Source organism: Camellia sinensis, chromosome 11 (assembly GCF_055761805.1).
Source record: "Camellia sinensis isolate YWXY chromosome 11, ASM5576180v1, whole genome shotgun sequence".
NCBI lineage: Eukaryota > Viridiplantae > Streptophyta > Magnoliopsida > Ericales > Theaceae > Camellia > Camellia sinensis.
The window spans coordinates 156107050-156179138 of record NC_138971.1 but is presented as its reverse complement, the minus strand read 5'-3'; the positions used below and the strand labels follow the sequence as shown (position 1 = coordinate 156179138).

The 72089-nt window shown below is 35.8% G+C and overlaps 1 protein-coding gene and 1 long non-coding RNA gene across 3 annotated transcripts; one reads left to right on the top strand and one right to left on the bottom strand.

Annotated features, from left to right (window-relative positions):
* Positions 1-42703: 42703 nt before the first annotated feature.
* Positions 42704-45485, top strand: LOC114294608 (uncharacterized). Its single transcript, XR_014344838.1, has 3 exons — positions 42704-43161; positions 43921-44047; positions 45369-45485. It is a non-coding gene; the product is annotated as an uncharacterized LOC114294608 (long non-coding RNA).
* A 17734-nt stretch (positions 45486-63219) lies between these two features.
* On the bottom strand, positions 63220-66198 carry LOC145803312 (protein FAR1-RELATED SEQUENCE 6-like). 2 transcript variants are annotated; one of them, XM_082896589.1, is made up of 3 exons: positions 63901-66198; positions 63693-63809; positions 63220-63610 (listed from the first exon to the last, which is right to left on the bottom strand). In XM_082896589.1, the coding sequence occupies exons 1-3, from the start codon at positions 66061-66063 to the stop codon at positions 63341-63343; spliced, it is 2550 nt and encodes an 849-aa protein (XP_082752715.1). In that variant the 5' UTR covers positions 66064-66198; the 3' UTR covers positions 63220-63340. The 2 variants fall into 2 exon arrangements, with proteins under 2 accessions (XP_082752715.1, XP_082752716.1); XM_082896590.1 differs by having other exon boundaries at positions 63693-63800.
* Positions 66199-72089: the final 5891 nt, after the last annotated feature.

Genomic DNA, 72089 nt, shown 5'->3' with positions numbered 1-72089 from the left:
TTGGAAAGAACGTTAGTCAAAATGTGACAAAATTACAATAATTAACTCAAAAGTTTTTTATATACATTTTTCTATTTTTTATTTTTCAATTAAGAGCACACCAGGGAAGAAATATGGTTATGTGGGGAAAATTTTCAGTTTTAATATTCCATGGATGCATGCTGCATTTTTTATTTTGCAAAAGTTTAAGTTAGGCAGAAAGTAAGCGAAATTCTATTCAAATGTTTGAAAAGTGCTGGGGGAGGGAGATCAGAATGAAGAGTATACATGTGTTTTCTATCTCGCTAATATTTACTTTACTTTTTTTTTGGTCGCAAATAAATTAATCAAAGCTTAATAAAATCATGTTATAAGAGGGATAAAGGGTAGTTCAAACCATGGTTGGGAGAATTAGATGAGAATTGTCAAAAAGTTTAGCCTAAACCCCAACTTAATTTAACAGAAAGCAAAGCATGTTAGTTTGAAATTTTAGACTTTGTGGCTGCTCTTATTCACTAACTCACCATCAACAAATTCACAAATTTAGGACAATTTTGAACACTGGGCCATCTAATTTTGATGATATATTTTTTTAAAGTCATGATATGTTTGTTACGATGAAAAATTAAATTTACATTTTGGTCCAACATAAACCAAAATTGAACGAAAATTTATTTAGACAAAAAGATATTTATAAAACATTAGTGAAAATTATTTTTCTAGTTAAAATCTTATCAATGTTACTTAATAACTACTGTTATACCACCACTACCACCACCACTACCATCTCCAACCCACCACCATGTCCCCCATTACCAACCCCCTCAACCACTACCACCATCCCACCGCCACATCCACCACTACCTCTCCTACAATGCTAGTTTTATAATTATAACTAAACATAAGAAAACATTTGATATTTTATATAAAAATTAGAGTGAATTACACTAGCATTCCCTATAGTTTGGGACTTGTGTCACTTTGATCATTAATTTTTCAATTATAACACATTTGACTCTGAATTTTAAACCTTATTCCAAATAAGGACAATTGAAGATACTATTGCTCAATTTCAAGGGTAAAGTCGTTAATTTGATAAAATATAAACTAATTTGATAAAAATAAATGTCAAAAAATATTTTTAAATTTTTCAAAATTATTTCTACCCATCAAAGATAAAATTATGTAAAATGATAAATCTTTTACACATTTATTTATTTTTTTACTAAATTAATTTTTGTTATGTGTTTGAATGATAATCATGTAATGGGTAGTTATTAAGCTTTTAATGTGTAATCAATATATTTAATATATGAAATGTTTTTAGTTTTTGATTTAATATATTGATTTAATAATGATATCAAACTTGTCGCCATATTTGACTTTTAGAAAAACAAAAACTAATTTAATAAAAATAAAAACAATCACATATTATATGATCATCATCAAAACACATAATAAAAATTAATTTGATAAAAAAATAAATAAATGTGTAAAATATTAATCAATTTTACATAATTTTATCTTTGGTGGGTAGAAATAATTTTTGGAAAATAAAAAATATATTTTTTGACATTTATTTTTATCAAATTAGTTTATATTTTATCAAATTGATGACTTTGCCCTTGAGATTGAGCAATGATATATTCAATTGTCCTTATTTAGAACAAGAGTCAAAATTCAAGGCCAAATATGTCACAATTAAAAAGTTATGCACCAAAATGACACAAAATCTAAACTATAGGATCTTTAATATAATTCGTCCTAAATATTATTTTCATCACTACAACAAATGGCTAGCTCTACGTATTGTAGAGTTTTTTTTGTTGAGTCGGCTGTTGCATTTTGTTATTTTAATTATTCTTTCCTTGATATATGTATACACTTCATATTTATAAATAATTTTCTACTCATTGAAATTAAAAAAAAAAAAAAAAACCACAGTTGCATCGGATAAATCAAAACTTATATGTTTGGTTTGTGTTTGAGAGATGTGTTTTAGAGATAAAAAGTACGAAAACATGTTTGGTTTGGTTTTTTTTAAAAGATGTTTTGGAAAATTATTTTGAGATAGAGTTTTGGAAAAAGTGATTGATTTGATATGTGTGAGAGAGAGATTTGTTTGGAAAACTTGTTTGGTTTACAAGTTTTGAGAAATTTTTTTGAGAAAATTTGTTTGGTTTGATTATTTTTGAAAACTTATTTGTAGAGAAAATTTCCCAAAATTTTTTCAGAAAATCAAACCAAACGAGCCCTTAAATTTTTTTATTGAAGTTGTGGAATGTAATTTTTTAACCCAAGAAAACAATTTGTCATTTTTTTTTTGGCAAACGTCAATAGGACTTTAGCAATTCTACAATCTTAAAAAAAATTTAAAAAATATATTCAATGATTGGAATTAATTTCATATATAAATTCTATTTTATAAAATTAAATTTCAATCATACATTACTTTCCTTATTAAATTCTTATGAGTCCGTACACTTTTTTTTCCAAATTTATATATTTCATTGATTCCAAGATTCCCTGTAATTTCTCAGGGCTTGTTTGGTTTGATTTTGGGAAAAAATTTTGGAAAAAATTCTCTACAAATAAATTTTCAAAAATAATCAAATCAAACAAATTTTTTTAAAAAAAAATCTGAAAATTTTGTTTGGTTTACTTCTTTCCAAAATCACTCTCTCTCATACACATCAAATCAATCACTTTTTTTTTTAAAACTCTCTCCAAAATAATTTTTCAAAACCATTTCTAAAAAAAGACAAACCAAACAAGTTTTCGTACTTTTTATCTCAAAAACTATTCTCCCAAAATCAAACCAAAGATACCCTCAAAATCCCACTCATCACTCTGTGCTATGTGAACTATAAAATTCAACCATCTAAAGGCCTTCGTAAAAATGGTTAGATCTTTTTTGGACTCCATTGTAAGCTCCAACCGAAGTAACTTGATCCTTGATTGGAGGACTTCTGTCAATATAGGATTGTTTGGGGTGTCTTAAATAAATATATTTTTTGTCTTTTTAGACTAAAAAATTAAGAAAAAAAATATGGATCTTTGGGTTAATTTTTTAATTTTTTATAGAAAAATGTGTATTAAAAAATTGTAAAAATTAATTTATAAAAAAAAATTAAGATTGAAAATTGTACCGTCGTAATTGTTGACTTTTAATAAATAGTGTCAACTTTTTAACTTTTTTAATAATTTTTTAACTTTTTAACTTTTTCTTATTTTTTTTAAACTTGGCCTCATTGTCATGTGAAACATTCTTCTTTGCTCTTTACCCTTTTATGACATTGAGATGTGATAACCCATAAGAAGACAATGCTATTTAGTGGAAGTAATGACTATAGATAAGAATAGTGCATGTTATTAAAGTGAAGGGCATATTGGGAGAAAAAAAAAGAAAAATTTTCCGCGCCTAACCCTTTTTGACATGGCATTGAGATGTGATGACCCATAAGAAGACAATGCCATTTAGTGGAAGTAATGGCTATGGATAAGAATAGTACAGGTTATTAAAGGGGAGGGTATATTGGGAGAAAAAACGGAATAAATATTTTCCGTGCTAATTACATTTATGAGATTTTTATTGATAAATCTCATTTAAAAGTATTTTAATTTAAAAAGTTTATAAAAAAATTTATTAATCCATTTAGTCTTATGTATGTATAATTTTATTTCATAAAGTCCTTTTTCTTGATTTACACTCTTTTATTAGACTCTTATGCCTTTACATTTAATTTTGATACCCTTACAAATATTTTTTGAATGATTAGCAATTTTATGATGTAAATATTCATATTTTAACATTCACATTGGTAAGAATATAAAATTGCCCCATGACCCGTGCGCGGTCCGAAGATCGCCCCCGGGTTAGGACGGGCCCCATCCGTTAACAATGTGAATATTCACATTGACATGTTAACATTCACATGGATAGAAGTGTAAAATTGGTCCGTGGCCCGTGGGTGGCTCGAAACCCGCTCGTGGCCCGTGGGCCGCTCGTGGCGGGCTCGGGCCCGGCCCCACCCGTTGACAATGTGAATATTCACATTAACATATTAACATTCACGTTGATAGGAGTGTAAAATTGACCCACAGCCCGTAGGTGGCCCGAAACCCGCGCCGCGGGACCGGTCCGGCCCGGCCCGGCCTGTTTACAATATGAATATTCACATTGACATGTTAACATTCACATTAATAGGAATGTAAAATTGGCCTGCGGCCTGTGGGCGACCCGAAGCCTGCCTGTTCCCGGGGCAAGGCGGGCTGTAAATATTCATAATTTAACATTCACATTGGTAAGAATGTAAAATTGGCCCGTGGCCTGTGGGCAGTCCGAAGCTCGCCCCCGAGCCGGGGCGGGCCCGGTCCGTTGACAATGTGAATATTCACATTGACATGTTAACATTCACATTGATAGAAGTGTAAAATTGGCCCGCGGCCCGTGAGCGGCCCGAAACCCGCTCTTGGCTCGTGGGCTGCTCGGGGCGGGCCCGGCCCAGGCCGTTGACAATGTGAATATTCACATAAACATATTAACATTCACGTTGATAGGAGTGTAAAATTGACCTGCAGCCCGTAGGCGGCCCGAAACCCGCCCGCGGGCCCGGCCCGACACTTTTACAATGTGAATATTTACATTGACATGTTAACATTCACATTGATAAGAGTGTAAAATTGGCCCGCGGCCCGTGGGCGGCCCGAAACCCACCTGCGGGGCCGGCCCGTTTATAATGTGAATATTTACATTGACATGTTAATATCCACATTGATAGGAGTGTAAAATTGGCCCGCGGCCCATGGGCGGCCCGAAGCCCGCCCGTTGCCAGGGGCGGGGCGGGTTGTAAATATTCATATTTTAACATTCACATTGGTAAGAATGTAAAATTGGCCCGTGGCCCGTAGGCGGTCCGAAGCTCCCCCCTCGGCCGGGGCAGGTCCGGTCCGTTGACAATGTGAATATTCACATTGACATGTTAGCATTCATATTGATAGAAGTGTAAAATTGGCCTGTGGCCTGAAACCCGCCCGCGGCCCGTGGGCTGCCCGGGGCAGGCCCGGCCCGGCCCGTTGATAATGTGAATATTCACATTAACATTCACGTTGATAGGAGTGTAAAATTGACCCGCGGCCCGTAGGCGGCCCGAAACCCTCCCGCGGGCCCGGCCCGTTTACAATGTAAATATTCACATTGACATGTTAACATTAACATTGATAGAAGTGTAAAATTGGCCCGCGGCCCGGAGCGGGTTCGACCTGTTGACAATGTGAATATTCACATTGACATGTTAATATTCACATAGATAGGAGTATAAAATTGACCCGCGGCCCGTGGGCCACCCGAAACCCTCCCGCTGCCCGGGGCAAGCTCATTTGGGCCCGGGCCCGAGCCCAGCCTAAGAACTTGGGCTAGGACCTAGGCCATCACTTTGAAGCTCGGCCTGCATAAGGCCCATTTATGGCCCGGCCCGCTAGAGGCCTGGTGTCTTTTTTGTGGAAAATAATAAAATTTTGAGAGAAAAAATTAAAAAGAATTAAAAAAATGGCGAGGCTCACCCAAGCCCGATCCAAGCCCAAGTTTAGGCCCAAGCCCCTTGGCTCGACCCACCAGAGAACCCAAAGTCTGAATACCTTTGTGCCTGGGCTAGGGCCTAGGCCTAATTTTTTAGCTCGTGAGCCGGTCCGGCCCGGTCCGAATTTTGGCAAGCACCCACGAGGCTTTACATGGGTTGGCCCCGGTCCGGGCTGGGCTGAGCCCCTACACATTGACGGTGTGAACATTCACATTGACAGTGTGAACATTCACATTGACGATGTGAACATTCACATTAGGAGTATTTTGGTAATTATGTCACCCATAGGATGTGAACATTCACATTAGGGGTATTTTGGTAATTATGTCACTCATAGGACTTATTGAAACATAAGAAACATTTACATTAACAGTGTGAACATTCACATTGACGATGTGAACATTCACATTAGGGGTATTTTAGTAATTATGTCACCCATAAGACGTGAACATTCACATTAGAGGTATTTTGGTAATTATGTCGCCCATAGGACTTATTGAAACATAAGAAAATAATGTGGACTAAATGGAACATAAGTAGATGAAAAGGGTATTTTGGTCTTCTTACCTCAAATAGGAACATTCACATTGACGGTGTGAAAATTCACATTTGGGATATTTTGGTAATTATGTCACCCATAGGACTTATTAAAACATAAGAAAATAATGTGGACTAAATGGAATATAAGTAGATGAAAAGGGTATTTTGGTCTTCTTACCTCAAATAGGACCTAATGAAATAGTTAAAAAGAATATGGGTTGGATAGAATAAAACTCTTAGAAAAAGGATTTATCAAAAAAGCTCCCTATATTTATTTCAACTTAATTTTAATAGTTTAAATTTGAAAGAGTATTGATGTATAATTTAAGAAGTTACATTTTTTTATTTGTTAATTTTAAAATTTTAAATTTAATTGAGATGTACATAATTTAGCCCGAACATCTTGTTATCAAATAAATAAGTCAAAACTACTAGTATTAAGGTCAAATATATAAAACTATATCACTAAAGTAGTAGAATTTAAAATCAACAAATTCGTGTGTAACTCAAAAAAATCCAACTCGTTACCACTCCCTAAAAAGATAATTGAAGGAGGTGAAATGCGTGTGGTATGCAGAATTTTATGTTCTAAAAAAAAAATTAATTAATTAGGTGAGAATCACAAGAAATTTTCAAAATATAATTAAATAATTGTGAATTGATTATGATAGAGAGATATAGAGAGAGAAAAAAATTAGATTGGAAGATTCTCAAGTGGTGGGGTGCTGACACTAGAATGAAATTTGTGGAATAAGATTTAGGCCTCGTTTGGCAAGAGGTTATTTTAATTAAAAAGTCAAAAATTTATTAAAAATGTCAAAAAGCCAACAACACATACCAAAAAGTCAAAGATTCATTTTTCTCTCTACTTTTTGCACATCTTTTTGTAAAAAGTCAAAAAGTCATCCCAAATATACTAATTTTTTTTACATTACATTTTAACTAAATAGCCAAAAAATTACTAAATTAACCTATTCCCAAACGAGTCCTTAAGGTGGTAATAACCACGCTCGGTTGCGATAATGGGCGTGGAATATAAGTTATTGGATGTTTATTGTGTTGATGTGGTGATTGAGAATATATGTGGATTAAGAAAAGTTGAGATTCACACAAATGGGTGTATAAATATCATCAAAAGGACTACATACTTGAGAAAAATATTAAGAAAGTATATTTATATTTCATAGATCACAAAATTAAACTTGTTGGGTGAATTTTGAGACAAAAAAATCATATTAAATAGTATTTCGGATAGATCGTGATGATGGGATGTAATATGGAGAGTCAATTTAGAAATTCAAAAAAATTAATTAGATATTTGCCTGGAATGTATAAGTATGGTGGAGATTGAATAAATGTATTGTAAAATTTATGTGTAAAATGAATTTAGAGCACAAATTAAACATTCTAAATAAATTCTCAATATAATTTTTGAGTTTGTAGCATCACTACTAGGGGTGTTAATGGTTTGGTTCGGTCTGTGTTGAGTGCATATTTAGTACGAAACTGATCATTTCGATTTTTATGGTTGAGAAACTAATGCAAACCATATGCTATGGTTCAATTTGTTGTAGAAAAGAAATTTATATGAGGTTTTAAAAAAGGTTTTATAAAAGATTAAAGAATTTTATACATTGAAAATAAATAAATAAAAAGGTGTGAACATTACTCTATAAATGTTTATCTTTCTAATTTTTATCATAGAATTGTATTGTATTTGTTACTTATCATATAATTTTCAAGAAATTATAATATAAAAGTATTTAAATATGATATTCTGTCGGTTCAGTTTGTATTGATATAAAAATTTTGAAAATCGAAATAGACTACATGCTATAGAAAACAGACAAAAAAATGAAATTTTGATCAATTTCAATCGAACGGCCCGATTCCATCAACTTGTTTGACATCCCTAATCACTGCTATAATATGGAAAAAGAAAATGTTTGGTAGCTCAAATTTTTGTGGCTCAAATGGCTCAAATCTGTCAAAACGACGTCGTTTTGACAGATTTTGAGTGTAAAACGACGTCATTTTGACAGATTTGAGCCATTTGAGCCACAAAAATTTGAGCTACCTAGCATTGTCGTATGGAAAACAAAGGCTCCGTTTGGTTTAATTTTTGAAAAGAGTTATTGAGTTATGAAAATAATTTTGGGATGATTTATATATATATATATATATATATATATTATAGTTGAATAGATAAGTGTTAGAGAAAATTTAGGCCTGGTTTGGGAACTTTAAAAAAAATCAAAAAGTTATCAAAAAAGTTAAAAAGTTATCACTATTCACCAAAAAAATATAAAAAAAATTAATATATAAATATTAAAATATAAATTTACTTCACGCCACTGTAGGTACTGACATCAAAGTGAAGGCAGTGAAAGGAAAAATAAAATAAAATTACATGTGTATATTCACTAAGTTGGATGGTAAAGTTGGACCCGTGGGGGCTCACCATAGGTCCCGTTTTGACAATTCGAACCGTCAATATGTAGAACTCGTCTAGTATTATATGACAGTAAAACATCACGTCTATTGGATATCGCTAACTATATGATCAAATCAGTTTTGTATAAAAAAAAGGATGGTGTTATAGTTAACAGTTGACAAAAAAAGCTAGCACGATCAGATAGCTATCAATATCCAATCAATGTGATTTTTCACAAGCATATAGTACTCGACGAGTTCTACATATTGAACGGTTCCGATTAGAAAAACGGGACCCGTGGTGGGCCTCCACAGGCCGAACAACATTGTCTAATCAAAACCCAAAAGGGAGGCAATCTTTTTCCATCTCCTACCTCGACTGCACTGCCCAACTCGTACTGCATACTTCACTATTTTCTCCTACACACTTATTTATATATTTTTTAATACACATTTTTCATAAAAATTTAAAAAGTTAACCCAAACATCCATATTTTTTTCCTCAACTTTTTATTCTAAAAAAACAGAAAGTGCCCTTATTTAGGGCACCCCAAACAACTTCTTAATTGATTAATGTGTAGATGTGAAAGAATGAGAGAGGAGAAAGAAAAAAGTGATTGATTTATTTATTTAAGAGAGAGAGAGAGAGAGAGAAAAAAAACAATTTTTTACAAAAATTAATAAATCAAACATATTTCTTAATTTTTTTAATCCAAATATTAATTTAAAAATTAAACCATCACACTCTCATCACAAAATTGACTTAACACCAGTTTGAAAAGTTGGGTTGGAGTTGGTTGGGACTAAAATAGATATAAAAAGATAAAATAGACTTTTTAACTGTAGGTTAAAAAATATCGCATCCAAAATATAATCATTTCATTTTTTTATCTTACAAAAGTCAAAAAAATCAAAAAACTTATCCTAAATAAGACTTTTTAGCCCTAACTTATAATAACTAAAAAATTAAAAAGTCAATCCACATTCCAAACGAAACCTTAATTGATTTCGGCTTTCAAGTTGACTTTTTAGGACTTTTTTATTCAAAATTTTAATTAAATTATTTTTTAAAAAAAAATTAGGGGGTTTAGACAAAAAAAAAAAAAAAAATTGTGAAAAGTGAAAAGCATTGAAAATCAAAGAAAGACCCAAAAAAAGTCCATCAAGCTAGTACAATATATATATATATTTTAGAAATAGGTTAAAAGTCATTTTTTTTTTTAAATTTTTGCTCGCAAATAAATTAATCAAAACTTAATAAAATCATATTGTAAGAGGGATAAAGGCTAGTTTTCTATCTTGGTAATATTTACTTTACTTTTTTATTTTTTGGTCGCAAATGAATTAATCAAAGCTTATAAAATCATGTTATAAGAGGGATAAAGGCTAGTTCAAACCATGGTTGAGAGAATTAGATGAGAATTGTCAAAAAGTTTAGCCTAAACCCCAACTTAAATTAACAGAAAGCAAAGCATGTTACTTTGACATTTTAGACTTTGTGGCTGCTCTTATTCACTAACTCACCATCAACAAATTCACAAATTTAGAACAATTTTGAACATTGGGCCATCTAATTTTGATGATATATTTTTTCAAAGTCATGATATGTTTGTTACAATTGAAAAGTAAATTTACATTTTGGTCCAACATAAACCAAAATTGAACGAAAATTTATTTAGACAAAAAGATATTTATAAAACATCAGTAAAAATTATTTTTCTAGTTAAAATCTTATCAATGTTACTTAATAACTACTGCTATCATCACCTGCATCCCTACCGCTACTACCACCACCGCCAACCCACCACCATGTCCACCATTACCAACCCCCTCAACCACTGCCACCACCCCACCACCACTACCTCTCCTACTATGTTAGTTTCATAATTGTGGGGATATATTTTATGAATACCAACATATGGTCAAGGTGACGCCGATGTGTCAGTCGAGGTGCCACATATCCTGGTCATGACGCCGAGGTAATCTCGACTAGGTCGAGGTTATCTCCAAAGATATCAGGATCTGGGATAAGCGGATAAGAGACAAGAATCGTAGAATGAAGAAGGAACTCAACTTGAATAAGGATAAAGCACTTAGGGAGTTTATCTTTATCCATTGGAGAGTCCAAGATGAGCATTGAGCTAAAGTCCATTGAAGCTAGGCTTCTATTGGGGCTAGAATTGTGTAAACTATAAAAAGAAAGACACCCCCATAGGTCTAAGGAACACAATTTATACTTAGAACAGTGAGTTGAGCACTATTGATTATCTTTGAGATATTTGATTACTGTCTTAATCATCGAAGTGCCCCCTAGTGGACGAACTACCGCCGAATCTCTTCTTTCTGTTACAGGTCATTCAGGCGCCATCTATTCCGCCAGTGCTCTCCAGTTGAATACTGAGTTGGCAGTGTGGTCCGAAAATTACTCACACAATTTGGCGCCGTCTGCGGGAAAAAAAGGAGGATAGATGGCCAGCGGCGGACAGAAGGAAATGGTTGGGGACAAAATCCCTGCGGGGAACGGTATATACGTTGACCTTAACATGGAGGAAGATGGTTGCAACGAAGAGACTCAGGGTCAGAATCATGGCAAGAAAGACGTCGGCCAGGAGGGCGACGTACCAAAGAAATTGGATTGAAGCGGGTATTACAATGAGGACCACCTCCAAGTATGGAAGGATAGATGTCTATGGAGGGATGAAGAGGTGAAAGTGATGACGAACAAATTGGCCGACCTGCAATCGGTCGTCAATTTCATGATGCAAAACAACGTTATGCAGCCATCATTCCCACTGCAGGAAACGCCGATTCCAGCGTCCAATGCCCAGAAGGAAGGGCAGAAAACAATTCCTATAGCCCCCCAGCTCACCAGGAGCGAAAAACACTCTCACCGGCCTTCAAGGGAGGTCGGGCGAGAAGAGTCGAGAAAGGAAGAATCTCGAAGGACACATCGCACCAAGGAAGCAGACCCCAGAGAACATCGCCATGTTCAAAGGCAGGAGCTGTTCTTCGACATAACTCATGGAGAAAGGTCGAAAAGGGCTCACAACGAAGCTGAGAGCAGTGCGCCGAAAAGACTGAAGTCAGGAGATAGCCGAGCTCTTGGCCCGACCAAAGAGGACTTGAGAGATTACCTCAAGAGGAAGCAAGAGCATGTCGAGGTAACTTTCCCTGTTAAACCAAGAACACCATTCTCAGTAGAGTTAGACAAAGTTGAGGCCCCGAAGAGATTCAGTATGCTAAGGTTCCTGATATACGATGGGAAGTCGGATCCCAACTTTCACGTCGGATTATACCTGAACTCGATGACATTGTACACTGGAAACGAGCCGTTGCTCTACAAAGTGTTCCCCTCATTATTCGGGGAGATTGCATCGGATTGGTTTCACAAATTGCCGAAAGAAAGTGTGAAAACCTAGGAAGGCCTGGCCGAGATGTTTGTGGCCAGGTTCGTGACAAACAAACTACAGCCCTTGAGGGCCTACGCCCTAATGGCTCTGAAGATTGGCGAGGACGAAAGCCTGAGGGCCTACGCCAAGAGGTATTACAAGGTGTTCAACCGAATACTAGAATGCAACCAAGAAGTGGCTATCGTGTCATTTAAAAACGGCCTGAAAGATAGCTGCCTACTCCTAAAATCACTGGCAAAGACATTACCAAAAAGCATGGAGGAGCTCATGGCCAGAATCGAGAAATATGCCAGAGCTGAGGAGGACACGCCAGGAACCACTATGATAAAGCAAGAAAAAGGAAACGGCTCGCCGAAGCGAGGCCGAGGTAACAACGGATCCAACAAGAAGGAGATAGGACTAAGGGCTACACAAGCAGTCACAACTGTGTTCCGAATTCCCATTCACAAAGTCCTGGATAAAATCCAAACCCAACCCTATTTCAGAGCACCAGCAAGGGTACCAGGAGAGTTTATGGGACGAAACCTTGGTAAGCATTGTGCTTACCATAACGAAGATGGGCATATGACCCAGGGTTGTAGAGCCCTGAAGGCGCACCTGGAAGACTTGGTAAGGCAAGGCCATTTGAGGGACCTTGTAGATGAGGCCAGAACAAGGGAAGAGCAGGCAAGACTACCTCAGGCACCGGCAGCTCCACCTCCCTCAGCACAGCAGCCGCGGGCAGGCGGACCTCGGGTAATCAATGTAATTCACTCGAAGGTCAACAAAAACGAAATACGGGGAGAGACCCAGAAGGTGAGGCATTTGCAGCATGTGTACCAAGTAAGGGAGAAAAGACCTCGGGCCGAGGAGTACCAGGGACAAATGGTGTCTTTTACTGAAGCCGACCTGGAGATGGTCCAACATCCGCATAACGATGCCTTGGTAGTATCCCTTCAGGTTGGGGAGTGCCAAGTGAAGCGCATCCTCATTGACCAAGGCAGCTCTTGTGACATCATGTATGTTAGATGTTACAAGGAGCTTGGCCTTCACCCAGACGATATGGAACAATCTAATGGCCCAATGGTCGGGTTCAATGGAACGCCGACATGGCCACTAGGAGCTGTATGCTTAGATGTGCAGGCTGGCACGAAAAAAGGTAAAGACAGAGTTCACCGTAATCGACACACCCTCCCCTTACAATATTATCTTGGGAAGGCCATGGTTGTATGCAGTGGGGGCTGTTCCCTCAACATTGCATCAACTATTGCGGTTCTCAACAGAGCATGGGATAGAAGAGATCAGTTGCAGGCAAAGAACTGCTCCATGGAAGCAATGAAATCTACCTGCAACATACGAGAACCAGAGAAGGCAGAGATCGAAGACGAGGACGTGGAAGTCCTAGAGGATGTCAGCAAAGAGCTAGCCGAGAAGAGTGAAGAGACACTGAAGAAAATCCTCGTCCAGGAGGGGGATGAAGAACGCTTCTTTCTTCTCGGCTCAGGCTTAGCCAAAGAAGAGGAAAAAGAGTTAGAAGCTTTATTGAGAGCAAATATTGAGGTGTTTGCTTGGACGCCTTACGAAATGCCTGGCATTGACCCCGAGGTCACTTGCCATAAACTGAACGTTGATAGGTCGGCCAAACCTGTAATCCAACGAGCAAGAAGACCAACGTTGATGCACGTCGAAGCAGTGGAAGAGGAAGTAGACAGACTTCTGGAGGCCAGGGCCATTCGAGAGGTAAATTACCCAACATGGCTATCAAATACAGTGGTGGTGAAGAAAAAGAATAGTAAATGGAGGGTCTGCATGGACTTTACAAGCCTGAACAAGGCCTGTCCCAAAGACAGTTTTCCTCTACCCAAGATTGACCAACTGGTAGACGCCACTTCAGGGCATGGAATGATGATGTAACAACCCTCATACTGTTTACTGATTAAGGACTGATTGATTACCGATAATCACCGATTACTGTTAAACGAAACGGATAATGACTGATAACTGACTGATAATTGAACTGATTAAAAGTACTGAACTGACTGACCGAAACTGGAAACCGAATTGATTGAGTATATGTTAGTTAAATTGCATTATATCTGTTTGATTGTCTGATTATCTGTTCATGTTTATATGTTTAAACTGCTAATTGAAGGCCTTATCGGCGGCCGAATTAGAAACCGATTGATGTTCCGTGACCCTCATAATTAATGTGATTTTATGGTATATTTATCTGAAAACTGATTAGGTATGATTAAATTAGATTAAAATAAGCCAATTAAAGAGTTTACCATATTTACCATTTTGCCACTATCTCATATACACACACTTGAGCCTTATACTTGAATCAAAACACATTTGCTCAGCCATTTTCTTGTGCTTAACCGACCAAGAGAGGGAGAGGGAGAGAAATTGAGTTCTACCTTGTGAATTGCTTGGAAATTGAAGGAATTGGAACATAGGTTGCAAATTTAACTTCCACACCTTGTAACTAAAGCTCTAGGTAAGGAATTCAACCCCTCTTTGTAATGTGTTTGAGCTCATTCATGTTAGATTCTTGAGCCTCTAGTGATTCAAGTCTAGAATTGGTTCATTGTGTTGATTTGGAACTCATTTCTTGCATGCATGTTTGTAATGTAGATATTTGAGTTGTTTTCATGGCAAAAGGTTACATGCATGTCCATCTTTTGGTCATACCCCATGAATTCATCATGTTCTTGAAGAAATGAGTCCATTTGAACAAGCTTTGAAGATTTAATTTGGTTTGAAACTCATGCATGACATGTTTGAATGTTGTTCTTGAAAATGGGTTTGAATGTGGTTTTAATTGACTCACCTTTGGGGCTTGAATTCATAAATTGAGCTTTGAAACTTGTTATACATTGAATTTAATGATGTTTTCCAGAATTTGGGCCCAAGAGGTCGAGTTTGGAGTGGTTGAATGCTTGGTTTGAGCTTGGGAGGCAGATCTGGAAATTCCAGATTTGGCTTCCTCGCTCGAGCGAAGGATTCCCCGCTCGAGCGAGCACCTTTGTCCAGGGCTCCGCTCGAGCGACCATCGAGCGACGATCGCGCGTAAAATTTCAGCATCCAGTACTTTTACTGTTTTGCAGACCGCTCGAGCGAAGGATTCCTCGCTCGAGCGAAGCCTTTGATTTTGGACTTACGCTCGAGCGTAGAAAGTCTCGCTCGAGCGAGGCTCCTATTTTCAGCAAACTTTGCGAAATATTTTCTAAGTGTATTTTTGCATCCTCATCCCATCCTAGGCATTCTTAGGCCTAGTTTAAGACATTTAGATGAGGATATCGTTGTAGAACACACCAAGGAAAATTAGGGATTAAGTTATGAGATTTCCCAACTGTGTAGCTTAGTGTGTGTTCAACCTGTGAACTGTGTAGGGTTGGCAACTGGGGAGACACGCTCTAGCATACTGTAGCCCAGAACTCTGTGAGTAACAATTGTGTAAAGATATGTTCAACTGATTATCTTTTGAATACTGAACTGAACTGTTTACTGAACTGGTATTATTTACTGAATGAATGTATGTCCTTTATTTCTGAACTGTACTGTGGCATCCTTAGTGCCTACGGTTTACTGTTACTGTTACTATTACAGAGATCTCTGTCGGTTCCCTCGTGGAACCACTACTGTTTACTGACTGATGGCCATCATTACTGTTCGGTCTTTTAAGACCTACTGTTACTGTTGTGCTAATGGATGTACCACATATGACTGTTTACTGTACTGAACAACTGAATGACTGATTGAAATGAACTGTTTTCATACTGTAAGGACATTCATTCTTAACCTCTTTACATATTGTGTTATTCACTGGGCTTTAGCTCACTGCTCATATATATATGTAGGTGTACAGGCACCAGATCGGAGCTAGGAGCGTCAGGGTTACTCCAGTTTTGTCAAGCCAGCCTTTGCGCCTCACTGCGAGGTTCCGAGTTGCCATGCTATGGCTTGGGGGTGTTTTGGTTGTTTCCCCCACCTGTCTTCTGTACTGTCTAACTGTTCTGTATAGACTGACTGTTTATTGTACTGTTATACAGGGATTAGGTCCCTGTACTGTGTGACTGTAAATTTTGTATAGACCGTACTGTTTTGTACAGACGGAATGTTTTCTGTACTGTTATGTAGGGTTGAGTCCCTAGTTTGAATGGATGTGAATATTGTTCATACTGTTCTGTACCATTTATGTATGAATGCATGGAAAATCTTTTGCATACAGACTGTCACAGCTCATTGGACATTGTTTAATTACTGTATTGGCTTCCGCCAGGCCCTGTACTCTGTTTTACTGTATTTCTGTTAAGCAGGCCTTCGGTAATCTCGGATTACTGGCCGGTTACGGTGCTAAACCCATAGGGCCGGGTTTGGGTCGTGACAGATGAGCTTCCTAGATGCCTACAGGGGGTACCATCAGATAGCCATGTACCCCCCAGATGAGGAGAAGACTGCGTTTATCACCCCAAAAGGGCTGTATTGCTATAGAGTGACGCCTTTTGGGTTGAAAAACACAAGAGCAACTTACCAAAGGTTGGTAACCAAGATGTTCAAACACCTGATTGGCGAAACGGTAGAAGTTTACATCGATGACATGGTCATGAAGACCAAGGAACCTGAAGGCCATTTGGCCGACCTGAAAGCAGTCTTTAACATCCTTAAAACATATCGGCTCCGACTCAATGCATCAAAGTGTGCATTTGGAGTTGGATCTGGTAAGTTCTTGGGATACCTGGTGACCATAAGGGGCATTAAGGCCAACCCAAATCAGATTAAGGCCATCCTAGAGTTGAAGAGCCCGACGTCGGCAAAACAGGTGCAAATGCTGACTGGAAAGGCTGCAGCCCTGAACAGGTTCATAAGCAGAAGCTCTGACAAATGCAAACCCTTCTTCAGCTTAGTGAAGAAGGCCACAGACTTCTTATGGACAGAAGGGTGAGAAGTCGCCCTGACTAACTTAAAGAAGTATTTGACCACGACTCCGGTTCTCTCAAATCCACAATCTGGAGAGGAGTTGTTTTTGTACTTAGCAGTTTCAGCGAACGCAGTAAGCGCAGTGGTAATCCAAGAAGAAAAAGGGGAGCAAATAGTTGTTTACTATGTAAGCAAAACCTTGGCTGATGCAGAAACCAGGTATCTACCCCTAGAGAAAATGACGCTGGCTTTAGTAGTGGCTTCAAAGAAGCTGAACCATTACTTTCAAGCCCACAAAATTGTGGTGCTAACAGAACACCCTTTGAAGTCCCTGTTGCAGCAAGGAAATCTGACAGGAAGAATAGCCAGATGGGCAGTGGCCTTGGGGCAGTATGACCTGGAATACAGACCCAGAACAACGATCAAAGGCCAAGTCTTGGCCGACTTCGTGGTCTAGTTCACTCTAGGAGCCATTGCACATTGGGCTCCGTTGAGCCCAGGTGAACGGTGTCCAAGCGAGCAAGGAGGAGCCTAGCCGAGGGCAACGGAACAAAAAAAGGAAGAAAAACTCAGACCCTGCAGCATTTACATCGGCGACTCCTTTCGACTGTTTGTTGATGGGAGTTCAAACCGATAAGGAGCGGGGGCAGGAGTAGTACTGGTATCTCCAGATGGGCAGATACTAGAACAATCGATTCGTTTGGGGTTCAAGGCCTCAAACAATGAAGCAGAGTATGAAGCACTCATTGCAGGACTGAAACTGGCAGCAGCAATAGAAGCAGATGAGGTAATAGTCTTTTGTGACTCCCAGCTTATAGTCAGCCAAACAACGGGCGAGTTTGCAGCTCGAGATGAAAGGATGTCGGCCTACGCAAAGGAGGTTAACAGGTTGGTGGCCTTGTTTCAGAACTGCCGACTACATCAGGTTAGCCGAGATGATAACAGTCACGCTGATGCATTGGCCAACCTGGCTAGTGCAATACAACCTGGAAAAGCAAGGACGATAAAAGTTGACTACTTGTCGGGCCCGAGTTTCGAACCACTGACCGCAGAGTGTGAAGCAATGTGTGTGGACATGGGACCAAGCTGGATGGACGCAATAGTAGTATTCTTGAAAGAAGAAAAACTGCCAGATGATCACAAAGAGGCACACAAGATCAGATTGAAGTCGGCAAGATTCAGTCTGACAACAGAGGGACATCTCTACAGAAGATCCTTCACTGGACCCCTTTTGAGGTGTGTCCATCCTTCACAAATTGAAGATTTTTTATACGAAATACATGAAGGAATATGTGGAAGCCACGCTGGGGGCAGATCACTTGCCCATAGGTCCATTACCCAGGGATATTGGTGGCCCTACATGCAGAAAGATGTAGAAGCCTATGTGAAGAAGTGTGAAAAGTGCCAAAGGTTTGCACTTTTGATACACTAACCAGCAGCAAACCTGAACCCAGTATCCAGTCCTTGGCTGTTTGCCCAATGGGGCATGGATCTTGTTGAACAACTCCCCCAAACAACTGGACAAAGGAAGTACCTGATGGTGGCAACAGACTACCTTACCAAGTGGATAGAAGTTGAACCCCATACTAAGATTCGAGATGTGGATGTGAAGAGCTTCATATGGAAGAACATCATCACCCGGTTTGGGATACCAAGAGCAATAGTTGCAGACAATGGAACACAATTTGACAGTAAGCTAATCAAGAACTTCTGTGCAAAGTTCAAAATCAAGAATTACTTTTCAACCCCAAGCTTTCCCCAAAGCAATAGACAAGCAGAAGCATCCAACAAAGTTATCTTAGATGGGATAAAGAAGAGGCTGCAGGCAGTAAAAAGAAAGTGGGTGGATGAGTTGCCCAGTGTACTCTGGGCATATCAAACTACACCGAGAAGATCAACAGGGGAATCCCCATTTGCCATGGCTTATGGCACAAAAGCTGTCATTCCGCTGGAGGTCGGCATCCCAAGGATCAAAACCTAGGGAGTAGAGAACGGGACAAATGATGTACTCTTAGCCCGAGATCTGGATCTTTTAGAAGAAAGAAGAGAGAAAGCTACAATTCAGCTTGCAGCATACCAGCAGCAGCTTGCCAGAGCTTATAATAAAAAGGTTAACCCAAGGGAGTTTCAAATCGGTGACCTCGTCTTGAGAAAAGTCATCGGCAACAAGAAGGATCCCAGAAAGGGCAAGCTTGGCCCAAATTGGGAAGGACCCTACAGAATCGTCTCGGTACTGGGAAATGGGACATATCGACTTGAAGATAATGAGGGCAAAGAGTTGCCAAGGCCCTGGAATACTTGCAATCTTAAGTTTTTTTATCATTAAATTTTCTTGTTCTTTGTTATTAGCCGAAGTAATAAATAAAGCTTGATTTTTTTTTTACCAATATGATAGTTAATGACGTTTCCAGAATACATGTATAATGAGAACCCAAGTGGAACTTAAGTTCACATTAGGGGGCAGAGAGTTGGAAAATAGTTTTAACAATTGTTGAAATTTGTGAAAAATTTACAAGTTGAAGTTAAACCGAGATCATGTTTAACCCTTGTTGAAATTTGTGAAAAATTTACAAGTAGAAGTTAAACCGAGATCATATTTAACGCTTGTTGAAATTTATGAAAAAATTACGATTTGAAGTTAAACCAAGATCATGTTTAACACTTGTTGAAATTTGTAAAAAATTTACAAGTTGAAGTTAAATTGAGATCGTGTTTAACGCTTGTTGAAATTTGTGAAAAATTTACAAGTTGAAGTTAAATCGAGATCACGTTTAACCCTTGCTGAAATTTGTGAAAAATTTATAAGTTGAAGTTAAAACCGAGATCATGTTTAACACTTGTTGAAAATTTGTGAGAAATTTACAAGTTGAAGTTAAACCGAGATTATGTTTAATACTTGTTGAAACTTAAGTTTACAAGATGAAGTTAAACTAAGTGTAGACGTCCCCGAATGCCCTGGGAGGACGAGTCTCGTTCTGTTCGTTTTGGGTTCACTACAGTTCAGGACTCTCAAATTGTCATGGTTCTTAATCTGAACCAAAGAGTCCAAATCCGGCAAATCGTTTTGAGAAAAACAGATTTTTAGAAAAGAAGTGCCAAACATGGACTGCTTTGCCAAATATAGAGTCGCCACCTAAATATTTTATTTTGGGAAATTTAGGAAATCCTGACTCGGTGCCAAAGGCCACGTGTCCGTCATCACCAAAGTTACCTCGGCTCGGGAACTTGGGTACGATTGAAGAAGGTCAGCTGTGAGCACCCCCTCTCGCCCGATCAAAGATCGGCCTCTACTAACCGTGATATCTTGTTTTGAAAGCATTACGAGTTCCTATTCCAATTATTAGCTTAGAATTACTATGTTATGCGCACAGTAAACAAGTATAGACCAAATCGCCTAAATTGGAACAAAACATTGCATGTTTGTTTCAAAAATGGTTTGCTACTCGCAAGTAGGCTAAAATGCAAGTTTTGCCACCCTTAAGTGGGCTTTAGAAAAGATGGTTTTGCCACTATCTAGTGGGCTTAAAACTCACAGTTTTAATACATTATTCTAATTTAGGTAATTCAACCTCCACCCACAGGCATTCAAGCAGTTATATCACATAAACAAGTAGCCTCATGGTAAGCATACTGTCATGGCAACACTCACACACATGCAAGGATGCTAAAACATAAATGCTCACCAAGTACTCCAAGCCAAAACAGAAGCTAGTTAGTAATCATATGCATGATCCTAGTTCATGTTAAGATGGCTAATGCAACACATGCAAGATGCAGCTACAATAGGCTCGGCTAATCTATGGATGACATATGACGATGCTACAACTAACACGTATTCAACTTGGAATTGAAACACAATGCAGTTAGTATGATGCGCCGAACCCGGTGCATGCAAGAGAAATGTATAGATGCACACATGCATAGCATAAGGTATGCTAAATCAAATATGACCTAATACTAACCATCAAAAGCAGATAAGTAAAAGGGAGAAAGAAATGGGGGTTGGAAGACATGCACACACGCACCCATACTTATTACAAGTTAGCCCTCACTTGGAGGGACTGAAAGAATAATACAATTTAACTAACTAACGAGCTAATTAAATGTTACAGACCACCTAATTAATTAAGAAAATTAATTAATCTAATTTAAGATATAAACAGCCTCGGGAAGAGGGTCCAATGCGATGTGTGCTCGATTCTGCTCGTATGTCACTGCCATGCACAAGCTGCCTCTGCTTTGACTGTTCTGCTTCTCTGAAGACTGCACAAGTCCCAAGGTTGCTTCTCTGAGTGCTGTGGAGCACCACCGGCCGTGAGGAATAGTCACCGACCATGGGGAATGGTCATCGGCCATAAATTAATCCATCGGCCACTTATGCATGGCCGGTCGGCACTGCAGATGGCCGGTCGGCCAAATCTTCCTGCAGAATCTATTTTTGATAGCAACAGAGGGCAAAACATAACATGGCAATGCATTTCAAGCAAATGTGTACACGGCCACTCTCCCAATCATGTTATGGACTCAAGGGAGCGTGGTCCTAGACCCTCGGGCCATCAATTATGCATGATGGCCTAATAAGCCATGTTTGCAACTTAATGTAAAAATGCATGTAACAAAGAGGAGATGAATGCCAACACACTATCATGTTGGGGTCAAGGGGCATGGCGACCGAGGGTTGAGACGTGTTTCATCACTTTGAGTATGAACACTCCTCAACTCTCATGCTTGGTTTGACACCCCAAACCAAGCGAAATGCTATGCATGTATGCAATGTACCTCATGTATGCAACATGGGTCAAATATGCAATCATGAAACTAAGTAAGCAAGGCAGGCCAAATGCAATGCAAACTAAACATGCCAATGTGCAACGTACTAAAGTATGCAACATGAAATGTAGCAAACATGGACAAATATGCAATGAGACTAGCACGTGACAACACGAAATGAGTCAAATATGCAATAAACGTGTGACAAGCATGTAATGGTGGATTTAAACCATAAAGGACGGACCTCAGCCTAGCCATAGACAGTGGCCAAATCATACTAAGGAATGGATGCAAAACAAAGGTGAATTCAAGACCAACAAGAGGGCATTGTACCACAACCACCTCAACCACTCATGGCATGGGCTACACAACTAAAAACAGAGTTTACATGCATCAAAATATGCCCCAAAACCCACTGATATGGCAGCCCAAATGGCTTAATCACAAGGCATGCATTATGACCTTTTCCAAGGCACAAAAGAACAACCTTTCAAGGCAAGAAAGCGATGATGAATGTAAGCATACAAGCATGGATTAGGGACTGAAATGGCATGTGAAATGACTCCAAATCATTGAAACAACCCAACTAAAGCATGCTAGTGACTCACACACTCAAGGCTCACAAGCCAAAATACAAAGGGGCTATACCAAACATAGCAAATATGATCAAAACAGCACCCAACAGACCTTAAGCATGGTAAGACATGGCTAAGAACTTCACAAAGTTAGGCCAAAACATAAGAGCATGGTAGGCTAAATGCATGATGCACTTCTAGACAAAATGGGGGAATACAAAGCAAGTATATTATGCATGCAAGGGACCTTTAATCCGACCAAAAACAGAGGTAAGATATGCCCAAATAACACCCAAAAACCTCTGAAATGGAGCTAAGAACAACTGATCATGCATGCTATCCTTATGAGCCAAAGATGCAAACAAAAGAGAGACCAAGGGAGAGGGGTGTCCCTCCCCTATGCAAGACCTTAAAGGCCCTTCTTCACCACTGAAAATCCACTGGATTTCAGTGGTGAGAAGTCCAATACACAAGAGGTTCCAAAGCTTAACAAAGAGAGTACAAAAAGGGCCAAACAAGGCCTAAGAGGGGGAGATCGGCCCCAAACAACCAAATGACCTTAATGAAAGATCTCAAGCATGAAAATACAAGACTTTTTTTAGTTATACACAAAGTCTAAAACAGAAAGCAAGGTAGGCAAAAATCTAGTGCAAGATTGGGGAATCTAAAGTAAGAATGTTACCCTTGAAGAACCCTTGAGGAATAGCAAGATCAGCCACCTTCCTATGATCAAAACCAGTCCAAAAACTCAAGAACAAACCCTCTAAGCCTCTCAAGGTCAAAGTGTGGTGTAATGGTGTGTGTCTTAGTGCAAAACTAAGGTCAAAACACACTTTTAGGCCACAAAACACACACAAAAGAGAAGAGAGAGGGAAATATATATATAGAGAAAGAGTGATGTATATCAGAATATATGTATAAGCTCTGGTTTTTTTCGTTCAACCCCCAACAATGGAGGAGGGGGGCTCTATATATAAACAAAACAAAGGTTTGAAGCTTCTCAAAGCTAAACAAAAAAGGGATCAAAGAGGGCAAAGGGGGCAAGGCTTCCTGAGGAAGCTAGGACAGCTGGCAAGCTTCTTGAGGAAGCTTTGACGAAGGGTCAAGCTTCCTCAAGAAGCTTTGACCAAAAAGGTGCAAAAAGGGCAAAACAGCCACATATATGCCTCGGGGCAGGTTTGGTGCATTCCAGCTGGCACAGCTGGCATGCACCATGCCTCAAAAAGGTAAAAAGGTGCAACCGGCCAGAAAAGGAGGTCATCAGCCAAACAGATGGCCGGGTAGCTATACTGAGTGCCGATCGGCCAATGGTATAATTCACCAATGGCCGGTAGCCTCAAAACATGACCGGTGGCCTCAAACCATGGCCGGTCGGTGTCAGGGGTAGCTAACAAACTACTTTCTACCCTCAGAAGCAAAAACACAAGTGTTTGGTGCAAAACCAAACACAAAACAGTCGAGTTGAGAGATCCTGAGGCAATGCGCGTAGCCGAGGCCTCCGGGAACTCAAAACGAAACACAAACATGAGTAATCACCGAGTGTTCGAGCGGTGACGTCCAAGTCTTGAGGACGGCCAAAAATGGGGTGTCTACACTAAGTTTATATTGAACACTTGTTGAAAATTTGTGAAAAATTTACAAGTTGAGACCAAGACTGTACCAAGAAAGGTACTTATGTACTTGCTGAGGTACACCATTGGCTTGTATAACCGAGGTATGTCACCCTGAAAAGGTGGCACAAGACTAAGGTGTGTATTGAAGACACAAAATTATTCTAAGCATGAAAGTCATACAAAAACAGTAAAGGGATAATAAAGATACAAGCATTCAGGAAAAGAAGTTGCATTTATGTACAAAAGAGGGCACTTCGGCCCACCAAAAGAGTAATTGTTCAGAGATTACAAAAGAAAGCGCATCGACCATGTAAAGAGCTCACATTGTTTCAAAGAAAAATAAATAAGCACTGAAAAAAAGAATGAGAATATTAAATTAAGACTCTTCGGCAACACTAGATGGTTAGGTTTGAGGTTCAGGAGACTGCTGGGAGGACATCACGGCAGCCTTCTCAGCCGCAAGCTCAGTATCTATTTCCTAAACGGTTTGATCGAGGCTCTTGTCGGTGAAAGACACGTCCGATGATGCCTTCTCAGGAGTAGCATCCTTGGGAACCTCCTCACCCTCCTCATCTTGAGTCAAGTCCAAGACTTGCTCATTTTGAGTAGGGGACTTGGCCCTAGCAGCTTCCTTGGACTTCCTCACTAAAGCCTCCTCCTCCGACTCAGAATCGTCATCGGATTGGCTTGGAGTTGGGGGGGAATGAAAGAGGAAGGACGTTGACGTTCCTGAGGGGGGAGTCCTCGGGGACGTTGAGCTTTTCAGCAAAGTCATCCAAGCAAGGGCGAAACCCTTATTGCATGCCTGCTTCACCTGTTTTTCGTAGTCCGAAGTGACATCGGCCACCCCCTCATTGTATCCTTTCTGATCGGCGGCCTTGAGCTCGGCGTCTTTCGTGACCAAGGCGTCTTGCAGTTCTTTCTGGGCCTGGGCCAACTTTTCCTCGGCCTCTTTCTTTTCAGCCTCAAGAACCTTCTTGATGGCCTCTGCAAAATTTGCCTTCTCCTCGGCATCATCTTTGGCTTTAACAGCAGCCTCGACCTGGTCTGACAAAGTCTTCATTTTTTATTGCAAGTTCTTGTTAGTCTTTTTCAGGTTGGTAGCCTCCCTAGTCTTGTCGGCCAATCGATCCCTTATTTGAAAAGACTGCATTGAGAAGGAGTGGACGTGTTGCACTACTTGAAGAAAAATGGACAAAACAGAAGTTATTAGCAAATTTTCTAAATATAAAAAAGAAAGAAAGGTACCAAGTGTGAAGACTTACTTGAACAGAACGCTGGAGCATCAGAGCAAAATTTTCATATTCGCTCATCTCAGTGTTTCGATCAAGATCGCCAGGAAGAAGCAAAGCGGTACTAAGAACGACGCCGACATTAATGTCGTCGGCACTATCGCCAGCTCTAACTGGCCTGTCCTCCAGAGTGATTTGAGGGGCCCAGGGGGAGTCAGGCTTCATAGAGCCCAAAGCTGTTGCAGACGACGACCTCGGCTTCTTTGATCTTGTGGACTCGGATGGTTGGGCCTCGGCAGGCCTCTTCTCGAGGACAGAGGTAGTCTTCTCGCTCGAAGCCAGTTTTGAAATCGGCAAGGTGTCCTTAGTATCAATCTGAGTCACCGTTGCCTTTGGCTGAGCCTTCTTTATCCTTTTTTGTTTTGGCTGAGATGGTGCTGGTTCAGCGCCAATAGTGGCTGGGATGTTAGCCAAGAGGTCCTTAGCAACTGCTTTTTGGCGGCCCATCTCAGCGGCAAAAACTGCTCGGCATCGTTGATGGCGTTGGAATAGCGGGATCAGTTGTGGAGCCGAGGTTGATGGTTATCCTACAGGATCTGAGGTTGACCCTTGATTTGGCCGAGACGATGAGGTTATTGGAGGAGTAGTAGCGGAAGGAGGAGACTGACTCTTCTTCTTCTTCTTTGGGACGTCGGGGAGTATCGATCTGTAGGTCGGGATAAAGTTAAGTACCAGAGGGGCTCTGCGCTTGTGGACTGGTAAGTCCAGTAGCTTCTTCAGACCCTTGCTGGGGGAAAAATACTTGCGGAAGCCTTTTTCTGGTTTGGGAAGAGCTGCCAAAAAAAAAAAAACAGACATTAGATTAAATGAAGTATTGAAGACTTTAAAAATGAGTAAGTACAAACACTGGGCTCTTAACATTACCCTCTACAAAGACTGTACGAGGAAGAGGGTAGAGGTGGAGGTCCTCATCTAGAGCGAACTTCCAGTTCCCCGAGGTAATAAAGTAATCATCCCTAGCTCCCTTGTTAAAGTCTGGGAGGTCAACAATGATTTTGTACTCTGTGGACCTCGGTTTAAGATAGTAAACATATCTTGTGTCTTTTTTAAGGCCACACATAGTGTAGCAGTATTGGATGTCAGCTAAGGTAACCCCAGCGTTCTCTTGTTTGGCTAAGGCTATTATACCATTTATGACTCGGTAAGAATTGATGGCGAGTTGCATTGGGTTCAATTTGTAATAATGGATTATTTCACGGAAGTGGATGTCGAGTGGAAGCCTAAGACCACATTCAATAAAGGCTACAACAGAGAAAGGCATAGAATTAGTTGTGGGCATGATGGAGTCGTCCTCCCCAACCAACCTCAAATGGACGTCGGCAGGAATGGAGAACTCTCGCCTAAAGTATTCTAACTTTGTTGGGGTGTCTACCGTATGCCTCCACATACCCATGATATTGGCTTAAGGGGAACGTATGAGACTTCGGGAGGGACCTCGGCTAAAACCTAAGGGGAATTCGTTTCAGTTTTTTCTAAAAAATTTGTGGATTCTATAAGCAAATCCCAAACCTAGATATATGGAAACAAATATTGGAGCATGAATCTGAAAAAGACACAGAAAACAGAAAACAAGAACGTGTTTCAGAATCAAGAACAGTGAACAACTATCAAGAACACTGTGACAGAATGTGTGCAAGGGTACAAGGCTAAGAACAATGGCAAAAGTGAACAAATGTCTGAGCAGTGTGTGAATATTCAAGAAAGAATTGGGCAAAAATAGAATCGCGAAGCAACCATACTCAAATACATAAACAGATTGAACTAATTAAAGACATGAGAAGTTCAAGGAAGAATCAAGAATTAGAACCAGGAGGAACAGTGACTTACCAGAAAAATGAAGCAGAAGTAAATTTTTGCCGAGATCAAGCGGTAGTCGGAAGCATGGAAATACGGTAGAAACCTCGCCGAAGGAGAAAGACAAGTTGGTCGCAGAAAGCTTCGTGAAAGCAGCAATAGAGGATTTGGAAGAAAAAGCTAGAGAGAGAAAAAGCTTCAGAAATAACGATGTAAAGTGAAAAGACGAAGAGAGAGGACACTGATTTTGTCAAAAACCCTAAAAGGTGGCAAAAAGGCAATTAATGTGCCTAAAATGACGTATGCATCAGACGGCGCACGCAGGCGCGAGACGACTTACAGGCGCATATTGAGTACGATCCAATAAGGAGAAGACATGTGACAAAAACGGTTGATGTATTTTGCATAACAACTCACACGTGTGATAAAACTTTTGGAGTTCTTGGTTTAAATGAAGCAATGAAATCGGCTGATAGGAAATTCTGAAACCTTGGTGAGACAAGATTGCAAGACCTAATTGTGTGAAGCCGATGTATCATGACCTCGGTAAAAGGATGATACAGCGAGACGACTAACATGCTATATGATATGACGATATAGGTTCCATCACCTCAGGATGCCGAGGTAATAGAACCTAGGGGACAGTTGTGGGAATATATTTTCTGAATACCAACACGTGGCCAAGGTGACGCCGATGTGTCAGTCGAGGTGCCACATGTCCTGGTCATGATGCCGAGGTGATCTCGGCTAGGCTGAGGTTATCTCCGAAGATGTCGGGATCCAGGATAAGCGGATAAGGGACAAGAGTTCTAGAATGAAGAAGGAACTCAACCTGGATAAAAATAAAGCTCTTAGGAAGTTTATCTTTATCCATTGGAGAGTCCAAGATGAGCATTGAGCTAAAGTCCATTGATGCTAGGCTTCTATTGGAGCTAGGATTGTATAAACTATAAAAAGCGAGGCACCCCCATAGGTCTAAGGTACGCAATTTATACTCAGAATAGTGAGTTGAACACTATTGATTATCTTTGAGATATTTGATTACTGACTTAATCATCGGAGTGCCCCCGAGTGGATGAACCACCACTAGAATCCCTTCTTTTTGTTACAAGTCATTCAAGCGCCATCTATTCCGCCAGTGCTCTCCAGTTGAATACTGAGGCCCCGTTTGGGGACTTACTTTTTTAGCCAATTAGCCAAAAAGTTACTAAATTAGCCAAAAAGCCAACAACTCATACCAAAAAGTCAAAGATTCTCTTTTCTCTCTACTTTTTGCACATCTTTTCGTAATTAGCCAAAAAGTCATCCCAAACATACAAGTTTTTTTTACCTACCTTTTTAGCCAAATAGCCAAAAAATTACTAAATTAACCTGTTCCCAAACGAGGCCTGAATTGGCAGTGTGGTCCAAAAATCACTCACACAATAATTATAACTAAACTTAAGAAAACGTTTGATATTTTATATAAAAATTATTTGGGCAGTGCTTGGTCCCCCGAATGGGGGTCCCCCGAATCCCCACAATTTCCCTTTTTAGTAAAAAAAAAAAAAAAAAAAGAAGACAGAAAAAAAAAAAAAAACAGTTTCTCAAAAAGGAAATTAGGGGGATTAGGGGGACTTTTTTTTAGTGCTACAAAGCATTTTCCAAATTATTTTCATCACTAAAACAAATGGCTAGCTCTAATTACACTTCTATATTCTCGTATTGTAGAGTTTCTTTGTTGAGTTGGCTGTTGCATTTTTCTATTTTAATTATTCTTTCCTTGATATATATATACACACACTTCATATTTATAAATAATTTTCTATTCATTGAAAAAAAAAAAAAAAAAAAAACCACAGTCACATATGATAAGTCAAAACTTAAATTTTTTTATTAAAGTCGTGGAATGTAATTTTTTAACCCAAGAAAACAATTTGTCATTTTTTTTTGCCAAACATCAATAGGACTTTAGCAATTCTGCAATCTTAAAAAAAGTATTTAAAAAATATATTCAATGATTGAAATTAATTTCATATATAAATTCTATTTTATAAAAATTAAATTTCAATCATTCATCACTTTTTTTATTCAATTCTTATGAGTCCGTACACTTTTTCTCCAAATTTATATATTTCATCGATTCTTAAGATTTCCTGTAATTTCTCAAAATCCCACTCATCACTCTGTGCTATGTCAACTACAAAATTCAACCATGTAAAGGCCTTCGTAAAAATGATTAGATCTTATTTGGACTCCATTGTAAGCTCCAACCGAAGTAGCTTGATCCTTGATAGGAGGACTTTTGTCAACATACATAAAACATTCATTGTCATGTGAAACATTCTTCTTTGCTCTTTACCTTTTTTATGACATTGAGATGTGATAACCCATAAGAAGACAATGCTATTTAGTGGAAGTAATGACTATGGATAAGAATAGTGCATGTTATTAAAGTGAAGGGCATATTGGGAGAAAAAGAGAGAAAAATTTTCCGTGCTTTACCCTTTTTGACATGGCATTGAGATGTGATGACTCATAAGAAGACAATGCCATTTAGTGGAAGTAATGGCTATGGATAAGAATAGTGCATGTCATTAAAAAAGGTTTTATAAAAGATTATAGAATTTTATACATTAAAAATAAATGAAAAAAAAGGTATGAACGGTACTCTATAAATGTTTATCTCCCTAATTTTTATCATAGAAGTGTAATATATTTGTTACTTATCATATAATGTTCAAGAAATTATAATATAAAAGTATTTAAATATGATATTCTATCGGTTCAGTTTGTATCGATATAAAAATTTTGAAAATCGAAATAGACTATATGCTATAGAAAACAGACAAAAAAATGAAATTTCGATCAATTTCAATCGAACGGCCCGATTCCATCAATTTGTCTGACATCCCTAATCACTGCTATAATATGGAAAACAAAGGCTCCGTTTGGTTTAATTTTTGCAAAAGAGTTTTGAGTTATGAAAATAATTTTAGGATGATTTATATATATATATATATATATATATATATATATTGTAGTTGAACAGATAAGTGTGAGAGAAAATTTAGGTCTGGTTTGGGAACTTTAACAAAAGCTAAAAAGTTATCAAAAGAGTCAAAAAGTTATCACTATTCACCAAAAAAATATAAAAAAATTAATATACAAATATTAAAATAAAAAATCAACTTCACGCCACTGTAGGTACTAACGTCAAAGTAAAGTCAGTGAAAGGAAAAAAAAAAATAAAATTACATGTGTATATTCACTAAGTTGGATAGTAAAGTTGGACCTGTGGGGGCTCACCATATGTCCTGTTTTGATAATCCGAACCGTTGAATATGTAGAACTCGTCTAGTATTATATGCTTATAAAAAATCACATCTATCGGATATCTCTAACTACATGATCAAATCAGTTTTGTATAAAAAAAGATGGTGTTATAGTTAACAGTTGACAAAAAAAATCTTGCACGATCAGATAGCTATCAATATCCAATCAATGTGATTTTTCACAAGCATATAGTACTCGACGAGTTTTACACATTTAACGGTCCGATTAGAAAAACGGGAGCCGTGGTGGGCCCCACGGGCCGAACAACACCGTCCAATCAAAGCCCGAAAAGGAGGCACTCTTTTCCCATCTGCTACCTAGCCGACTGCACTGCCTAACCCGTACGGCATACTTCACTATCTTCTCCTAGACACTTATTTATACAATTTTTTAATACACATTTTTCATAAAAAGTCAAAAAGTTAACCCAAACATCCATATTTTTTTCCACAACTTTTTAGTCTAAAAAATCAGAAAGTTCACTTATTTAGAGTACACCAAACAACTCCTTAATTGATTAATGTGTAGATGTGAAAGAATGAGAGATGAGAGAGAAAAAAGTGATTGATTTATTTATTTAAGAGAGAGAGAGAGAGAGAGAGAGAGAAAAAGAAGGAAAGAGTTGAAAGAAAAACAATTTTTTACAAAAATTAATAAATCAAACATATTTTTTAATTTTTTTATCCAAATATTAATTTAAAAATTAAACCATCACACTTTCATCACAAAATTGACTTAACACCGGTTTGAAAAGTTGAGTTGGAGTTGGTTGGGGCTAAAATAGTCATAAAAAGATTAAATAGACTTTTTAGCTGTGGGTTAAAAAATATCACATTCAAAGTATAATCATTTCATTTTTTTCTCTTACAAAAGTCAAAAAAATCAAAAAGTTCATCCTAAATAAGGCTTTTTAGCCCTAGCCTATAATAACTAAAAAGTCAAAAAGTCAATCCACGTTTCAAACGAAACCTTATATGATTTCTGCTTTCAAGTTGACTTTTTAGGACTTTTTTATTCAAAATTTTAATTAAATTATTTTTTTTAAAAAATTAGGGGGTTTAGACAAAAAAAAAAAAAAATTTGTGAAAAGTGAAAAGCAATGAAAATCAAAGAAAGACCAAAAAAAAGTCCATCAAGCTAGTACAAAATATATATATACATATATATATATGTATATATATATTTTGAGAAATAGGTTAAAAGTCAATTTTTTTTTAATTTTTTTAAACTTTTTTGAAAAGACCTACAAACAAAATAAAAAAATAATACAACTCAAAAAAGTCAAAAACATTAATAATATTAGTTTTTAATCTAGTTGTCAAAAAGAGACCTTTGTCCTATTTTGAATTTTTCACTTCATGCTATTTCGTATTTTTAGGTTTTTATATTAACAGTCTCTATAAAGTAAAAATAACAATGGAAAATTACTCATAAATCATATTTTGGTAGATGTTATTTTAGTTAGTCTTAAGTGTTTTTTTTAAAACCATTTAGTCCTATTTATTTTTGGTATTATATATGTTTTTGATATATTATGTATGGAGTTTACATTTTTACCCATTTTGTGATTTCATTTTAATTTTGTCATGGTGTGCATTTAAGGGATGTTATAACATTACTTTAAAGTCTCTATTATTTACTATTCAAACCAAAATCAAAACAAACCAACCCTTGAATCTCCTCTCTTCTCTCTCCTCTTCAAGAACACCTCCCATTCCCCCCTCACTCTCTCTATCTCTCTCTTTCTCTCTTGTTCAAGAATCTCCATAAACCCTAATTCGATGATGTACAGACTAAAAAAATGGCCTCAAACCCTAGCACCACCAGCCCAGGAGGAACCACCACCACTACCACAACTACCAGCAACGGTGGTGGACCATGCGGCACATGCAAGTTCTTAAGGAGAAAGTGCGTGGCTAGTTGCATATTCGCACCATACTTCGATTCAGAACAAGGTGCGGCCCATTTTGCAGCAGTGTACAAGGTGTTCGGAGCGAGCAACATTTCCAAGTTGCTCCACCATGTTTCGGCACACAAGCGGCTCGTCGCCGTCGTCACCATATGTTATGAAGCGTAGGCTTGTCATAGAGACCCTGTCTATGGCTGTGTTGCTCATATCTTTGCCCTCCAGCAACAGGTACACACACAATCGAATTTAAAAGGTAAGAAACTATTTTTTGGACATCATCAACATCAGCAACAAGTACACCCTTGAATTTTTGTTTATTTTTGGTATTTTTTTTTATAAATATTTTAGCATTTTTGTTCAACGACGTCATCAACATCAACAACATTAGTGACATCGTCAACATCAGCAGCATCAGTGACATCATTTGGGTCAACAGCTAATGTCAGAGGGTCAAATGCCACTGACGATTTAATGTTACAAACATCTACAATTGGATTTTAAAACTTCTAGGTTGGCAATGTTGGTGTGCTGAATATTCCATATTTGTTTTGAATTGCAATGTTCGGTTGGAAATGTTCAAACATTACGCGTGATTGCCCCAAATGATGTTAGGTTGGAAATGTTAATATGCTCCACATTGATCAGAAGAGATGTAAATCCAAAAACCCCTATAGTGCGCTTTCTGGGCAAATTGGTAAAATCCACATCACCAAAATTCCAATAATACCCCTACTTTTTCTACAAACTTACTACCCACCAATGTACATAGACGTTTTTAACATTGGATTGAGACTTGTTAGTCTACAAGAAAAAGGATGGGACTAAATGGTTCATAATTCTAAAAGTTAGGATTTATTAGTGTTTTACCCAAATAAGAATAATAAAATAATTTCAATTAAGATTAATATTTACACTTCACTTTTAATCTCTAACACTATAGCTTGTTTGAGGTGTGTTATATAAACATGTTTTTTTTATCTTTTTATCTTTTTTGGATTATATCATTTCTCTATTTTTTTACCTATCTTTTTGTAAAAAGTTAAAAAGTGCATTTATTTAAATCATTCGAAACAACCCATAATTTTAATTTTCTCTCAAACAATAAAATGAAAAAAAAAATTTAGTGTGAGAGACTTGAAGTGAAGTATATGAATATCTATATTATTATTAAATGAATGCCTAAATTAGTTTAGTGAAACTTTCTTTTCCTTATACTACGTGGCAACTTTATATATGCTAAAATAAAAAATATCTATTATACAGAACACATAAGGAAGTTTTAAACCCAAGATCTTGAATTTCATTAAGAACATACAACAATGATTCATCCCCCATTTTCCCCCCACCCCCTTTGACCCCCTCTCTCTCTCATTGGTTACATTTTCTTTTTCTTTTTCTTTTTTTTCCTGCTCTTCCAATCACTACCCGCCACGTGGCAAAGGGGGGGTGAGGGGGTGACCCCTAAAAGGGGGTCCCAAGCATTATTCAAGAACATATTTATCACTTAAGCAACATACATATTATAATATTAAATCCTTTATTATTTATTTTTATTATTAGTTATCTGAATTGCACACGCATCAATCCGCTAGTTATGTCATTAAAATATCATGAAAGTTACTTAAAGGTTAATAAATACTACAAATGAGAGGTATATACACAAGAAAAATACTATATATTCCAAATTTTCTAAATACTATAGATTCCAAATTTTATACAAGATAAATGACCAAATATCTCACATGGGACACCTATGTGAGACATTTGGTCATTTATTTGGTAAGAAATTTAATATCTCTAGCTTTATCCTATACACAAATTGTATAGTAGTCCACTTAATATTGTGTTTGGATTGAAGGGTTTGGTAAGCGAAAAAAAAATTAATAGAGAGAATGAGATTTTTTATCACTTGTTTGGATGATTAGGTGGCGTTTGGTAAACATGTTGGGCTAAATAATCATAAAAGTACAAAAAAAAGTCAAAAAATTACAAGAAGTCAAAAATCACAAAAAGATAAAAAAAAAATAAAAAAAAAATCCACTATTCCAAAACTAAAAAGCCAATCAAGAATACCAAATGAATAAAAAAGTTTCAGACTAAAAAAATCAAAAAAATTAAAAAATTAACTAAAAAAGTCATTGCCAAACAAAGACTTAATGAAGTGAGCAATGATAAAAAGTGAAGATAAATGTTGAGAAAGTCAAACCATAGCTACTTTAATAAGTTTTGTTTCTTACCAAAAAAAAAAAAAAAAAAATAGTGAGATTGGACAACAAAAAAAAAAAAAAAAATAAAAAAATCACAATTACTATTTTAATTATAGTCCATCTAAATAAGAACGTCAAAAATTGCAATCATTTTTGTTTTAAAATTTCTTTTCATAATTTGATCAATAATAACGTGGTAGATTATAAATTAGTTTTTATTTTTTATATATATTTAATTAAATAAGATTTAATTATTTTGTTACATCATTACTAATTAATTTATAAATTTAAATAATGAATTTCTGGCAATGAAATAATAACCACCACCTAGCCATTTTATGCCAATCCCGTCAGTGGTAGGGTAATGATCCGGATTGATTTAGATTTGAGTAAAATTAAAATCAATCTGTTATTTATGATTTTTAAAAAATTAGAATTAATTTAATTTATTTAAATCGTTTAATCAATTCGAATTAATCCATTTAAACATGAATTGGATCGGTTTGAGATTACGGATTCACACAAAATTACAAAAAAATATATATAGAACATTTTAATTTCATAAAAAATATAAACCTAGTATCATATTAGTTCCATAATAACATGTCTTTCTATAATAGCGACATACTGTTTTAGAATTTAAACAATCATAAAAAAATTGATTTTACCATAAATATTTAGACCATTACAAATTAAACTAAAAATTAACAAACAAGAGCAATAAAAGAAGATATTATATGAGTTTAGGTTTGGATTTAGATTTTATATGAAATAAGAAAAGATACTATACTAGGAGGATGTATAATTTAAATATAAATTATTTGTATACAATTCGGATCGATTCCAATCCGAAACTGTGGGGTTCAATTTTGAACTGATCCGTGAATTACAAATTTTTAATTTTTCAATTCGAAATCGAACTAAGAATTTAAAAAATTAATCTAAACCTATTAAATTAAACTGAACCGAGTCGAATTACAAATTTTACAAATTCCTCCCTCAACCCTAGTTAGTGGAACAGGAAAAGGGCTGAATTTACTGTGGCCCACATGCTTTCGCTGACAAGTATATGAGAGATAAAATTTAATGGTAATACTATAAATTTAAAATATATATATGAATTATAACTATTTTTAAAAAATTCACATTACATTAATTTTAAATTCATACTATATAATCTATTTTGAAGTAAATTTTGTGATATACTTTCACGGTCTGGCTATCTAAAAGGTAAGTAGTTTTTTTAAAGTTTAACATAAATCGTTTAAAATATGAGAGTTTTTTTTGATAAATCATCTTTTTAAGAGTTTTATTTTATTTAACTCATATATTTTTTTTTACTATTCCATTAAATTCTATTTGAGGTAAGAAAATCAAAACACCGCTAATCTCTCTTGCCCCCTATTAATGTTGATTGTTATTATATTTTTTGTAATTTACATGTATCAAGATGTTGACTGTTATTATATTCATATTAATTTGAAATAAATTTTTGTCATTGTGTTGTCAATTACATGATGTAAATATTTATATCATGTAATTGAAATGAATATTCACATTAATTTGAAATAAAATTGTCATTGTGTTGTCAATTACATGATGTGAATATTTATACTAAAACATACGAATGTGAACGTTCACATCATTGCATGTTGTGAATAAAAATGTTACTCCTTTCGTCCCAAAATAATGGTTATTTTTTGGGAATCCAACTTTTTTTGGTAGTATAATTATTGCACTTTTAAAAATTTTCAAAATTACCTTTTGATGGTACATTTTTTTTCGGAATATCAATGTTATAATTGTACTTTTTATATTGTTAATAAATTTAAAAGAATGGCAAAATAGAAAATTTATATTATTTTTGTACTTGATTTTTAAAAATTGACTAATATTTTGGGACAATGAAAATTGGAATAAGGGACTAATATTTTGGGACAGAGGGAGTATCAATTAAAAATATATTAATCTTATTTTTAATATGTTGTCAATTAAAAATAAGAAGGTTCACATGTTGTGAACATTCACATTACTACATTAGATGAGAAAGAATATTTCGGAAATGTGTTGCGAACATTCACATCAGATGAGAGAGAATGTTTACATTATTTTTAATGTGTTGTCAATTAAAAATGTATTCACATTATATATTAATATAAAATAATAACGTCAATCAGTGTGTTTGGTTTGAGTTTTCTGAATTAAATTTTTTAAAAACTGATTTTTTTGGTTTTCGTGTTTTTTTGTTTTTAGTGAATTTTTTTAAATTTTGAACATTTTTTTTACTTTTTTAGATGCACTTTACTTAGATGTATCTAAAAAGTAAAAAAATTGTGAAAAAATATTTTAAAAAATTAATAAATACATAAAAATACAAAAAATGTATTGAGTTCTTGTATTTTTTTTGTATTTTTGGTATTTAGTGAATTTTTAAAAGATTTTTTTTACAATTTTTTTACTTTTTAGGTGTATTTATGTTAGGTGTGTCTAAAAAGTAAAAAAATTGCTTAAAATATTAAAAAAAATTCAGTAAAAACAAAAAAATACGAAAAACAAGAAAGTACAATTTTCTGAAAAGTGTTTTTTGAAAAGTGGAAACAAGCAAAGTGAATATTATTTAATTTGTTTATAAAATTTCCTATGCTTTGATCATTTTCCTTCTCTCTCCTCCCCCAACATTAAATATTAACCTTAAATATAAAAGGCATAAGAGTCTAAAAAAAAGTGTAAATCAAGGAAAATGACTTTATGAAATAAAAATATAAATTCAAGGGATTAAGTGGGTTAAAAATTCCTTCATGGACTTCTTGGATTAGAATATTTCTAAATGAGATTTATCAATAAAAATCTCTTAAAATGTTGAGGTGTTGGCCAATAACAAGTTTTTTTTTCTTTCTCTTTAAAACGCAGATGAGAATTATTTATTTCAACGTTTTGCTTATTCTTGGAGTTCGTTTTGGATGTGGTTTGGTTTTTTGGCTATTTTAGTCTGAGTCTAAAAAGTTTCGTTTGGGATAGGCTTTTTGACTTTTTTGATTTTTGGAGAGAAAAAATGAAATGATTATGGTTTGGATGTAATGTTTTGTCTTATTGAACTAAAAAATTATTTTATTTTTTTTGTGACTAAAATAGCCAAAAAACCCGACATGCCAAACAAATGTTTGATATAGCTATAATGAAATATTTAAACAGTTTTATTATGAATGCAAAACCAAATATACAATGAAACATAAAATACATATGAATGGATAAAATTGTGCAAAATTTATTAGTAAAATCTATCCATATATATATTTTGTATATTATACACAAAAGTTACACCATCGTGAAGATGTCAAGTGTGATTATCAAACATGGTGTGCAGATCACTGGAACTCCATTGGGATTCCTCCACTTCTCAAGGACTCTTTCAACCTTGCCTTCACTGATTGGGTCCGCACATTCCACCAATGTTGCTTGGTCCATTATTTTCCCAATCACTTGTTGGTCCCTTTGGAAAGCTAGAAATTCTCACTGTTTCTCCTCAAACAACCCTACCCCTTTCAACCCTTCACTTATCATTGCCTTGGCCCTTGAATGGCAGCATACCTCCACCCTATTCAAACCTACCAGAACAAAATCCACCCATTTTATCTCTTGGCACCCTCCGTATCTTTGCAATTACAAACTGAACACTGATGGTTCAGCCAAGGGCTGTCCGGGGCCTGCTTTTGGTCGAGGATTATCTGAGATAAATGGGGCCAATGGGTTATTGGATTTTGCAGAAACATAGGAACCGCTTCAAGTCTAGAAGCCGAATTTTGGGCACTCCGAGATGGCCTAAATTTGGCGTTCGATAAAGGTTACAGAAACATTGAAGTGGTAACTGCCTCTTTGCTTGTCAAACAACTCATCATGGGTAGTAAAAATGCTAACCATCACTTGAATAATTTAATCCATGATTGCAGGTTCCTGTTACAACAGCTGGGAGTCCAAGTGATTAATCATATCTACCGCGAAGGAAACAGCCGTGCGGATATTTTAGCAAATCAAGCCTCTCCTACAACTGATAGCCTACATATTTTTGATTTTGCTCCTCCGTGTATTGCTAATCAATTGTATGATGATGCTCGCGGGATTAATTATCCCAGAACTTTGTACTGTCCTTCTTAATTTATTTTAGTTCCTGTTTACCCAAAAAAAAAAAAAAAAACATGGTGTGCTGTTGGAATAAAAGCATACATCGTGCAACACATTTCTATCCACTTTCACTTTAGTGTAAAGTTCTAGATTTGTTTTTATTGCTTTGAAAAACAAATTGAATAAGAGCTGCAACACTTTTTTTGACTATATGTACTTCCAACATAAAAAGAGCAAAGACCTGTGAAGACAAATATGAAAAATTCAAATTTTGATCCTAGAAAATCAATCGAACATGTTAAAATAAGTCGCACTGAAAACAATACTTTTTAAAGAAAGTAATTAATGAAATAAAAACTTCTTAATCTTAAAATAGAGAATTTGTGAAATACGAACATAAGCCATTGGACATTCATTTAAAAAAATACTACAAAAATGAAATATTTCTCTCAAAAATCATCTTAGATTGCCATAGAAAAATTAGTTAAATCCATTCCATTGAATATAGTCTTTTGAGTTAAATCTAGTAATATAGACTGGGACACATAATTATCTTTTTTGTCACTGGACAATTTAGTTGCTCAAAATAAATGATCCGTCATTCTACATCCATGATTGCAATAATGCAAATCATTAAAAAAAAATAATTAATTATTTGAAAAAAAAAACATGTGTAATTTAATCTAAATGATATAAATTTGGAGTTGGCAATAATGGATACAATTAAATAATTACTTCTCTTTCATTTTTTTATTTATTTAATTGTTTTCTCTCCTCTGGCTAAACATAAGATTCCGACTTTCCGGGTGATGATATTCGAACTTTGACAATTTAAATTTAAAATAAAATGAAAAAAAATCATTCATTAAATTCCACACGAGGAATATTTATATAATAAGGTACAAAGGTTTTTGAAGAATGTATCAAAATGTATGTGAGATACATTTTAATCCAAGAGATCAATTCTAAGAATATATTAACGGTACAGATCATAATAAAGGACAAAGATTTTTGAAAATGTGAGATATATTCTCTCCCTCAGCCTTCCACCTATCCACGTATCTCTCTCCCTTTCTGTTCTCACCCACGTCTCTCTCCCTCAGCCTTCCACCTACCGACGTCTCTCTCAGCCTTCCCTCTTTATCTCTTTCTCCCTCTCTGTTCTTCTTCTTTCCGCTTCTCCCTCTTTATCCTTCGCCGCTGCTCATCATCACCACTCGCAAGGGTTCGATTTCGTTCGGCTCGCAAGGTAAGACGTTGCTCATCATCACCACTCGCAAGGTTCCCTCTCTCCTCTGTTATTGAAATATTTTTGTTGCTGCCTTAGGGTAGTCGATTTCTACTTTCGCCGCTGCTCATCATCACTACTCGCAAGGGTTCAATTTCGCTCGGCACGCAAGGTAAGATGTCCTCCATTTCTGTCTCTCCCCCTTTTCCCTGCTCTATTTTTACGATTTCCCTCTCTCATCTGTTTGATTTTTAAAATGGAAAACTATTTGTAATGGAAAAGTATCTATTGGGTTTAGATTGTAATGGAAACTTGGGTTTTATTCTGTAGCAAATGTATTCATTCAAAGTTCGATTTTTGCATCTCGATTTCTGGTTTGTATCTCTCTAATCCTAACATTATTTTCTAATCTGAACATTATTCAAAGTTTGTATTCAAAGTTCGAATTTTTTTTTTATTTAGTATTCAAACAATCTGATCTATTTTTATAAATGGGTATTTGTAAATGGAAAGCATTTTTTTTTTTCCAAACTTAGAATCTATTGGGTTCTTCTTTTGTATTCAAACAATCTGCTCTATTTTTATTTTGTATTCAAACATTCTGCTCAATTTTTTTAAATGGAAAAGTATGGAAAGTATTTTTTTCCAAACTTAGAATCCGTTTCGGTGGCTTCAAGGTTCTGAAAATCGAATCGCAACCCTCTCTCTAGATGCTCTCGAACTCAGCTAGCAAGGTAATATCGATTTTTGCCTCTCCCCTTCTCTCTCTGTTTTGCTTTGGTGCCTCATTTGATTCATGGTGTAGTCATCTGTAACCCTCGCACTTTGGTTCTTATTTCTTTGGTAACGTTTGGTAGCCGTCACCATGCTCTACCTTACCACCACCATCGACATCCCCACTACTCTCAATGCTACCACCCACAACTATTATCATCACCACTATCTAATAGCCATAACCACCAATCTGTCATAACCACCAATCTGTCACCACCTCTAATAAATGTGGATATTCAGAAATATAATATATAAAAAAAATGTGCATATTCAGAAATAGGCACCAATCTGTCACCACCTCTAATAAATGTGCATATTCAGAAATATAATATATAAAAAAAATGTTTAGGTTGAGTTTATGGTTGCCGTATATGATATTCATGTTATAAAGGAAAGTTTTTGTTTAAGTAACTATTTAGATTTATGAGTCTCTTACTAACAAGTGCCACTAAAGCACATGAAAAATATAAAAAGAAATATAATACACTATTTATTGAATTCAATATATTTTTTCTTGAATTCAATTACACTTTTCATTGAAATTAGAACACTTCCTAACCATTTCACCTATTTTCACAACACTTTTACTCCAATAAAAGATAACAAATAAAAAAAAAAATACCATATCTATATATTCACCAAATAAATATAATTTTGTTTCAGACTTTAGGTGTCAGTGAATCACTCGGCAATTAAATCTCCTTAGGTAGTTGATAAATTTGAAGTTCATTTAAAATTTTCCCGCCCTTATATGGCAACATAGATGGAAACCCAACAAAGCATAAAAGTAAGAAGGAATATACTCTGTAAATCAAAATTGATGGCATGAAGCATGTAACTAATGTATGAAGGTTTTATCACAGACTTCGACGTTCCAACGCCTGAGGAGCTCCCGTTTGAAATTCTATCATCATTTGATACAAAGAATACAACAGTATACCCAAATGAACTCATTCGCAAACCTGCCAACGAAGATAATCCATAAGTAGTACTAATAATAATAATAATCCTCCTCCTCCTCCTCCTCCTCCTCCTCCTCATAATAATAATAATAATAATAATAATGACAATAACAACAATGATGACCAACTCCAATACTGATATTCATTGGTTTTATTTGTGGAGAATTTACGGAAGGATAAAACTCCACCGGCATTGTTTTTCAACATTGTCAGTCCCTAGCCTAGACAAAGGAGGAGGATTATGTGTTAACCAAACAACCAACACATCAAAGTCCTATCAGATTTTGAACATGAATCTGAATATGAACATGTAGGTAAAGACTATGGTTGAATTTACTTAATTTACTTGATAATCCTGATTTTTTATTAGTTGGCTCCGTGCTTAGTTTTATTTGGAATATTTGGAATACTTGATAGTTTTAGAGTTTAGACTTTCATTAGTTACAAGTTTTATTTAAACTTTCCATTGCATTTTCAATGTGTTGGGTTAGATTTTTTGAATTCCCAATACATTTCCCCTCGTTTATGATAATTTATTGCCTATAAAACCCACCATAATCACTATAAAGTGTATTGTTTTGTACAGTGATTAACAATTTAACAATTTTAATTGTGAACCTCAATTCAAAACTTCCCCCAAATGGGTTTATTGTACACGAAGTGATATGAAGAGGCTTTTGAGCATATGGGAGATCCCATTGAGCATATCAAATTGCAATGTCCTTAAATTCTTGGATTTGGGGTTTAATAGTCTGAATGGGAGTATTCCAATTGAGGCTGTGGGTTTGAAGAGTCTTTTGGCTTTTTGATTGGGGAATAATTCAGTTGATGGAACTGTTCCAGCAGGGTTTGAGAGCATTGAATTGCTTGAGGTTCTGGATTTGCGTAATCTCAAACTGGTTGGCAACATTCCTGAAGAAATCAGCAATTGCAAGTTTCTTCTTTAGTTGTGAGTCCAATTGCAACATTTCTGGAGAACATAACTTTCACTGCTTTACAGTTCGTTTATCACAAAGCTGGAGGAAGCAAAAATAAATGAGCAAGATAATGCATGAGTTGAGCAATAAAAACCAAGTTCTTTATAATATCAGCAACATGCAAACTGTTTTTAAGAAGTGAGGAGTGGTGAGTTTGAAGAGAAGTATGACCAACGTGAGAAAAAAGGGAAGATGGTTGTTATTTTCAACATGAATGGTGTCATTTTCCAGAGTAGTTTGTGTGAGAATAGAGGGATTTTATCTCTTAAGTTGTGTGTTTTGAGGCATCCATATTTGGAAACGACTGTTGATCGGAGGAGATGTTCATGGCTGCAAATGAATAGGGACATCATAGCATCCAAATAAACTAAAACCTTTGATTGCCATTAAATATTAGCCAAGAGCGCTAAAACCTTTCTTGGTATTTTGAAGAGTGTGGCAAAGATAAGAGAGTTAGAAAGAAGTAGCAAATACAGTGGAAGCAGCCACATGAAGAAGGAAATGAGAACAACAAATGGATGTGAAAGGAAATGCAAACCAGATGGTCCCGAAACTATGAATGCTCAGATACCATACAGAACTCTGGGATAATCAATAACAATTTTTTTTTTTTAATACATGATATGATGTTTACGTTGATACTTTTGCTAGGTTACTGTAGACACATGTTGAAATCCTTAATGTTGTAGGTTGGGAAGCAATATGCTAAAGAAAATGGATTGCTTTTCTTTAAGACTTCTGCAAAAACTACACAAAATGTCAATGAGCTTTTTTATGAAATAGGTGATTATATCTCTTATCATTTGGCATTAAGGGTATGTTTAGTCTCTTTATGAAATAGAAAATGCATTGCAAAATCTCTTTATGACTGATATGAGTTGGTTGACTGATATGAGGAGTGTTCTCTCTCCCTCTCTCTCCCTCTCTCTCCACATATGCACATGGATTTATATTTGGTACTACTGCTTATCAACCAACAAATTAGTCAAAGAAGATCTTTTTACATTATTTTGAATTAATAAATGAAGTGGCTATAGAATGGATGGTTTTTTAATACTCTATGTTAAATGGACTGTTCAAAATAAATCAAATACCCCGTGTCAAACACTTGACACTTGAATAAAGGTGTGCCATATGTATTCGATACTTTCCATCAAACACTTCTTACATAATTGTATTCAAAACTGTCATTATAGATATATTTTGTTGCTTAATTGCTATAAAATGAGTAAAATGTCTTCTTTTTATTTATTTATTTTTTATGCTCTTATCTTTCATAAAACACCATTTTATCCTACAAAATAAATTTAAAATGTGAATATATGACCCTTTTCTGCTAAGTCAGCATACCCTTTAATTAGAATTTTGATTGCTCTGACATCTAAAATTTGCATCCACACCTGCATCTGTAACTGTGTCCATGTAACATTGTTAATACTGTTGTTTCCATGTATTGAATGTGTTGGTGTGGCAATCGTTGTCCATGGGTCAAGTTTACGTGCAGGGTTTATGTTATGTGCTTATTTTTAGTAATTCTTGCAGCAAAGAGATTGACAAAAGCTTCCCCTTCAAGGCCAGCGGGAATGAAACTGCTTAATAGATCACAAGAAGCAGGAAGAAGAGCATTTTGTTGCTCCAGCTGATACCTGAACTTGGCAAGAGAACAACTGTGAGTGATTTTCCTCATTTTAATCCCTCACCTTTAATTTGAAAGTTCATCTCTTGCCGTGGTGAAATGAAAATTATATCTCAGAATTGAAAATCTATCTTAGAAAATTCTCATGCCAATCGTTTCCTCTTTTAATAGTTAATCCGGGAACTATTGAAATTCATTTTTTGCTGATCCAAGTTGAAAACATGCAACACTTCGTAGGAGCCGTGTCTTACCGAATATTTGTTGCATGTATGTTGTATCTTGAAATAGCTTTGTGACAATTGAATTATTTTACATGCTTAGTTATGTGAGGGAAATGAATATGGAACTCAAAATGAAAATCATGGTCATGGTGCATATACTTAAAGTCTGGTTGATAAGATTGATGAGGTGAAATATTATTTTATTTTGACGCTTAATAATTCTTTGAGCTCAACTTGATAATAAGATGAAACACCTTGAACCCTCATTACGATTCACTCAAGAACAAACTGGTCAATCTCATCCATGAGATAGACAAGTCAACCTCAATCTTAATTTCAAGGGTAAATTACACTGACCTCTATTGTGGTTTGAAGAAAATATAGCAAATCCCACAGTTTTGATATAATTACATTGACTTTTTTGTTAATAAGGTTAAAGAGACCAAAACTAATGCAAATGGTATGAAAACACAAAGATGATATCATTTTTTCATTTGTACAATTAATGATTTTTTGATGAAAAGAGGATTGAGTGTACTGTATATATATATATATATATTTTTTTTTTTTCAATCTTGACGGGAGATTAGTGTAATTTATCCTAATTTCAAAATTAACTATGAAATGGATTTTGATTCTTTGTTGTGCAAGTCTCTGCTATGATTTTACTATACTTCTAATCACAGCAGGGCATGTTATTAAAGAGATGATCCAACAGTTTAGGTATAATCTTAACCGTAACATCCCAAAATGACATTATTTTGGGCTAAAAAAAAAATAAAATTGAAGAACGTGCGTCAGTTTGTGATGGTGGTGGTAAACTTGACCCCACATCCAAAGATGAAAAAGTTGAATACAAAAAAAGATCACAGGTTGGGACACGACACTATCACGATCTATATAATAAGGCAAGAGGCTTTTTGAAAATGTCTTAAAATGAGTCTTTCTGCAACAAAGCATGGTGCATTTCCCTTTGCAATGCATATCCTTTTTGGTTTTTTTACTTTCTATCATGGACAATGGGATTTTTGAACCTTGATATCTGCTACAGTGGCCACAAGGTATCATTTGGCCATGAAATCCATTTGGACATCCATCTTCAGCTAACTTAATTTTGGTTTTGTGTTGTACAGACCTATATGTTTAAGTATGATAGTGTTCATGGTCAATGGAAAAAAATTGAGCTTAAGGTTCAGGATTCTAAGACCCTTCTCTTTGGTGACAAACCCGTCGCAGTCTTTGGTATGAGGTATTATAAGCTGATTTTGCTATCTTTATATTTCATTTTATTTTCAAAATGGCACCCTTTGATTATTAATAATTTATTTTTTTATTTTATTTAGTAACCCAGAGGAGATCCCATGGGGTCAAGCTGGAGTTGAATATGTTGTTGAGTCCACTGGAGTTTCTATTGATAAGGACAAAGCTGCTGCCCACTTGAAGGTTTGCCTTTATTTTTCTGCTTTCTGGATTGGTATTTTGATTTGTGTGCATACTTTCTCTGATATAGTTGAAGAGATATATTTGTCTTGCTTTCATCAATATTGATTTCTGGTTCTTTTATTTTTTTAAATGGAAATGTTGCATGTTGAATCTGTTTTCTTCTTTGGCTAAAATACCAGTGCTGGTACAATGCCCCACTCATGAATTTTGACTTGACATGTTATGCTCAATTGGGCAATGTTTGTTATTTTGTTGGCTTGCAAATGTTCATGACGACATGGTTTGTTGATAGTATTGCTCTTGATTTTTTTTTAATCACCAGGGTGGTGCAAAGGAGGTTGTCATTTCTGCTCCAAGTAAGGATGCTCCCATGTTTGTTATGGGTGTCAATGAGAAGGACTACAAGCTAGATATTGATATTGTTTCCAATGCTATCAACAAACCATTAACATTATCAATATCTAGCATTGGAAACATTATTATACCTGTACGGAGGCGAAATATCCTCTACTTTCCGTACTCCTTTTACTCCAAGCTTCTCTTGGCGGCGTCTACCTGGTAACACAAAAAAGGTGAATTGCCCGGCGGTGGTGTGCCGGAAAGACCCTCCGACGATCAAGTCAGTCCATTTGAGGAAGGAGAAGACAGATAGAGAGAGAGAGTGTTTCCTTTGGGGAAGAAGTTGCATACCTCTAACGTTCGTCCTCCTCCTTATTTCAAGGCTGGCCATGCAGCCTCAAGATTATGCGTGCACTACCTCTGCTGTCCTTCCCAAGACAGGTGGTAGTGCTCACCTTTCACCACCTTACGCGTGTACAGGCTTAGTCCTCCCACCAGTACACGCAGAACTGTCTAATGGTATTGAAGCATGCGTGGAGCAGATGTCCTCTCCCTCATGCCATTGGCCCAGGTGGCACACCTGACCGCAGTACCACGACCGGCCTAACTCCCGCGAAGAACTATCACTACAGGCACTCAACCGCGCTATGCCCCACCGGACTGCCCCTTGGCAAAGGGGTAGAGGGATGATGCTCATGGGCCGGGCTGGTATTGACCGGTTTATCGTGGTATACCGGTCGCGAGGCATGCCGGCCTCCGTCCGTTCTACCTTCATCCGAAGTTATCTGGAATCTGCCCATCTCGGCTATCCGGTTAGAGACGTGCCATCCCTCACTTGTCCATAGTTTAGCCCGAGCTGCCCGTAGCCCGGTCTCGCCACTTGGCTGTGTGCCATGTCGAAGGTTTGCTAGTCGCAGCTCGGCCAGGCTTAGTTCACGCCCGATCAGCCGATCTTTTCGACCGAGCAAAACAGACCCGCCGGCCCCCCCTCGATAGAGGAAACAGCACGGCGCCGTGAGGTCTGTCACGACCCGCCCTATCTTAGCTCGACCGTACTAACGGCGCAAATCTCCCTTCTCAATACCCAGTGTGTTAGTGTTTCCCTTCAATTACTATGCATTTGTCTACACCATTAACATTTGTTGTATACAGTTTTTATTTATTTATTTTTTATTATTATTATTTTTTTTTTATGGTTAACTGATGGAATGCTTTCAATATATTTCATGGAGGAATTTAAGGATGAGGAGATGGTTGATGTGAAGTCATTACACATTCGAAACTTTCTCTGAAGTTGAGTTTGTTGGTTAGTGCTTTGCTTTGCATTTAACAATTGTTAGGATACTCATATCCATCAATTGTTTCTCTATCTTCTTTGATTGAAATTCATTGATTACCTAGGGACCTGTCTTAAAAAGAGATGTAATCCTAGATTTAATAGTAAACCACTTGATTATCTTTTTATCTATAGTTATTGGTCAGTTTCCAAACAAAGAAATTTAAAAACTATGCCAATATACTGTAAGAATGTGATAGATCGAAGCCCTCTAAATCTCTATTCTCAAATTTTCACAAAATCTTAAAAAAGGGTAAATTATAAATATGCCCCTGATGTTTGTAAAATATTCTCACTCTCTCTATGGGAGCTTGCATTTTAAGATTAGTATCCAGAGTTTGGTAATGAGGTGCGGTGTTGCCTTTAAGTCAAACTTGGTTCTAGATCATGACACAATGCAATTATACAATTGGATTTGTTGATTGGGATTTTATTTTATTTATTTATTTTTATTTTTTGTCAATCAAACTTGGTTCTTATGTAGTTATAATTTGATTAGCAGCAGTAGCCCTAACTGGTGTGCATTTAAGTTTTAATTTCTTTTGAATTGCAGAGCATTGGCTATTGTGCATTATTTGATATTTTAATTTTTTTTTTATATTTGATTTGTTTGGAATTGTAGGGTATAGTTTGTTAAATATATTTTTATAACTGCATTTTAATTTTAATATTATTTATACCGCGCCTTTAGGTACGGACATACGCTAGTTAATCAAAATGGAAAAATAATATCCGACAAACTAAACCGACATTTGATGCCGAATCCACATGGCAGCTCATATGAGTGTCCAAAACTGAAGTCAATAACGTGGGCCTGCTTTTTGACATTTTGATTCCGAATCCACGTGGCAGCAAATCTCAAATCAATAAAGTGGAGCCTATTTTTTCTATCCAATACACGTTTAGTGGGATCAAAAATGCTCCCGACCTCTAAACTTTGACCACTAAATTACCACTAATGACGTGGCTGCCTACGTGGAAAACGGATGCAAACTCGCCCGTTTCTCCCTCTTTCTTATTCATTTGAAATTTGAAATTCATTTTCATTTCAAACTCTCTCCATTCTTCCTTCTCTTCACTGTTGTGCCTCTCCTTGGCGACCTCCCCGACGAGCGAACACAGGCGAGCGAAGCTCTGCAACACCGGCGAGCGAAGCTCTGCAACACCGGCGACCCGGCTCTCCAACCCTGACGCCCGGCGACCCGACGAGCACAGAATCTCTCTCCGTCTTCCCATCGGACTCGCGACTCGCTTCTCTCGATTAGTGGTGTTTTCTCGACAGATCTGTGTTCACAAGTTAGTGAAATAATTTCTCTCTCTCTCTCTCTCTCTATATATATATATATATATATATGCCCTAATTTGTTTTTGAGAACCCTCTTTTCCTCAACTTTACCAGATATCTTCCCCCTTTTCCTCCTGGTTTGGTTTTGAGAACCCTCTTTTTAGGTGGGCTTGGACTATGATTCCAAAAGTCCTAACAAAAAAATATGTATATATATAACATGCTTTGTATTTAATGAAATGTTAAACAAATTAATGCAGAAAATAGAGGAATCCATGGCTACTTGGATGTTATTGAGCCCATCTTAAAAAAAATTATTGTATGTTCATGGAGATATACATGAGATCAAAAACGTTTGATTTTTGAGACTGTTGAGAAATTATGTTAAAAGGCATGAGACATTAGATGGTATGTTAACTTAATTACTGTCATTATTAATAATAACTATGTTGCTCAAGTTATAATTAATTGCATCGGAAATGCCTCACAAGGTCGTATGTTTGAGAAATTCCATTAAAGCTCTTTTTTGAAAATTAAATAGGGAATGGGCCTACAGCCCACAGGCATCTGAATTTTTGTCTCAAATCTTCTTCTTCTTCTTCTTCTTTTTATATTTTATTTTATATATACATATATATTTTTATATGCCACTAAAATCTTACATCCACTTTGGATTTAAAAGTTATCTGGGCAAACAAATAAAATAAAAGAAAACTATAGAAAGACAAGCCACTAGACTGAGAATAATAGATAGTTAGAGAAAGTGAGACAGACATTGAATCTTTGTGTACGCATAAAATAAAAGAAAGGTAAAGGTTGAGGATAGGATATCACTCTATGATTTTCTAACTAAGACAGTTAAGCAATGTAGCAAATTCTGAGACCATCTCCTCTTTCACACCTATCCCACAAACAACACTTTTATGGAAATTAATCCTTAAACCATAAACCACTTCAAAACACCTCAATATTCTTTTATGGATCATCATGAGGGAGATGGCTGCCATCAATTATTGCTTCTGCTAATGTCTCTACTGTTTGGAGGGACATCCTGAATATGGTTCTGTCTAATTCTAGGCTGCACAGTTTCTATGTAGAGAATGTGGAAATTAGGATTGGGAATGGTTTTAGGATCTTGTTCTGGATAGATAATTGGAGGGGTGATTCATGCCTTCAAGGTATGTAATTTGTATAAGAGCTGTGAAGTGTGATGAGGACCTAAAATGGGGTCACCTTCGCTCTAGTTCTGTAGTTCCATGTTTCATATAAGCGTAAAGTCTACTAGTACAAGAATAAGACCTCATTAAAAGTGTCTACTTGGATTTATCATTTACATGGATTTATGGCTACTTGGATTTATCATTTTGGACTGATTTAGAACATAGATTCTGGATTTATCACTATGAACCCTTGGGAATCCATGGCTACTTGGATTTATCATTTACAAAAAACAGTAGCACTAACTACAAATTATTTCAATATATTTAAAAGATCAATTTGATGACACTTACATTCTTGAGCACAACCACAATAAGTACCTGTATTCTGGCTTTATCAAGGTTTGGTTCCTCTGATATGCCATGAAGGCCTTTGGGTAACTACTTTACTTCTTCACAAGATGGTTAGGATGTTTTCTCCCATGTTCTCATTTAGAAAGTTTATTTTTTGTTTTTCCTCTTCCTTATTGCATATGCATTAAATGTCCTGTATTTCAGTTCATGCTACTCTAACTCGGTCAAAATACTAAGGCTCTGTTTGGTTGTGAACTGAAATCAATTTTCAACACGTGGGCTCGCGTATGACGTTTGGATACTATGTTCAAAAATTGATTCCGCGTGTTAATTCAAATTACATTTTCAAAATCTGTTTGGTAGCAAATATCTCTTTTTCAACGTTTCTGCCTTGTTCATCATCTCCCAACTTTCACGTGAACCTCATCTAGACCTGTCCTTCAGATTTATCACGGGCGACTTCTCAGTGTTCAGATTCATCACGGATGAGTTTCAGAGAGTTTCAGAGGTCAGACTCATTTTATAAATAATGAATCTATCCAACCCGCTTCATACTCGTATCATATTTCACAAATCAACTGAGTTACGATTTGTGCGTTGCGGACGATTCTTATTACGGGCAACCAATCAACGACGACTGCGAGGTGAAATTATTCACAAAATTATTCACATATTTTGTTGTAGGAAAATTATTTGAAAAATTCATTCTAATTTTTTTTTTCAGGTCAAATTTATCAAATTTATTGTTGAATTCGACGAGCAAACAGTGGCTCGTTCAATCAGTATACACATTCCATCACCGGCGATAATTATTCAACTCCCACTAATCTGGTAAATAAATCCTTCATCCTTCATCCTTCGTCTGTTATCTGTTATCTGAAAATGATTTCAAACGAGTCGATCAACTGTTTCAACTTTTTGTTCTTCAAAAATAGTGTAAATCATTCATCTGTTATGTATAAATGATTTTGGAGAAGTTGAAATCAGTTCGTAAATGGTTTATCAGAATTTGGTATGTCGTATTTTCCATTTCAGATCGGTTGTTATTTGAAATTATGAACGGTTTGAACCTTTCTTCTATCAAATGTATAGTGGCAGTGAACATACACACCCGGCCGGTCGTCCCCCGGGTCATCCGGCAGGTCGACCACGCGGTCATCCCACCTCTCTGCCGCTTTGTCTTCCACCTTCCATTCCTGAATTCCTGAATGGTTTGAACCACTGGTCCTCCCTGAACTGTTTGAACCCACCGGCTTTTTTACTATTTTTTTTCCTTAATTTCAATTAACAACCAATACTAATTTGTTTTGAATTCAAATCAATATAACACAATGTTAAACACATTATTAAACATTGAATGTTAACTAATTTTTTTTGTAAAACATTGTTAACATTGTGTTTTTTTTAATTAAGCTTTTTTTTTTTTACATTGTTAACAACCAATATTAAATTTTTTTTTATCTGATTGTTAATTAAAAAAAAATTACTGATTTCTTTCCTACTATTTAAACACAATGTTAACTGAATTTTGAGGCTTTGAGAGCAAAGACACCCCAATGTTAACTGAATTTTGAGGCTTTGAGAGCAAAGACACCCCTAGCGCTGGCACACACGGTTAAAACCAGGGATAGCTAGTGTTACATTACCATTTAGACATATATATGTCTATATTTATTTATTTATATGGTAAATAAGATTTATACAAAATATAGTAAAGTTTTTAATTTTTATAGCATTTCATTTTTTATTAATAATTTATCATTCATATGAATATGAATTAAAAACGAAAAAATAATAATGTTATCTTTTTTACATTAAAATATTTTTTATTTTGATGTTATGAAAAGATAAGTCAATATACTTATGTTAAAATTAATTATATTTTTTCATAATTTTTCAACATATTAGAATATTTATGTATGTATTTTAATTTTTTATTATTTTGAGTCATATTTTAATTTATAGAAATAAATAAATAAAATGTTCATACCATACTTTTGTTTTGATCGAGTTCATACCATACTTTACCCTCCTTTTCTTTCTAGTGGTTGAAATTACATTTTATAGAATTAAAAAAAAACGGTTTAGCGAAATTTTTTTTATGCAAAATTTTTTTTGATAAAACAAAAAAATGTTTTTTCCATGACTACTTGCAAGGGGTCGTTTGGGACACAGGAAAAAAAGTTGGTTTTGGGTTTATAAAAGTCGATTTTTTTTTATTTATTATTTGTGGTTATATTTCTGCTATCTGAATTTTTTTTTTTTTTGTAATTATATTTCAGCTATTTAAATTCAATTAATCTGCTACGTACTTTTTTCCTTGAAATAAAATAATCTGTACTTTTTCCTTTATCTGTGTTCTCCTTCAAATCATTTTGCACTGTTATTGTTGTATATCCATCGCAGTGTTCTTTAAAATACTTTGTTCTGCTTGTATATTCATCCCAAACTAGTTTAAATATAATTTGTATATTTATAGATGGATGGAAATAATTCCGATGACAATGAGAACACCAAAATGTGGACGCCCAGAATTGAAACGAAATTAATAAATATGTTGAGAGATGAGGTTAGAAACAATCAAACAACGGGCCGTACTACTTCATGGACAATTAGGCATTGGAATCATTATGCAAATCAGTTGCACAACATATATGGATTTCGGTATACAGGTGTTAAGGTGCGCCAAAAATATCAGCGCTTGAAAGCTGATTACCAGACATTCAAGCGACTCCAGGCACAAACTGGTCTGGGATGGGATCCTATTATAGGCACTGTTGTTGCACCCGATGAATTTTGGGATAAGGTTTTCCATTAATCTGTACTATTTTCTAATTTTATTTTAAACGTTTCATGATATACACAATGCTTAATTCTTGTTTTGTACTTGTTGTAGGCTAGCAGAAATGTGAAGAAGTTTAGGACAAAAGGGTTTGAATATTTTCAGGAAATGGCAGAAATTGTTGAAAATTGTTGTGCTACAGGGGCCCTGTCTCGTGCATCCACACAAGGACCCCTTGACTCAGAAGAAGAAGACGACATGTTAAATAAATTTTGGAACGTTGATGCTGGTGGGAGTAACGTTGGTGGGAGTAATGCTGGTGGGAGTAATGCTGCTGAGGCCATTCCTGTTGACTTATTCGGGGATGAGTATATAGATCCAGCCAAGGGCAAAAGTCACAAGAGAGGCCCTGCAACCAGCCAGACTGACAGTGGCCGTTCCAAAAAGTCACGGTCAAGTGGGTTTGATGATGTGTGTGCTGCTTTCACATCCTATGTACAAGCCAAAACAGGACATTCACGTGCACGAGAACATGAGACTGAGGCTGTAAGTGCAGGTGGTGATGATTATTCCCTTGATGCATGTCAAGATGCATTGCTTGAGCTTGGGGACATACCACCGTTGCAGTACGTTAGGGCACTGACACTGTTCAAGGATAAGGAATGGCGAAGGTTTTTCATGCGCACTCCTACCCATTTGCGCCTAGCCATGATCCTCGCTTTGCAGTGAACTGAGATTATCCCTGTTTTGCTTGTGTTAGCAAATCTTCTTGGCTGAACTGTTTGATCATTTCATTATCCCTGATTTGGTTTTAATTCTTATTTTTTTCATTCCATCATATCCTCTTTTCTTTTCTATGTTCGTATGTTTTTTTTTTTTTTAACTTTTAAGTGTTTTCTGTTATATTAAAACTATGGAAGTTATTATAATATGACCATGTGTTAAATAAATTTTCTTATCCTCTGAATTTTACTGTTGCACGAATAACGCTAACTGTTACTGCATGAATAACATATTTTATAAGTATGCTTTTACTGTGATGTAGACAAAGGCATATGTCATCCGACAGAGAAAACAATACAATGGAGCTCTCATCAGAGGAGGATGAGGTTGTTGATGATTTTATGGATTTCTTGATGATTGCTGTAATGCATGACCATATCAACGCGTCAAGTAGTCGCCGACCGCAGCGAACGTGTCCATTCAGAGGTGATGATTATATCTTCGGCCTATTAAATGGCCATCCAGAAACAATGATGAACGTTATGCGAATGGATGCACAAACATTCATTTTATTGAAAGACACTTTACTCCATAATGGCTTTATGGATACTGAACATATGCATATAAGTGTGGAGGAATCGCTTGGAATTTTTTTATACACTTTTGCACAAAATGATCGCCATCGAATAATGGCAGATAGATTTCAACACTCAACGGAAACAATTTGTCGGCACATAAAAATTGTTATGCGGGCATTGTGCAAGCTTTCATCATCGGTTATCAAACCACGTAACCTAGAGGACATCCCAGGAAAAATTTTAAATGACAGGCGGTTTTTTCCCTGGTTCAAGGTACGAACAGTGTGACTGTCCTGTAAATTTGTTCATATCCATAAGGGTTAATAAATATTATTATTTTTTAATTATGAAAGTAAAATCAATCAGTTTGTTTCGCTTTTAATATCAAAGGCTGATATCTGTCAATTAGGATTGTGTCGGTGCTATCGATGGCACATTGGTGGATGCATGGGTCCCTGCTTCAAGACAACATACATTCCGCGGTCGAAAAGCAACGGTATCGCAAAATGTACTCGCAGCTTGCAACTTCGATATGTTGTTCACATTTATTAATTCTGGATGGGAAGGTAGCGCTCACGACAATGCTATTCTGGTTGACTCTATTACACGAGCTGATCTACAGTTCCCACACCCACCCAATGGTGACTGTCCCTGAACAACATACTGTATATTTTTTTCCTTGGCTGTTTTTATATATATTAATTGACAGAACTGTGTATTCATTATTTACATGTAGGCAAGTACTATTTAGTTGATGCTGGTTTCACGAACATGCCTGGATTTCTTGCTCCATTTCGGTCTCAACGATATCACTTGCAAGAGTTTCGTGGCCATCGTTATGCAGGACCTAAGGAATTGTTTAACCATCGACATTCGTCATTACGCAACGTCATAGAAAGAACATTTGGTGTTTTGAAGAAGCGCTTCCCAATATTGCGGTCCATGCCAAATTACAAGTCTACACGACAAGGGCCTCTCGTGATTGCATGTTGTGTCGTGCACAATTGGATCCGTTTGCATGCAGTTATGGATCCATTATTTATGGAAGCTGATAATGAAATGGCCGCAGAAGCAGAAGCAGACGGGCTTCCTGGAGACCAACCTGACTACGTTGACATGTCACAACATGGGTTAACGTCCCAATCGAACGTTAGGGATGCAATTGCTACTGCTATGTGGCAAAATCATGTTCACCATGGGCACTGAAGATAATGGTTTTCTTAGTACATGTGTAGTTAAATATGTTGTTCATGCAATGTGTAATATGCAAATTTATGTATAGTCTACCAAAGACAATTAAATATGTTATTAATATGCAATGTGTTTCTTAATAACTTTTAGAAATAAATATGTTGTCATTAAATTAAATGTGGTGGTGGGTGGTGGGTAGTGGGTGGTGGTGGTGGTGGCAGATAGGTGGTGGGTGGTGATGGGTGGTGGTGGCAGGTGGGTGGTGGGTGGCGGTGGGTGGTGGGTGGCAGGTGGGTGGTGGGTGGTGGGTGGTGGTGGTAGGTGGGTGATGAGTGGTGGTGGTAGGTAGGTTGTGGGTGGTGGTGGTGGTAGGTGGGTGGTGGGTGGTGGTGGCAGATGGGTGGTGGGTGGCGGTGGGTGGTGGGTGGTGGTGGCAGGTGGGTGGTGGTGGCAGGTGGGAGGTGGGTGGTAGGTGGTGGTGGCAGATGGGTGGTGGGTGGCTGTAGCAGGTGGGTGGTGGTGGTAGGTGGGTGGTGGGTGGCAGGGGGGTGGTGGGTGGTGGTGGTAGGTGGGTGATGGGTGGTGGTGGCAGGTGGGAGGTGGGTGGTAGGTGGTGGTGGCAGATGGGTGGTGGGTGGCTGTGGCAGGTGGGTGGTGGTGGTAGGTGGGTGGTGGGTGGCAGGGGGGTGGTGGGTGGTGGTGGTAGGTGGGTGATGGGTGGTGGTGGTAGGTAGGTTGTGGGTGGTGGTGGGTGGTGGTGGTACATGGGTGGTGGGTGGTGGTGGCAGATGGGTGGTGGGTGGCGGTGGGTGGTGGGTGGTGGTGGCAGGTGGGTGGTGGGTGGTGGTGGCAGGTGGGAGGTGGGTGGTAGGTGGTGGTGGCAGATGGGTGGTGGGTGGCTGTGGCAGGTGGGTGGTGGTGGTAGGTGGGTGGTGGGTGGCAGGGGGGTGGTGGGTGGTGGTGGTAGGTGGGTGATGGGTGGTGGTGGTAGGTAGGTTGTGGGTGGTGGTGGGTGGTGGTGGTACATGGATGGTGGGTGGTGGTGGCAGATGGGTGGCGGGTGGCGGTGGGTGGTGGGTGGTGGTGGGTGGTGGCAGGTGGGTGGTGGGTGGTGGGTGGTGGTGGGTGGTGGGTGGTGGTGGCAGATGGGTGGTGGGTGGCGGTGGGTGGTGGTGGCATGTGGGTGGTGGTGGTAGGTGGGTGGTGGTGGTGGGTGGTGGTGGTAGGTGGCTGGTGGGTGGTGGTGGCTGGTGGCTGGTGGGTGGTGGGTGGTGGCTGGTGGTGGCAGATGGGTGGTGGGTGGCGGTGGCTGGTGGTGGCAGGTGGGTGGTGGCGGCAGGTGGGTGGTGGGTGGTGGTGGTAGGTGGGTGGTGGGTGGTGGGTGGTGGTGGTAGGTAGGTGGTGGGTGGTGATGGGTGGTGGTGGCAGGTGGATGGTTAGTGGTGGTAGGTGGTGGTGGTGATAAGTTCACCATTTAAAAGTGTAACAAATAACGAATAATAATAAGAATAATAATAATAATAAATTAAATAACATAAAATAATTATTATATTTTACTTTTTTATATTCCCCGATTGTTTATTATTAAATATATTTTTTTTTGCTTATCTGAATTTTTTTTCCCCTTTTCATTAAAAAAAAGAATGTTTATTATTAAATATTTGTTTTTTTAGTACACATGTTTATTATTAAATTATAAGTTGTTGTATTTAATTTCAGAACATTAATTTCATTTTTTCTATTAATTGATGCACACAAATTATTTAATAATTGTGTAATTTTTATTTTTTTTTATTGAAATGAAGGTTTTCATAGACATGTATGACATACTATTTATTAACATTATAACTGTGTAATTAAATGCTTCCAAAAAAAACCCCTCGTTCTTATTCATTACGTGAATAGGAAAGTTTATAACAAAATAACAAAAGTAAAACAATCACAACAAAACTCACCAAATAAATAAGCAAAACAAAAATAAGAGAAAAAAATATAACAACCGTATGATTTTTAAACAAGTTAAGCATCCTTATCAGGTGGTGTTGGAGGTGGAGGGAAATGCTGATGGTACAGCTGAGTGACTCGATGGTCAATCAGATCAATGCGGTTCCTTGTCAGTTCAGCACGTCTCTCGGAGTCTACGCGGAACTCACCAAATTGATGAATTAGTGAGTTCTGAGCGGTGGCAATTTCATCGAATCGAGTACCAAATTCATCAAACCGAGTACCCAGTGTATTGAGCTGATTAGCCATTTGTTGTTCCCATTGTAGGCGCTGATTGTACCGTTCTTGTTCCAAGGCTAAATAATCTGTCCAGTAACGGGGTTGTTCATTTGGTGGCATGGCACTGTCATGGGGTTCTTCCTCATCAGGTATTGGTTCATTTTGAAGATTAAGAGAGCCCATCAACGTGTCAGAACCACCAGCTCGGGTCAGTGTATATTCAGAAATTGGTGAAGTGATTCTGATCCATGCTTCATCTTCAAGGTTCACATCATGGGCTTTGAAAATTATGGTTAGTAAAGCTCCAAAAGGTAGGGACCGGCCACTCAGAGTATCCAATTTTGCAACCATCATTTCTTTTAGTAATATAAAGCATAAATCTAATTTTTGTCCAATTTCAAAACAATATAACAAGTAAACTTGAAAACATGCAACAATATTATAATGTCCTTTTTTGGGGGTGACATTTTCAACTATCCATCGATGGAGAATACGAAGGTGAGGTTTTAAATGGCTGACTTTTAAATTAGTGCCGCTAAATCGATTGTCACAAATTGTGGTATAAATCTGAGTGACATCATCAACAATTTTTTCTAAGGCAGACTCATTTTGAAAATAACATTGTAAATCTCCTGTTTCGACTCCAATAATTTGTGCAAAACGACGCAGAGAGAGTGTGATTCTTTTCCCTTTAACATAAGAGGTAAGACTCCACGGTTCATTTTGTTGGTCACCCGCTGTCAAGTGAACATAAAATAATTGTACAAGACGGGGATATATCTTACTTGGTAAATTATTTAATGGTAACCATCCCATTGTATCTAATTTGCCAATTAAGAGTGAATCATATTGAGAAGGTAGTTTTACGTTTCTCCCCGTAACAATTGGTCGACGAATGAAATGTTCATTGGCTTGTTCATAATGATATGAATAAAAATCATTAGTTGGATAGCCATCATCTTGTTGCTGTGGTGGTGGTACAGGGTTTGACGATTCACCAATTTCGGGTCTGGTTCGTTTTGTTCTTGGCATGATTGTTCTTGGCATGATGACTGTAAAAGTGAAAGAAAAATGTATATTAAAATATACGAGAGGTAAGAAAAATGAATGAAAAATATATCAAACATTAGTATCTTTTTATGCATACAAACTTTTTTTTATGAAAAAAATAAATATAAAAAAATTTGGTGACAAAATTTAATTAGGCAGATTCCAAAGAAACAGATTTGTATAAAAAAAAAAATCATAATGAATAATATTTGTCATTGGGGTTTGATTCATAGAGTTTATTAGAACTTAGAAACTGATACTTAGAAAAATAAATGATAGTGCGAAAAATTTAAAACAGATATCAAAAAATATAACAAATGAAAATGGAACAGAAATGAAAAGTGACTGGGCCGGGATGACCGGCCGGAAGTCCCACGGGATGACCGGCCGGTCGTCCTCCCCTCCCCCTTCAGTGAAGCTAATTTCTGAAGCTCATGTCTGAATTTCTGAAGCTCATGTTTGAACCAAATATGAAGATGAACTGGCATGAAAATCTCACCTGTAAATTATGGAAGTGGAGAAGGAGGACCTAACCAGATGGTGGATATCTTCTACTTGTCTAAATTAATTCTGTGATGTAACTGGAGAAAGTGCTTCCGAGAAGGTGAAGTTGGTGCGTTAAATAGAAGGAGGTTCAGATTTAATAGGAAGGGTGAGGTTCAGAAGGGTCAGGTTCATATAATTGTAGGAATATTTTTTTTTTTTTTTTTTATTTGTTAAATATAATATTATTACTTTTTTCAAATCTTCATCACATGCGTCCTCTGCTTTTTCTTTCCATCAGTGTTAGAACACAGCTAGAACACAGCTATTATATAATAGGGAGTATATATTAAGTAAGTGAAATTACGATCTTACCCTTTGTATTTTGTTTTATATCATCACTTCTCATTTAAGTTCAGAGGGGCATAATGGTCATTTCACATGTCAATTCCTACAATTATATGAGCTCTTCGTGGACAATAATAGAGTGTATCTGTGTTACACATCTGTACTAAATTACAAAAAATGTAATAAATGAAAAATAAATTGATAATATTTTGTAAGATTTATATTATGATTTGTATTTTAAAATATGAAAGTTAGTATATTTATCCCTTATTTATTAATATGTATTTTCAAAAGTTGTTGACTTTAACAAAATGTTAGAAAAAAATTAAAAACGTATTTTATAAATGAATTGATAGAAAAATTAATTGGCAGAAAAAATTGACATCGGTTTATTTTAAAATGAAAAAATTATTTCGGAATCACAATTATTCAAAAAAATTACTAAAAAAAAATAATTGACAAAAAAAATCAATGTTTAATTTCAGTATTTTAAAAATAGTTTGGTTATTATTGTTGATAAAAAATATAGATATCGATATCGATATATGAGTTGTGTGTTTGATGATGAATTATTGATTGAATTAAGTTTTGAAAATTACTTTCAAAACACATCACCAAACAAATTTTCACCTTTCACATGTCACATCAAACTTCCAAAACATAATTCAAAATACATCTTCAAAACACAATTCAAAACTCTATTTAAAAATCATAACCAAACAAATTTTCTACACTCAAATCATAATTCTACAACCCATAAACTCAAAATATAATTCATACTCTCAAATCACATTTACAAAACACAACCAAACGCAGGCTAAATTTCTTTTCTTATGACAATTTTTAGTTCTTTTTGTCTTGGACAATAATTTTGTCAAATGTTCACAATAAAATTGCCAATAAATAAAGTGGATAGAAATGTTGGAGTTGTTGTATTTTGGATCATTTATGACCCTTTTGAGGAAAAAAGTGAAGAATAGTATTTAATCATGATGCATCCACAAAGCAATGTAAAAAAAAAAAAAAAAAAACAGGGGATTATGGTATTAATCTATAGATAAACAATCGAAAAGGTAATTTGGGTGGTTCCTTTCTGGCTATCTTGTATAGTTGGTTGTTGGGTGGGGTGACTTCCAACTATGACCTTTTTTTGGATTTTGTAGAGTTGATGCAAGTGTACATGGGCTGCTTCCCTTTGATGCTTCTATTGATACTTATTCTTACTTAGCAACAGAGAGAAAAAATTAAAGGGCTTTGAGTGTGTGCCTGAGGGATAGAAAGAGTAATTTAAGACTGCCTTAATGGGTTAGGTCTCATTTAAATATAAAATTTGAAATTGACTAGGAGTGGAGAGAGTAGTTATGATGGCTTTAATGAGTTTTAAGTGTCATCAAGTTATGTAGTTTGGAATTTATTGAGAGAGATTTGCTACAAACACAGAAATGATATACCATCAAACTTCCTGCATTGATATGGAATATGATTCTCTAGCCTTTGTAATCCATCCTACATTCTCTTTCCTTAACCTAGGCTACACTATGAATTAATTTTTATTAAAAAAGAAAAAGATGAACAGATATAAAAGAATGAATCATAATTGGAACCCATAACCACAACTACCCTAAAAATTAGTCAAGCCATAGGCATGATCCATCCATGTGAATCATTATCCAACTATAATCCTAACCTAGTACCAAATGCCAGCACACCAATATTGCTCAACCATCCAAACCTCATTTTGTTGTGGGAATAACACTAACCCTTTGGCCCTTTCATCTAAGTATTGCATTTCTGTACATAACTAATAAGAATGAGCAATATATGAGTTAGATTATAGAATTAAGTATATATGGCAATCGATGTTACATTTATAGGTAATAATGTCAACTTCATAATTCCCTTCATATTTTTGCAGATGTCAACTTCAAGTGTTAATGGCAGTACCTCAGATTAATTGACGTATTGCAACAGAAATTGTCCTCAATGTCGGAAAAAAGCAATCATTCGAATTTCGGAGACGGAACGAAACAAGAATAAGCTATTTTATTGTTGTCCTGATTGCAGTGGGTTTATTGCATGGTGCTTGCCTACAAATTCACAACGTACGGAGGAAGGGCAAGTGCGAATGGAGAATACACCGACTGTCACCGAACAACTTCAAAGTATGGGCGAACATCTTCGATTTCAAAGCGAACAACATCAATTTCAGAATGCGCAGATGCAAAAATTGCAAAGAGACATAAATAGAAATTCGTGTTGTATTATTGGGTTTTTTTTTCTTGCTTGTAATTGGTGTGATATTAATTATGAAGATGTAATAATTTTTATACAAGTTAGAACATGTAATTGGTGTTGTATTAATTATGAAGATGATATGTATGAAGATTTATTATATATTACAATTATGGATTGACAAGTATGAATATGTAATCATGTGGATTGTTTGTTATCTGATTGGAAGCTTGAAAGTTATTTGTTTGTCTGTTTGAACACATATTATGAACAGATTTGGACAGGAACCCATATTATGAACAGGTGCTTCATAGCTTATGTTTGTGTGCTTGAACATAGATTATTGACCGGTGCTTGTTAACACATATTATGAACAGGTGCTTCATAGCTTATGTTTGTGTGCTTGAACATAGATTACTGACAGGTGCTTGTTAACACATATTATGAACAGGTGCTTCATAGCTTATGTTTGTGTGCTTGAACATAGATTACTAACAGATTTTGGGCTGATTTTCGACTGATTTTGGGCTGATTTCCGACAGATTTTGGACTGATTTTGGGCTGATTGTAGGCTGATTTTGGACAGATTTTGGGATGATTTTGGACTGATTGTAGGCTGATTTTGGACAGATTTTAGGCAGATTTTGGACAGATTTTGGGATGATTTTGGACTGATTGTAGGCTGATTTTGGGCTGATTTTTGACTGATTTTAGGCTGATTTTGGACACATTTTGGATTGATTTAGAACATAGATTCTGTTTGTCTGGTGCTTCACAAATTTTTGCATACATTGTTCTGTATTTGAACATACATTGTTGTGTATTTTAACACAGGTGCTTCACAACTTTGTCTTCATTATTAACACAGAAAATTGACAGATTGTGAACACAATTGAATCACATTGTTGTCAGATTTGGACACATATGGACACAGGTTCAACGCATTTTCAACACAGATTTGGACACATTGACAGATTGACAGGTTGTTGAAGACAGATTTTTGCACACAGGTTTTTTAACACAATTTTGAAGACAGATTGTTTGAACATTGGTTTTTCAAACACTGGTTTTTCAAACAGTTTTGAAGACATTTCTGCACACAGGTTTTGCAAGACAGATTCAAATACAGGTTTTGTTTCACATTGTTTCACACAGACTTTTGTTTTCACACAGGTTTTCCAAGGCAGATTCGAAGATAGGTTTTTTTCACATAGTTTTGAACACAGATTTTTGTACATAGGTTTTTGAAGAAAGATTTTTTGAACACTGGTTTTTCACACAGTTTTGAGAACATATTTTTTCCACACTGGTTTTTCAAGATAGATTTGAAGACAGGTTTTTAACAGATTTGTAACAGCTTTTTTCACACAGATTTGGAACACATGTAGTAAATAGAGCACAAATATAACAACATCAATTGGGAACATTAACTATAACAACAAAGTAGGGAACAACATCAATTTGTTCTCAACCAAAAAATAAAGAAACTGAACAATCCAAAAATATATTAAATAAATTATCCAAAACAAAATAAAATCCAAGTTTAGTCACATAAAAGGCATTACAATTGCAAGTTTCCAACTAACGAAAACTACCGCCACGGTCATTGTGGTTCATTTGTACATTGAAGTCAACAAATGAAGATGGTACAGCTCCATAAATTTGATGCGTAGCAGTCATGGATTGTTGAGTTCTCGTAAATCCCGGTGTGCCTCCAATACAGTCCGACGGGGTAAGCGATGTGCCAACTCCATAAATCTGAGTTGGGGGATTTATGAAACTTTGTCTTCTCATAATGTCCACACTTGTCGGGGTGAGAGATGTGCCTCCAATAGCATTGACCATGTGTCCCTATTCAATTAAAATGAAATGTTAAAATAAATTGGAGAATAACATAAATTGCTCAATGTAAAATCCTATGATGTATACGTACCGGCACACACATATTATTTTCCATGCCAACCACATAAGGATAAAGCTCTCTACGTACACTACATTCAGGTTGAGATTGACATTGACCTTCACCTTCACCTCCAAGCACCTTAGTACCCTATATTCATAAAAGTTAATGAATGCCTCAAATGTATGACATGATTACAATAAAATATGAGTTGAATAGAGAGTAATGAATACCAATTTACCTTTGATTTGTTGTGTTTTCTTTTGCTTGCCTTCAACCGATTCACTATTTGATCTACTTTGGCAACCTTTCTTTTAGTAACTGGACGACCTTTTCGCCGAGCAACCAAAGGACTAAGCAACTTGGTATGACTGATTGTGTGTCTATTAATGCTGCCAATTGGGGAAGATGGTACATTACTAGTAATAGGTGGTACATTACTAGTCGAAGGTGCTACATTACTCCCACCACCTTCATCATCTTTCATCACTTTTGCCTTGATTTCATCCAACCCACGGTCGATAAGTTTTATTTTCCCTTCACAGTTCCCAGCAAATTGTACAATGCCAACCAATTTTCTATTCATCTTCTCATACACCATTGCATTGAAATCATCCCCAAAGCCAGCGTATGTGGTTTTTATGCATGTGTACCCTCTATCCAAATCTTTTCGCCATCGTGGTAGAATGTATTTATGTGGAACCTCATTTATGCATCTTGCAATGAGCACAACGAGTGAGTGAGCACACATGATGCCCCTAAATTCAAACAACCGGCACATACATTGCACATCAAATTCGGTCGAATTATAATAGACAACAAAGTCCACATGCTTCATCTTCCCAAAAAGTACCATAGCTTCCTTTACAAAATATGTACAAATTGAACCCTCTTCTTTGACCATAAACGGCTGACAATAAACTAGTCTCTTCATCTCTGCTTGAACTTCTTTGAATTTTGCATTGGTGTAGCCATCCTGAAATTGCTTCTCAAAGCCATACACAGTTAGGCAATCAAAGACTTTGTGCCGAGACTTGAAGTCAGCTTTCTTCTCTTTCTCTACCTTACTTCTCAAGGCATTGTCATATTGTTCAACAAATTGTTTTAATGTAGTCTTTGGGTTGACATATCCATCAAAAAATGCATTCATACTCTCACTTCGTTGTGTCGTTGACATGCCAGCCCAAAAAATATCTTTGACATAAACAGGAACCCATCGCTGCCGCTCATCATATAACACCCCCAACCATCGATTCTCATAAAGATTGAATTTTGCAATCATCTCTTTCCATTTCATCTCGAATTCATCTTTTGTGAATGTGTCATACACTGCATTTTGCAAATCCATCTTCATGGATTCATATTGGGAATACCCTTTCAATTTCTCCGGAATTTTCTTCATGATATGCCATAAACACCATCGATGTCGAGTATTGGGGAAGACAATTTCTATCGCATTTTGCATAGCTTTGCACTGATCAGTTATTATAGCTTTTGGGGGATGATCTGACATGCAATTTAACCATGATTTGAACAGCCAAACAAATGTATCAGTGTCTTCACTAGATAACAGCCCACAACCAAGCAAAATCGACTGTCCATGGTGGTTAACTCCTACAAACGGAGCAAATGGCATATCATATTTATTAGTGAGGTAAGTTGTGTCAAATGAAACAACATCTCCAAATTCTTTGTAAGCCGCCCGACTCATTGCGTCCGCCCAAAACAAGTTTCTTATGCGAAAGTCAGTATCAACATCAATCATATAATAGAAACTCGAATTTTGTGCATGCATCCTCAAAAAATATTTTTGAAGTGCATCGGAATCTCCTTCTCCAAGCCTTAATTTTCTAGCTCTGTCAATGTAATTTCGTGCATCTCGCTCATCAAATGTTAATGACTCATAACCCCCAGCTTCAACAACCATTGAGTGATAATTTCTAGATACCCCAATCCCTGCTTGATCATTAATTTCTAATCTTCTCTTCACAGGAGTAACAATCTTTTTATTCATTGCAAAATGACGTGAGTCGGTGGGAATCAAGTCATGGTTATGGTCAAGGTTAACTGTGGTTAACATAAATCTCCCATCCTTTTGTAAGGTTGCCCGTACCCTTGCTTTGCAATCAATTTTTGTAGACAAAGATGGCTTTAGAGGGTTTACTTCTGATTTTTTGATTCTCTTTCCCGATCGAGAACATTCAATCCCAAAATATCTTAATTCCCCATCATCGCCACAAACTTGAGTTTTATAAGCTATGGAAAATCCAACATGTTTCGCATATTTCGCATAAAATGAATGCACTTCTTGCTTTGAGCTAAAACACATACCCCTCTTCGGTTCCTCAACTTCTTCACTCTCATTTAATAAAGGATTCTCAGCACTGTTCGAACCATTCTCCATTCCTGCTCATTCAAAAATACCATATGAAATCAAATGATTTAATAGATTAATAGAGTAATAGAACCAAGCTATTATGTTATTACTCTGTTATACTTACACATATACACACAGATTAACAATGCAAGCTCTTGAACAAATTATAACATATTACCCTTTCAAGAGACTATAACATATTACTCTTTCAAAAATTAACAGAGCTTCAAATTGTAGCAATTTCTAATTTGTAAGAGCTTCAAATTCTAAAAATTACCAGATTAACAGATTATAACAATTTCTAACAATTTAACAGATTAACCCAAAATCTAACAATTTCTAACAATTTCTAACAATGCAAGTTACCAGATTACCCCAAAATCTGTCCAAAATTAGATTAACAATTTATAACAATTTAACAGATTTGGACTGTCATATTAACAGAAATGGAGGAGAGGGATAGATCTGTATTTCTGTTCATTCAATGTATGTTATATTAACAATGATCATTGTTAATATTAACAATGATCTGTCATATTATAATCTGTATTTCTTCTCCTCTGTTATATTAACAATGATCTGTCATATTATAATCTGTATGTTCTAATCTGTTTTATATATATATATATATATATATATATGTATGTTATAACAGATTATATATGTATGTTTACCAGTTACCAATTATCTTTTCAATAACAAATTATATGTATGCTATAATCTGTTATATATATGTTTGGTATAATCATATATATATATATATGTATGTATGTTTAACAGATTATAAAAATTTCTTCAATGTATGTTTATATATATATATATATTTCATTACAGAATACAACTACAATTTAAATGGTGGAGGAGAGGGACGACAACCGGACAGAAATTGACCTGAACGAAGGAGAGAGAGAGATCTGCAAATGCTTGACCAAGAGAGGGAAGACAGAGAGGGACACGAAATCTGCAAACGGAGATAGCAAATGAACGCTTGATGGTGGAGGAGAGGGACGGCGGTGGAAATCCTGTTACAATTTACACGGTGGAGGAGAGAGACGCCGATCACAGCTTCAGCGGGAATAGAGTTGAAACACGATTTCTTCTCCTCTGTTATCAGATTTTTGAGCGGGAAATTTTTTTTTTTTTCCTAATCACAGTGCGTGAAACACACGCACTGTAATATGAAAGTGTCATTTTTCCTCCCTTCTTAGATGCCACGTAATTAGAGCTGCTCCTAGTGCTCAAGTTTTAGTGGTATGAATCGGAGCTGTTAGTGGGATTAATAAATTCGGTCTAAAAGATACAGAAATATTTGATAAAATACAAAATAAAATATGAAATACTTATACTACTGTTTGATTCATAGATTTAGAAAGAAAAAGAAAAAGAAAAAAATTAAATAAAATATAATTATTTTTTACTTACATTTCACATATATATATATATATATATATATTTTAAATTTCCTTCAAAATTTATAACTAAACATGTCCGTACACAATTTTTATACATAATTCATGATAAGAATCATGTAACCATGATATAGATAAAATTCTAATGATAATGATAATGATTTCTTTGAAAATAAAAAGATCACAAGAAGCCACGAAATGGTCCAAAAATGAGAAAAAAAAAATATTTTTATAAATTTCAAAATATGAATAAATTAACAAAATTGTTTTAAGTTGATAAAATACAATAAATTTTATACTTTTTGCATACTCTCACCTTTGTTTTAAGGATACATATATTGACGATGTTAAGTTTAATAATTAAATTACCTATACTAAATTAATTAAGAAAATTAACAAAAACAGATGTTTGGGTCAACAAGTGATTTTGTCCCATCCGTTAACCACTTCTTATTTTAAATTTGTTGAAAATAATTAGTATGAGGAAAAAACTGAAATTTTATTAAATAAAATAATGGTACTGTTAAAAAACTATCAATTTTATAGCAGAGTGTAATAAATGTTATACAATTTGAAATTTAAGCAAGATCAATGTAATTATGTTAAAATAATAGAGTATACCGTGATTTTCTCAATCTCAAAAGATATTAGTGTAATTTACCCTAACACTTTTTATCAATTTCAAAACTAGTTTTAACATTTTCACATGTATAAAAAAAATATAAAATAAAACATATTTTGTCGATATAATAATTATAGACCGTTAATTTTAATATTTGGGTTGGTTTGGGATGTCCTAAAAAAGTGCACTTTTTGACTTATTGGTGGGTTTGGGTTGGGTTTGATGTGATGTGTTAGAGAGGTGATGTGATTTAAATAAGATGATGTGACTTAAATAAGATAGTGACTTTTTGACTTTTTGGCTTATTTAGTACATGCCAAACTAGCCCTTAATAATGTGTTCCAATCTTATGTATTGAAATGAAAATTTTCATTCTAATATGCAGTGGAGTTTTCATAAAATCTTTTAGGCTATTTAATTGAGTTTTTACAATCGTTTTTATATATATATATATAAAAATTAGAAAGTAATTTGATAAAAATTAAGATTAAAAAAATATTTTCAAATGTTTAACCCAGAAAAAAAAATTATACAAAAGCGATGATTGTTGTTGATTTTTATAAACAAGAAATTTACATTTGACCTTTTGATATTTTTAGTAATTTTTTAAATTTTTAACTACAGTATTATTGTAAGTTGCCAAAACAATACTAAAATATTTTTTTTTTGTCAATTGTATTTAAAGAAAATAGCCAAATTATTTAAATTGAAAATAAATTTAAATTAATAAAATTAACAGTTTAAAATTTATTTTATTACAAAGATTGAATTTTCATTTTTTTTTTGGTTGTAATTTTTTCTTTTGTTTTAAATATTTTTTATAGTCTGAATTTTTTATTACTGACGTTGGTGCTATCTCAACAACTGTGTGTCCGTCTGAAAAAATTATCCAATAGTCTTATAATATCATATGGTCATATATTTTTTATTAATTATCATTAATTATATTTATTTATATTTTTTAATAATCTAATATAAATAATTAATATTTTATATTTTTTACCATAAAAGTGTGACGTGATTGTAGTTAAGACTATCGAATAATCATCCATCTTGTATTTAAGACCATCGAATAATCATCCATCTGCCTGATGTTACGCGTCTGGTTTCTCTCTCCAAAATAATGGCTCGTGTCGTGGGTAGTTTATAGCTCTCTCTTTATGACGCGTCTGGTTTCGCTCTCCAAAATAATGGCTCTTTCGTGGGTGGTTGGCTGTCTCTTTCTCTTCCCGTATCATCTTCATATTCTGTTGACTCTCTAACCGTACACCTTCGGACAAAAACCCCTTTATTAAACTAAACCACAACAATAAATGAGAGTAGTTAAGTATACTATTCTGATCACGTTACTCGACCCCCATAGCTCTAGCCGTGTCACGCGTTGTTCTCCATCATCGTCTACCGAGTACGCATAATATAATGTTGAATTAATTAAAAATATTTATGTGGTGTTTGATTGATTGAGAAATTTGAAATAAAATTTGAAAAGAAAAATAAAAAAGTAGATGAAATGTGAATAAAATATATTTATATTTTATTTAATTTTACACATTTTTTTCTTTTCCTTTTTAAATCCTCCAACCAAAAATAACGTAAAACAAACATCTTATTTATCATAGAGTAATGTTAAGAATTCCAAATATTTTATTAACATTTTTATCAAAAGTTTTATATAAGTGTGAGATTCACGTAAATCTCACACTTTTATGAGATATTAAATAAAAATATTAACAAAATATAATATTTTTATTTATCATAATATTATCACGTTTCATGTGTGTCTCTGTAATTTTTTATAGTCCTCATAATGTGAATCTGGATAGTGACGCGAAGCTCCCAACTACTCAAAAAACTGCTCCTTCCCCTGTTTATCGGATATAAAATAAATAAAATTTACAACTATCTATATAATAAGACAGAACGGTTTTTGAAAATATGTTAGAGACAATTGTCCTACTAAGACATTTCAATGACTATGATTCATTTGTCTATTTAAATAGATGGCTGAGATGACCTCCTTAAATATATATCAATCACCTTCCAGCACCACTATTACATATCTGTTCCGTTTGGGAAGTTCAACCTAATGAAGTAATGATGGTTGGGGATAACCTTAAAGATTATGTGAGTTCTGCTCTATTTCTCTCTCCATCATTTGCACCATATTTGTTAAGAACATTTCTGATTCATTTTGAGGTGCTGTTTTTGTATATATATATATTTTTAATTTCACATTCTTTTATCAAATTTGTTTGAATCAAAACATGCTTTTGTGTAAATTAAAGCTCCTTTACTTGGTCTTTGCAGGTTGCTTGTGGGAAACGAGCGGGAGCATTTACATGCTTGCTTGACAAAACAGGAAGGTATGATTCTCTCGAATACACAGATGTGGAATTTAAGCCGGATTTTGACCTGGAAGCAAATGTTCATGTTCATTCACTACTGGAAGCAAATTTTGACCTGACACCATGATCCACAATTTCCTTGACAATAAAAATTTGCATTGTTAAATTGAGTAGCATTGAGATTCTCAGACCATTTATTAGTTGGTGGATACACCTATTTTTGATCCTGTGAAGAATTCATAGGAGAAGCTTTGTGAAGTACGGAGACAGGAAAATACCAGGGAAATATTGTGTATTTGAAAGACAGAGATCTTTCTTTAGTTTAGCATCTTATGGTAGTGTTGATATGCTGCAGAGTCATCGAATATATAGGTTTCCTTGCCAAAGTACTCTTGGATAGATTTCCTGCACATCTTTGTTTGTTGTTATCATTGTATTATGAGGCTAGCTGTTAATGCTTTGTTTGTGGGATGTAAGATTGTTGTTGTATATCTATATGTAATACTTTTGACCCATTTTATAATGCGATTTCTTTCTCCCTTTGGTGCAATGCAATGCATATTTTAAAATTACAATGAAGTTTATATGTTTATTTTTGACTAAATGATGAAATAATGTGGCTACGATTATTTTGATTCTTTTTATGTTTGATTTATGATTTATACGTAGGGATTTACAAAATGAACAATTTAGATCACTTGAGTGAGACTTGAGGTGAGGCTTATAGCAAGACTGCATGCCTGATCCACTTTTATAGACTAGAGGCAATCTTGATGATAATTGACCTTAATTTTGATGATGACAGTTTGAATTAAAGAAGATAATAAGTCAATTTTCTTTAATCTCAAATATTCTTATATTTCAAGTCACTCCGTCCATTGCACCACCACAGAACTTAGGCACAATGCAGTGTCCTGATTACATAAAATATTCAAAATCTGTAAAATTAGTGTCTCCCTTCATCGCTAGAAAGAGTTCATGTAGCATTTCATAAATCCTCTCAGAACAAGGGTGGATTTTATCAGCAACATAACAGCTGTGAGTTTCGCTATTAATATATCTTTGCAAATGTGTGTGTATATGTATGAGGAATTTGGGGATCCTAGAGAAGAGAAAGAAGAAGAAAAATGAAAATCATGTGTCTCTGGAAATGTGTATATATATATGTATGTATATATCAGTCGATCTATGTATTGGAGAGAAGTGAATTACAGAGTTGGGAAGAGAAAAGCAGACAAGATCTTGATCACAGTTGACCGTTTCAAATGAGATAAAAAAATTACTAACAAATGAATGAAAACATTTTTGGAATCACAACTCATATGAGAAAAATAAATATTAAAGAGCTGTTTGAGATTTGCTTATTTAGTGTATTTTTTAATTTTTTTTTTATAAAAAAATGTGTAGAAAAATAGAAAAGGGATGAGACATAAATAAGTATACTCATCAAATAAGTGGAATTATTTAGATTATTCCTGAACAGGAGGGTTTTTAAATCTTGAATATATTATTTAGTATACTAAGACATTTGAACAGTTCAGATCTGTTCAAATTACAAAACGGCAGTGATGTATGCTATGTGTACATTTTTCACTTTCCCATTTTTTTCTCTTACTTTTTCTTTTTCTCTTTCTCACCCACCTTTCCCATTATCTCATAAATAATCCACGAATGATC

Excerpts from the sequence above, each read along its gene's own strand:
- LOC145803312 (XM_082896589.1), bottom strand. The coding sequence starts at position 66,063 with ATGGAGAATGGTTCGAACAGTGCTGAGAATCCTTTATTAAATGAGAGT. Across the intron at positions 63,810-63,900 it reads GAAAACACAACAAATCAAAG|GGTACTAAGGTGCTTGGAGG; the intron begins GTAAATTGGTAT and ends TTATGAATATAG. Across the intron at positions 63,611-63,692 it reads AAAATAATATGTGTGTGCCG|GGACACATGGTCAATGCTAT; the intron begins GTACGTATACAT and ends TTAATTGAATAG.